At 39.6% G+C, this 72,089-nt stretch overlaps 4 protein-coding genes across 8 annotated transcripts; all 4 read right to left on the bottom strand.

The window, feature by feature from the left end:
* Positions 1-2,225: 2,225 nt before the first annotated feature.
* On the bottom strand, positions 2,226-2,680 carry LOC115624847. The gene is made up of 2 exons (XM_030519691.1): positions 2,494-2,680; positions 2,226-2,404 (listed from the first exon to the last, which is right to left on the bottom strand). The coding sequence occupies exons 1-2, from the start codon at positions 2,642-2,644 to the stop codon at positions 2,226-2,228; spliced, it is 330 nt and encodes a 109-aa protein (XP_030375551.1). The 5' UTR covers positions 2,645-2,680.
* A 2,361-nt stretch (positions 2,681-5,041) lies between these two features.
* Positions 5,042-6,115, bottom strand: LOC115624645. Its single transcript, XM_030519420.1, has 3 exons — positions 6,018-6,115; positions 5,559-5,959; positions 5,042-5,462 (listed from the first exon to the last, which is right to left on the bottom strand). Exons 2-3 carry the CDS (start codon positions 5,801-5,803, stop codon positions 5,309-5,311), a joined length of 399 nt encoding a protein of 132 aa, XP_030375280.1. The 5' UTR covers positions 5,804-5,959; positions 6,018-6,115; the 3' UTR covers positions 5,042-5,308.
* A 3,504-nt stretch (positions 6,116-9,619) lies between these two features.
* Positions 9,620-10,113, bottom strand: LOC115624959. Its single transcript, XM_030519814.1, has 2 exons — positions 9,937-10,113; positions 9,620-9,847 (listed from the first exon to the last, which is right to left on the bottom strand). The coding sequence occupies exons 1-2, from the start codon at positions 10,085-10,087 to the stop codon at positions 9,669-9,671; spliced, it is 330 nt and encodes a 109-aa protein (XP_030375674.1). The 5' UTR covers positions 10,088-10,113; the 3' UTR covers positions 9,620-9,668.
* Positions 10,114-18,813: 8,700 nt separating this feature from the next.
* On the bottom strand, positions 18,814-57,110 carry LOC115624514 (microtubule-associated serine/threonine-protein kinase 3). Of its 5 annotated transcripts, none has more exons than XM_030519227.1 (12): positions 56,963-57,105; positions 51,400-52,107; positions 50,860-51,341; positions 50,327-50,808; positions 49,035-50,235; positions 48,572-48,968; positions 48,193-48,509; positions 48,066-48,134; positions 46,989-48,014; positions 46,635-46,938; positions 19,050-19,973; positions 18,814-18,994 (listed from the first exon to the last, which is right to left on the bottom strand). In XM_030519227.1, the coding sequence occupies exons 2-12, from the start codon at positions 51,986-51,988 to the stop codon at positions 18,903-18,905; spliced, it is 5,883 nt and encodes a 1,960-aa protein (XP_030375087.1). In that variant the 5' UTR covers positions 51,989-52,107; positions 56,963-57,105; the 3' UTR covers positions 18,814-18,902. The 5 variants fall into 5 exon arrangements, with proteins under 5 accessions (XP_030375087.1, XP_030375089.1, XP_030375088.1 ...); XM_030519229.1 differs by having other exon boundaries at positions 19,050-19,232; positions 19,326-19,973; positions 46,989-48,134; positions 56,963-57,104; XM_030519228.1 differs by having other exon boundaries at positions 46,989-48,134; positions 51,400-51,709; positions 51,770-52,107; positions 56,963-57,104.
* Between the last annotated feature and the right edge of the window lie 14,979 nt (positions 57,111-72,089).

The raw sequence follows: 72,089 nt of genomic DNA, 5'->3' as shown, positions 1-72,089 counted from the left end.
CGCGGTGAACAAGAGGAGCTACATCCGCGACCTCGTAGCTACATACCGTCTGGGTGCACTCCGTGTGTGGAGCGGGTTCAGGACGATCTCCTCCTCGTCCTGGAAGCGAGCTACCTCCACAGTTTTGCAGATGGGCGGCCTCGCAGAGACGCGCGGGCGGCGGCTAGAACTATAACAGTCAGCAAGTGGCAAGAGCGCTGGAATGCCTCGTCCAAAGGCAGGTGGACCCACACGCTCATTCCTGACGTAGCATCGTGGATCGACAGAACACACGGGAAGGTCGACTTCCACCTAACCCAACTTCTAAGCGGCCACGGTTGCTTCAGAAGTTATCTCAATAAATTCGTGCACGACTTCAGTGCGGAATGCCCTGCCTGCAGAGGGATATCGGAAGATGCAAATCACGTAGCCTTCAAATGCCCAAGGTTTGAAGCGGACAGAAGGAGACTGGAGGCGATAATCGGCACCCCTCCAACTGCGACGAACTTTGTGTTCAACATGCTTCTTAATGAAGATTCGTGGGCTGCGAGCGCAAACTTTGCGGCCTCCGTCATGATCAAGCTCAGGAAACAGGAGCGGGAGAGAAGCGCTATATAAGCGGGTGTTCGTCCGGGCGAAGCAATGCCTAACGGTCGTACCGCCTGGACCTGCATATTGTTGCATATTGTTATTTTTCCTTATCTTTAATTTTCAATTCTTATACTTCTTTTCCACTGTTACATTTATTTATTTTAATTTTTTTTTTATATCTCCACTTCTATCCTATACAGTTAACTCATAATAAAGAATACAAAAAAAAACATCTATGTACATGTGCACATCTATGTATGTATGTATGTTCATTCGTCTTGCACTGACAGAGCAAGAAATGTTAATTAATTACAAATTATTTAACATTTTTAAAAGTAATTTTTTCTTTGTTTAGTACATTTGGCATTAGGGTTTTCATTAGTAACTTTATGCAACAACAACAAATTACAAAGAACGCAAATATCAAATAGTTGGGGACATCATATACACACACTCACACACAGAACAAGCAACAGTTCGTGTTTATGTGTGCGGTTCTCTACGTACGGTTGCAAAAGTAAAGAGAAACATGCATGCAATTGTACATTCGTATGTATGTATGCCTGTGTACATACATATATAGCATGTATGTACATTCGTATGTATTGGACAATCGAGCACTGTTGCTTGATTGTAATAAATGTTCTATGGTTTTAAATCAAATTTTTAAAACGAAAAACAACAACAACTGCAAGTCATTGGCTCGCGCTTCTTCTTTCGTTTTGATCATTTACGCCTGTTAATTTCAAATGCAAAATGCCAAAAGTTTACAGTTACCGTCGGTAACCGAAAGCGGACCAACGCATATCCTTCTTCGCAATGCGGGCAGATGTACATATGTATGTTTGTATATGATTTGTTCTAATTGATCTCAATAAATTATAAGATGTTATTATTTAAATTTTCTGTTAATTGCATTCAAACTTCGATGGAATTATTGATTGTATCGACGGATTCAACTATCGATAGTTTTGATGCTCTGTGCTAGAGCATCCGACACATGCCCATCTCTAGCATCTCAGCTGATCGTCTATTTACAGCGACTTACCGTTTTAGTGTTAGCTAACAACGCTACAAATGTATTCTGAACAAATCTAAGAGTCATTTATCGTTAAGCCTATTTTGTGAGTTTATTCATGCGATTTACATAAGCAGAAACACACCTTTTACATTCACAACAATCATATTTGGAATTGAAAACGCAAATTAGTGTGGAATTAAGAAATTTAATAAATACTTATATATGTATGTATGTATATAGGCGGATAACGCCTGCATGAAAAATTTAAATGTATGTACATATCAGCGTTGCCGAACGCTCCAATTGTGGCGAGACGTCCCGATTTATAAATCAAAATTAAATGTCCCGCGTCGGACTTTTCGGGGATAACTCGACCGTGCGTACAACGTGCTGAGGAAGCACACAGTTAAGTCAGGACTGGCAGTCCGCCCGGTGTGTAACGAAGATATGTATATTTGCTATTTGGAAAATGAACTCTGTTGCATCGGGCTGGTCACGAAGAATAAAAGGTGGCAGCGCTACGGAAGGCGCCAAGAATTTATAAAGGCACTGCAGTGCCATCTAGCGGTACCGAGCGAGGCACCATGGTGGCAACTGCAGCCGCGCAGGCGCAGGGTTGTGTCCCGATGGCACCTCAAAGTGGGGAAACGTCAAGGCCGTGATGAACGGATGCGCAAGGACGTAAAAATCCGCAGGCATACGACATCCGGCATATAAAAGGCAAGCCGCAACACGCCATTCCTGTTTTTGGGGCGACGGTGCAGACCCACGAGGCAGTGTTTTCTTTTGGTGAACTGGAGGCCGTGCTGAAACCTGCAAAAGGAAAGGAAGAACCAGAAGCCGTTCGAAGGTGAGCATAAGGATATAGATGCAAGGCAGAACTAATGCCGATGTATGCATACCTGTATATCCACTTAAATGTGCCGACCAGTGCTTAAATGCCTTTTGTTCCTTGGCATATAGATTTTCCGGCATATCGCCAAGTTTTCGGACAGCGGTGGAACCATACACAGCAGCTGCAGCGGCCGTCATAAGTAGCAGCACGAGCTGCATCGTAGCAGGAGCAACAGCGACAGCAGCAGATCCAGCTCCAGCGTCTTCAACGACAGCAGCAGATCCAGCACCAGCGTCTTCAACGGCAGCAGCAGCAACGACAGTGGCAGCCGGAGCAAAGGCGCCCACCCAAGAAGTAGCAGCAGCAATAGCGGCGCCACCACAACGCAACAGCAGACACGTCCGTCTGCGCCATCAGCAGCGGAGGATAGAAAAGCCGGTGAGTCCGTTCCTTGGCCACGCGCCGTGCCTGTTGTTCGCGGTTGAGCAGCAACATCAGACAGAGATCCCGCGCGCCTTACGTTGTGTCGTTTTGTATGGGCTGCGCCTGCAGGGTCCCACACGCCGCCCCATTGAAGTTCTGCAAAAAAAAAAAAAAAAAAAAAAAAGGGGAAGATAATACAAAAGAAAGAATATCTACATATATAATTAAAACCAAAACGAGGCAGAAAGTGGCACCTAGACAGAGCTTGGCGCTCTATTTAATTAATAAAAAATTCACACTCTTAAACACACTTATCTTGTACGAAGATTGCCAATTGCAGTAGCGCGCAGTGTTTTATATGTATTCTTATATTTCTATTGCGCCCATGACCGTCGAGAGCTCTCGTTAGGATTTGGTTAGACATTTTTCTATAATTTTTTGTACCGCGCATATTTTTATCATACACATACACATATATCTATATTTATTTGCCATAAACATACTTGCATGTTGGCGCACATAAAGAACCGCATTGGCCGTTGGCAAGCCTTCTTTATTTTGTTTTTATATAAAATTTCTTGTTCCATGTTTACATTGTTTGCACTCACACTCAATCACACTGAAATATATGTATGTTTGTAGCCACATAAACTGAAAATTAATTGTTAATTTTAATGGTCGCACCGTTGGTGATGATGCATAGATGCATGATGATGCCCAAATTAAGGGTATCCAAGAAACATTTTTCCTTCGGATACAGGCAGGGTGGGTACGCCTGGGATATCAACAGCTAAATCCCACACAGTTGTCCGATGTCACAATTTCTGTCCGTCCGCACGTATATAATCTCCTTTTACAGTCATCCGTATTCGTACGGATGGCTTGAGGGAGTTATCCGTTTATTTGTTTTTTTGTCGCATTGCGTTTCTTTTAGTTTATGTTAGTTTTTTTTTGGTTTGTTTACGTTTTGAATTCGGTTTTGTATATTGCGCGTCGAATTTATTGTAGTGATGGCATTTTGTTTATCGATGGAGGAACCGTGTTATCGGTTATTGTACGACTCACGCGGGCATAGGGTTGGAACCACACACCCAAGGAGAATTCCGATGAGCCAGCCGGCGTTGCCCAAGAGGAAAAGCGTAGTCGTAACAATATGGCGCCCAATTTGGATGTTTGAATTTTTAATGCCAAGGAGTAGGTGGAGTTGTTTAGGGCCCTGTACCACTTTTGGGGAGGAGTCTAGGCAGCCGCCGTACGCAGGCTGAGAATTTAGATAGGAAAAAAATAAATTAAGCCGATGGCTAGGGGCCGACGATCGGTATGGTAGGGACGGAATCCCTTATAGCACCAACTGCAAGCGTGTGTGACATGGACAGTAAGTCACGAAGGAGCGAGTATGAGCCCTTCGTTTGCGACTGCCATTTGGAACGACGCTAGGCAAGGGGTACTATGGGGGGATTCCAATGCGCGTTTTTTTTGTTATTTCGTTTCAGTGTTTTTGTTGTAATTCTTGCGTCAATTCGTTTGTGCACGGTCGCCGTGGTGTCATCGTGTTTGCCTGGTGGACGTAGAGTACCGGTGGCCCAGGATGACTAGGAAAGTCGCCTGCGATGCACCGCTACGCACGGTGAGCCAGAGCAGATGGTGCACAAAACAGAATTGGGTGTCAAGAAGCAACCATTTAATTTGTTGGCTGTCGTTCATCGCCGTCAAGGCGATAAATGTAGCAGCGAACAAATATAGCAGGATTGTGGCGTAGGGCAGCTGTACAGGCGTAGATATTATAGGAGCCGTGTTTGGGTTCCGGCGGAGTGTGAGTCTCAGCCCCTATATACAGAAGTTTAAAAGAAAATTTGTTTGTTTATTGCTTACATTTTATTAAGTCTTTTTGGTTACGTTGGTGCATATACATATGTTACATTTGTCTTGTGGTTGAGCGTATATATTTTTTTTTTGGTTTCCGTGCAAAGTTGGACGTGAATTTATTTAAAGATTTGTTTTTTTTATTTTTACTACTATATTCATATTTATTCCAATTCACATATTTATCTATTTATTGTTGTACCTATTTATTTATCCATCATACATATTCAACGTACATCTACATATTTTCTTGCCCATTTGTTTTTGTTGTTTTGGGCGTTTGCAAACATTTTCATTGTTTGGAATACATATATACAATTATCCAATTAATACGAATTTTTCTTCGGGGCCTGCTTGAAAGCTGAACAATTCATAATCCAAAATATAAATAAATATTATAAAAAAACAGAGCGTATTTTTTTTTGGATTGAAATGGAGAAGGATTCTGCGCGGGCGTATAACACAAGGTCGAGAACTGCCAGAAATGATGATCTGGAGGAACACCTAGAAGGAGCCGTAGGTTTTTCCACCGGTGGCCTGATGCACACTCCTCCGAGGCCGTCCATAGCACCAGCAGTACACTGGGACACTGGGAACTAAAACGAAGCATGCTGTCCCGTTTTAAAGGCGCCGCCGATGAATTCGAGCGCATGCGTCAATTGCGCGAAAGACGGCAGAAGGCAAGCGAAAGCGTTGAGGAGTACTTCCATGCCATGAGGAAACTGGCGTCGCGTCTCCACACAGCACCATCTGAAAACGAGATGATGAAATATATAAAAAAAGGATTAAAAATAGAACTAGCTCGTTATGTGTATGCGATGCGCGTGTACACGGTAGACCACTTACGTGACGAATGCGTAGAGGTGGAAGCTATGGTCCAGCGGCGAGAAGGCGTGTTCCCAACACGCAGCGGCACACTTTTTTTGTGGCGGAAACCGTCCACCGGCAGTGGAGGAGTTGGTCGACGACACTAACGGCGAGGAGTCGGCGGATTTCGGCGTAGTTGAAGAGGCGCGTTTGGAAAGGCGTCCGCAACAGGCGTTAGTTTGCTGGAACTGCAGACAAGCCGGCCATAGTTTCCGCGACTGCATGTCACCGGAAAGGCGCGTCTTCTGTTATAGGTGTGGCAGGCCCGACACCTATAGTCCAACCTGTCCCGATTGCACGGGAAACGGCCGTCGGAGTGCGGAGCAAGTGGGCGAATCGCGCTCGACACAGGTGCCCACCAGGATGACAGCGGAGCGGTCCTGAAAGAAGAATTTCATAAGAAAAATACCCCATTTAGTAATAAGTTGAAATTTCTACCGTACGAGGAAAAGATGCGGGCATATCTGGAGGCGCGCAATAGAATTTTTGCCCAACATCAGTTAGATGGGATGAGGATGGTGACAGCCAAAGTTAAAAAGGCCCGAGCACGATTCCGAGTGAGAAGGCAGACGAAGAAGCTGGTAGCCGAGGCAGTGCGACGCGAAGGAGCAGCAGATCCGAGGATTTTTGCCGAAGTACTGGTACGAGGCCATGTGCTACGCGGTTTGCTGGATACCGGGGCCTCGGTAAGCGTGCTAGGCAAGGGCAGTCTGGAACTGCTGAAAGAGATTGGCATGGTGCCCAGAAATTACATTTCGATAATTAAAACAGCAGGCGGTGAAGACAGAGCCGTAATTGGGCGAGTGCGTTTACCAGTGGTGTATCGAGAAGAGACCAAAGAAGTGGAATTTTACGTATGCCCATCACTCGAACAGAACGCGTATTTCGGCATCGACTTTTGGCGGCTGTTTAATTTGGCACCACTATTAATTCCTCCGGAAAAGCCAGACGTTAAAAGACTTGTCCTCGATGAATTGCTAGCTGATAGAGTGGCGCATTATGCGGACCAGGATGAAGTAAGGCCGGAACCAGATATGTGGAAATTGAATGAACAACAAAAGCTGCAATTGGAACAAGTAAAAAAAGAATTTTTAACCTTCGAAGAAGCGGGATTAGGCAAGACTAATTTGGAGACTCACCGAATTGAATTGGTCAGCGGAGCAGAACCAGTGAAAGACAGGCACTACCCTCTATCACCCGCCATGCAGAAGATTGTGTGGGATGAGGTGGACAGCATGCTGGCGCTTGGCGTCATCGAGGTAAGCGATAGTCCGTGGAGTAACCGCACCACCATAGTGCGACGGCCGGGCAAGAACCGCTTTTGCCTCGATGCCCGCAAGTTGAACAAACTGACAGTCAAAGATGCCTATCCGCTACCTTGCGTGGAGGGAATCCTATCTGGAATCGATCAGACATATTATATTTCCAGTGTGGACCTGAAATTGGCGTTTTGGCAGGTGGAGTTGGAGGAGTCCAGTAGAAGGTGCACTGCTTTTACGGTACCAGGGCGACCGTTGTACCAATTCCGCATGATGCCTTTCGGGTTGTGTAACGCCGCTCAAAGGTTGTGCCGGCTGATGGACAAGGTCATACCGAATGAACTGAGGTCCAACGTTAAAGTATATCTGGACGATTTGGTAGTCTTCGCGGCTGATTTTGATACGCACTTGGAGTACCTGAAGAGAGTAGCTGAATGCCTCAAGAAGGCAAATCTGACGATAGGGTTACAAAAGTCGAAGTTTTGCTTTAAAACGTTGAAATACCTGGGATTTATCGTGGGCGGCGGCGTGCTTCGAACAGATCCAGAACGGGTGCAGGCGATACAGCGCATACAGGTGCCAAGGTCCGTAAAGGAGGTTCGAGCTTTCTTAGGAACCGCCGGGTGGTACAGGCGATTTATTAAAGATTTTGCCACCTTAGCGGCTCCACTCACTGAGGCTTTGAAAAAGCGATCGGGAGGTAGGTTCTCACTCGGTGGCGAAGCGATTGCAGCATTTGAGGCGTTGAAGAAGGCGCTCACATCTGCGCCAGTGCTGGTACACGCGGATTTTTCACGCCCATTTTTTGTACAATGTGACGCATCCAATATTGGCGTCGGAGCCGTATTATTCCAGGTGGATTTGCAGGGAAACGAGAGGCCCATTGCGTTCTTTTCTGCCAAGATGAACAAGCACCAGGTGAACTACTCGGTGACCGAGAAGGAGTGCTTGGCGGCGGTATTGGCGATACAAAAATTCCGGCCATACATCGAAATGATGCCATTCACGGTCATAACCGATCACGCCAGTTTGAAATGGCTGATGTCCATGAAGGATTTGTCCGGGCGATTGGCTCGTTGGTCGTTGCTGCTCCAGGGCTTCGACTTTGAAATCACGCACCGGAAGGGCTCCGACAACATCGTGGCGGATATGCTGTCCAGGAGCACCGAAGCCAAAACTTTAGAGGAGTTGGATTTCTTCCCAGGAGACCTGTTGGGTATCGAAACCGCAGAATTCGAATCAGAGGAGTATCGGGAGCTGATTAGCGAAATTCAAAGTCAAAAAGATAAATTACCTGATTTAAAAATTGAAAACGGGGTGATCTACAAAAAGACATCCTTCAATCGGCTAGAAGATCAGCTCGAAGGCAGTGTGTGGAAACTGTGGGTTCCGCGTTCGCTAACCGGCATGCTTATATCGAAGGCCCATACCGAAGCGTCAACGCATGGAGGAGTGTTGAAGACGTTGTCCTGGTTGCGGCGGCTGTTTTATTGGCCGGGAATGGCCAAAGACGTTGCTGAAGTGGTCCGAAAATGCGTGGTCTGCAAAGAGACGAAAGCCACCAATTACGGGATGCAGGTGGGAATTGGTGCAGAAGTCGTCACGGAGAGGCCGTTCCAGAAGTTATACATAGACTTCTTGGGCAAGTATCCGCGATCAAGGAAGGGGCACGCCTTCATATTCATAGTGGTAGATCACTTCACCAAATTCACGTTCCTGAAGGCGATGCGAGAGGCCTCCACTCGGAGCGTCGTCGACTTCTTGGTGAACGAAGTGTTCCATACGTTCGGCGTTCCAGAAGTCATACACTCCGATAATGGTAAGCAATTCACGTCCAAGCAGTTTGCAGACATGATGGAGGGCTACGGTGTTAAGCATCTGCGGACACCGGTGTATTCGCCGCAAAGCAACGCGTCCGAAAGGGTGAACCGGACTATACTGTCCGCGATACGGGCGTATCTGGGGCAGGATCACCGCGAGTGGGACCTACACCTTCCGGAAATTGAAGTGGCCATCAGAAACAGCGTGCATTCTGCGACTGGAGTAACGCCTTTTTTCGCACTATTCGGCCGACATATGATGTTGCACGGTTCGCAGTACCGATTGGCGAGGAAATTAAGGTCCTTAGACGAGCACGAATTCGCAGCGTTGAGTACAGCAGACAGGCAATCCCTGTTGCAACAGAAAATCCAGGCACAATTGCATGCGGCGTATGAGCGCAGTAGCGTTCGCTATAACCGGCGTGCGCGGCGGCTAAGACTAGCGCCCGGTCAGGAGGTATACCGGCGAAACTTTGCATTGAGTGATTTCAGCCGCGCGTTCAATGCGAAATTCGCGCGGAAATTTCTAAAAGCTCGCGTAAGGAAATCCATCGGCACCAACGCATACGAGCTGGAAGATTTGCAAGGGAACTTGCTGGGGGTATTCCACGCAAAGGATATCCGAGTGTGACGCCTGTCCTAAGGCAGAATGGATGAATATAGGGAGGAGGATGCAGCCAGAGCTACTCATCTGAAGATCAAGAGTGGGTGTGGCCTACGTTGGGCGCCGCGGTAGTAGTCATCCGAGGCAACGCCGGACTCGAAGCAGAGGACACCAACAACACCAGCCGTTTGATGCGCGCAAACATCACTTCGGGGCACGAGCGTCCGCCCACTTGGATATTTGCGGTGGTGTTGCATCGGGCTGGTCACGAAGAATAAAAGGTGGCAGCGCTACGGAAGGCGCCAAGAATTTATAAAGGCACTGCAGCGCCATCTAGCGGTACCGAGCGAGGCACCATGGTGGCAACTGCAGCCGCGCAGGCGCAGGGTTGTGTCCCGATGGCACCTCAAAGTGGGGAAACGTCAAGGCCGTGATGAACGGATGCGCAAGGACGTAAAAATCCGCAGGCATACGACATCCGGCCTATAAAAGGCAAGCCGCAACACGCCATTCCTGTTTTTGGGGCGACGGTGCAGACCCACGAGGCAGTGTTTTCTTTTGGTGAACTGGAGGCCGTGCTGAAACCTGCAAAAGGAAAGGAAGAACCAGAAGCCGTTCGAAGGTGAGCATAAGGATATAGATGCAAGGCAGAACTAATGCCGATGTATGCATACCTGTATATCCACTTAAATGTGCCGACCAGTGCTTAAATGCCTTTTGTTCCTTGGCATATAGATTTTCCGGCATATCGCCAAGTTTTCGGACAGCGGTGGAACCATACACAGCAGCTGCAGCGGCCGTCATAAGTAGCAGCACGAGCTGCATCGTAGCAGGAGCAACAGCGACAGCAGCAGATCCAGCTCCAGCGTCTTCAACGACAGCAGCAGATCCAGCACCAGCGTCTTCAACGGCAGCAGCAGCAACGACAGTGGCAGCCGGAGCAAAGGCGCCCACCCAAGAAGTAGCAGCAGCAATAGCGGCGCCACCACAACGCAACAGCAGACACGTCCGTCTGCGCCATCAGCAGCGGAGGATAGAAAAGCCGGTGAGTCCGTTCCTTGGCCACGCGCCGTGCCTGTTGTTCGCGGTTGAGCAGCAACATCAGGCAGAGATCCCGCGCGCCTTACGTTGTGTCGTTTTGTATGGGCTGCGCCTGCAGGGTCCCACACGCCGCCCCATTGAAGTTTCTGCAAAAAAAAAAAAAAAAAAAAAAAAGGGGAAGATAATACAAAAGAAAGAATATCTACATATATAATTAAAACCAAAACGAGGCAGAAAGTGGCACCTAGACAGAGCTTGGCGCTCTATTTAATTAATAAAAAATTCACACTCTTAAACACACTTATCTTGTACGAAGATTGCCAATTGCAGTAGCGCGCAGTGTTTTATATGTATTCTTATATTTCTATTGCGCCCATGACCGTCGAGAGCTCTCGTTAGGATTTGGTTAGACATTTTTCTATAATTTTTTGTACCGCGCATATTTTTATCATACACATACACATATATCTATATTTATTTGCCATAAACATACTTGCATGTTGGCGCACATAAAGAACCGCATTGGCCGTTGGCAAGCCTTCTTTATTTTGTTTTTATATAAAATTTCTTGTTCCATGTTTACATTGTTTGCACTCACACTCAATCACACTGAAATATATGTATGTTTGTAGCCACATAAACTGAAAATTAATTGTTAATTTTAATGGTCGCACCGTTGGTGATGATGCATTAAAGCAGCATCAGTAGGGGCGGGAGACTCACCTTTGCCATGGAATAGCCCAAGCACGGCCCAAATTAAGGGTATCCAAGAAACATTTTTCCTTCGGATACAGGCAGGGTGGGTACGCCTGGGATATCAACAGCTAAATCCCACACAGTTGTCCGATGTCACAATTTCTGTCCGTCCGCACGTATATAATCTCCTTTTACAGTCATCCGTATTCGTACGGATGGCTTGAGGGAGTTATCCGTTTATTTGTTTTTTTGTCGCATTACGTTTCTTTTAGTTTATGTTAGTTTTTTTTTGGTTTGTTTACGTTTTGAATTCGGTTTTGTATATTGCGCGTCGAATTTATTGTAGTGATGGCATTTTGTTTATCGATGGAGGAACCGTGTTATCGGTTATTGTACGACTCACGCGGGCATAGGGTTGGAACCACACACCCAAGGAGAATTCCGATGAGCCAGCCGGCGTTGCCCAAGAGGAAAAGCGTAGTCGTAACAACTCTTTAAAAAACTTTAGAGAGCGTCGAAAAAAGAATATCATATAGTAAATAAACTTATAATTATAAGCAAAGACGGGCAAGACCTGCTAGATTTTAATAAAATAAATTGATTTTGCCGAAAAAACCATTTGTTCTGTTTGTTTTTTTTTTTTTTAAGTCCTGTTTACTTTGGAACACACCTTGTAGATTACGTGTGCAAAGTTTTATTTATGTAGCTTTGGAAATTTTGACAGCATTAACGAAATGCTGTATCGGTGGAGAGAGGGGAGGGACAAATATTTTAATATTTCGAATTTTAGCCAAAAAATAAAACGGGCAAAAAAACCGTAGTGGACTGTTTAGAGGTCGAACCAGAGGGAAAAACTTTAAAAAGAAACGAATTCCTCCCTATCTACAATTTTCAGTTTCTGTTGCACAGGAGGTGCATAAAAGAACCCCACAAAAAATATGTATGTTCACATACTAAAACAAGAAATTAAACACCTGGAGCGATGACTGCGACGGGAATGGTAATCCAACAAATCTCATACTGTAAAGTACAGACTGAAAGAGGCAACTCGCAGGCTCACCAAGGCCCTCAAGCTAGAAGAAGCGCATTCCCAACTCCAGTGCATCGAGCAACTCTCTCCCACAAGCATAAAGTATCCACTGTGGAGAGCTCACCGGAATCTAAGCGCTCCAAGTTACGCCATTACGGAGCCCCTGGCAGCTGGCTTCGTTGTGACGAAGAAAGAGCGAGTTCATTTACAAACTCTTTTGTACTTGCATCTTCATCACGTGCCAACACAGTAGAGCCAATGGAATTCCAGGCGAGTGAAATTGCAAAAGTTATTGAAGAGCAATTAAATCCCGGAAAAACACCTGGTTTTGATTCAATAACTCAGAAAATGATCATCGAATTGCCGGTTTCATACATCTGCAAGATTTTCAATGCAATAGCTGGGATAGATACTTTCCAAAAAATGGAAATAGTCGATCATACTGATGATTCCTAATATAAAACGGTGCCAACCAAACTACTGCCTCAGAATACGCACAAACTGCTCTAGTCATACCTTTACAAAAGGGTTTTCGATGTGATATGTAACACAAGCATCTCACATGATCACATAATCGGAGTAAATAAATCGGCCTCTCATTGTGAAACTTGGCATTTTGCCGGCAATAATAACTTAATTCTCCACGCCGAGTGTGAAATGTTAGGCCTTCGGTAATTATGAATTCTTAGAAAGGTTACCAGTTTAGATACAAGTTTGAACCGCTGTCGATTGGTAATATAAAGACAGACATTCATTGAAACAATTTATCGAACTATTGTCCGTAATTACATACGATATTATCAGAAGTCGGCGTCATTGGATTTTAATGGGTTAAGAAAATAAGATTAAGATACAATATAAAAATGAAGAATAAAAAAAATACCACGAGGTGGCCAGCTAGGTGAACGCCGAAGCGTAGGTGCCAGCGGCAGGCAAATCGCTCATTTGCGCCTGTAGCGCCCCGAAAAGAACCCCTACTAAGTAATGCAGAGTGGAAGGCAGTACAGGCGCATCGCTCATTTGCTGCACATTTTCTCATGTGCACTAGTCGCACCGCTACCACTGGCAGGGCCTGTATCGGGATGTCGCCCAGTATGTTCATAAATATTTGTCATGCCAGTGTTTTAAAGCTCAACAACAAGAGACGGCTGAATTTCCGGCCAGCAGTAGGAGGCAGGAACAGAACGGCGCACCTGCGAAACCAGAGCAAAATTACACAAGCTCCAAGAAGAATTTTAGAAAACCGAGTATGGGTATCTGTTGTTTTTTTTCTTTCCATGTTTAAAGTCGCTTGACAAAAATCCAATTTTTCAACCAAACTTTGGAGCTTGTTTTTCTTCTTAGGAGCTAGAATTTGTCAAAGCTCCTTCTTAGTGCGCACCTACACTATGATACATAGGATACTTGAGCCCAAATTTGAACCCCTTTGGGTTGGGCGCTGTTGACGCAGTTTCCTTTTGTGCCCAACATATTTTTTTACAGGAACAAATTTCAACAAGAAAGGAATGCTAAAGTCGAGCGAGCTCAACTATTAAATACCCTGTAACTCCTAACAAAAAGGCAAAAATTAAAAAAAAAAAGTTTTTTCACTAATTTTAAAAAATTATATTAATTAAATTAAATACAAATTATTCAATACATATATACAAAAGTGGAGACATATTCATTTACAGTTTCAACATCATACATTTACATCAGAATCGTGTCTCTGCGTGTTTATATATATGTATGTCTGCAGCACAAAGTTGAACCAAAGCAGCAACAACAACAACACCTGCGGGCTAAGTGTATCAGAATAAAAAAACAAACTTGACCTGCCTAGGGCTTATATGCACCTGTATACCACGTTGGGTAATTTTAGCTGCTGTACCTTCTGAGATCCTTGCGCTCGTCCAGACGGACGGACAGACGGACATGGCTATATCGACTCTGCTTGTCACCCTGATCAAAAATATATGTATAAACTTTGTATGGTCAGTCACGCCTCCTTCTGCCTGTTACATACATTCGCACAACTAGTATACCCTTTCACCCTTTGGGTACAGGGTATAAGAATCAAGTTTGACCTGGTTGGATCAAGTTTGTATTCTTTTTTCCCTCCTCAAATCAATTAATTAAAAAAAAAAACGAATGATATTTTTTACAATTATATTTTATTATAGCCTGTACCCAAAGGGTGAAAGGCTATTCTAGTTTTGTGCGCATGTATGTAACACACAGAAGGAGGCGTGGCAGACCCCACAAAGTATATATATTATTGATCAGGATGGCAAGACGAGTCGATATAGCCATGTCCGTCTGTCGTCTGACTGTATGAGTGCAAGGATCTCAGGAAGTACAAGAGCTAGAATAACCAAACTTGGTATTGAGGTTCCCCTAAGTCCTAGGCAGGTCAAGTTTATTTTTATACTATGTACATGGTTTGCGGGAGCTGAAAAATGTAACAGGCAGAAGGAGGCATGGCAGACCCCACAAAGTATATATATTCTTGATCAGCGTGACAAGACGAGTCGATCTAGCCCTGTCTGTCTGTCTGTCCGTCCGTATGAACACCTGGATCTCAGAGACTATAAGAGATAGAGACACCAAATTCTATACGAGTTTGTTTTATTTTTTTGATTTTCCTCCCCACTTCCCCCCTATGGGGGTTTTCCCGATTTTCAATTCGTATAATCGCCTATATCTCGGAGACCATAAGACCTAGGAACACCAAATTTTAGTCCAAAGTGCCTTGTGTGAATACGCAGAAAATGTATATTTTGGAATTTCCCTCCCTCCCCCCTCTCCCCCGCAAATGCGATTTTCTCTAACTCTCGTAATTCTTGGAATTTCGAACTAAATACCCCCACTTAGTAATTATGTGTCCGTATGCTAAGTTTCACTATGATAGGCCGATTTACCAAGAAGTTATAGCCATAAATATATTTGCTGCTGCAGCGCTGCCCGCGTCTGTTGTTGATGCTGGTGCTTTGGTTGACTGCACATGTTTACACAGACACGAATAGATGCGCATAGGCATACATACACTCACACAGACGCAATTGCTATGTAAATGTGCAATTATACACCCTTTATGTGAGTTCAAATACCGAGAAAGGTAAAATCGATCATTGATTTTTTTTTATTTTCTTAATTTTTTTTATTTTCTATAATTATTGTAAACATATGTACAGAGTATTTCAAAGTCGGGACACCCGACTTTAGATTTTTTACTTGTTTTTTATTCTGATACACCCCCCACTCCCCCGCAATTCGTGTTTTTTTTTATAAATTCCATAGTTCTTGGAATTTTGAAATCAATTTTGGTAGGTACATCCAGTTTCATCATGATAGGTCAATTGTAAAGAAAGTTATAGCCATAAATAAAATCGCTGCTCATGCGCTGCCTGCAGCTCTGCCGGCAGCGCTGCCTGTAGCTGTTGTTGTTGTTGCTGCTTTGGTTCAACTTTGTGCTGCATATAAACACGCATAGGCACGTGATGTAAATGTATGCTGTTAAAACTGAACATAAACATGTCTTCTAATTAAATTTAATTACTTAATTAATTAATTCATTTTTTTTAATAATTTAATTTTTTTTTAATTTTCCGTTTTTGTGGAGAGTACTGGCTTTTTTACTGTCGGGCTTGCTCGACTGTAGCGTTCTCTTTTGTTGTGGAATTGGGCAACATGTATTTAAGAATTCCATTATTGTTGTAATCTTATGTCGTTGTCGTGTCTTTTTGTTCATGTCATTTGTGAATCAGCACGACCCAATACAAAATTTGTGTTTGCTGTTTTTCGCATTACCTAAAAGCTCATCTTAGTGCCGCTCAGTTTCTTTGCTTTTTGCTTAGATCTTGATCTATCGCCAACAATATCGTTGTCTGCTTCCCCTGTAAATATTTTTGAAATTTCCCCTGCGCCTTCTCCTGCTCAGGTCACCTTAGCCCCTTTGATTGAACCTCCTGCAGTAAGCAAGATAGTAATGGCCTCGAAAGCTTCTAAGAAAGCTTCCTCCATAAAATTTTCTGCAATTTCCCCCGCAGTCTCACAATTTCCCCCGCAGTCTCATCACGTGCGTCAGTTGCTGCTCTGCCTCAGCCCTCGGCTCTTACTGTTATAGTTTTTGTATCAAGATTATCTTCCGATACCACTTGTGAATCTATAGCAGCCTATATTGCCAGTAAAGCGACGGCTAGTGTATCTATTTCGAAGTTCAGTTTTGCTGAGCCCCGTGAAATAGCCTCGTTTAAAATAAGTGTTCCGCCTGAGGCTTTTACAATTATTTGTGACCCAAAATTTTGGCCTCCACATATGATTGTCCATGAGTTTAGCAGAAAAAACGAGTTTCGTCACTGCCTGTTGATTTACAGTCTAGTACTTTCTTCGAAACCAACGTCAAGTATGGCTTCAAAAAACTAGACTCGCGACCTTTTTCGCTTAATATTCTGTATCAGAATGTTAGGGGTCTTTTGTCCAAGCTCGGGAATTTATTTCTTAGCAGTTTTTCTTTTGATTCTAATATTATTGCGTTCTCAGAAACGTGGTTAAATCCTTCGATTTCCGATAATGAAATTTTATCAGATGACTTTTGTATTTTTCGTCATGATCGTCCGAGTCGTCGAGGTGGAGGGGTACTGATCCAAATCAAATCCAACCTTCGGTCGGAAATCATTGATGGTGATGTGCCAAATGATGTTGAATTTGTTGCTGTTAAAGTAACTTTTCCGTCTTTTGCTCTTTACATCACTTGCTCGTATATACCTCCCTCTTCCAATATTCAAGTTTATATGCAACATATAACTTGTATTAATGCAATTTCCACTCATCTCCGTGACAGAGATGCATTTATTGTGCTAGGTGATTTTAATTTGCCTAACATAGAATGGTCATTTTTCAATGAGTCCAATTATTTGGTACCCTCAGCAGAACATGAATTTTTGGATTGCCTGTTGGACCTTTCTTTGTTTCAAATTAATTCTATAACTAATCACCTTAGCAAAATGCTTGATCTCGTCTATGTCACTGTCCCTAGTAGCGCTGTAGTCTCTAGGTCTGTACCCCTGTCAGTGCCTGAAGATACTTACCACCCTACTTTAGAAATCTCCCTATCATTTTCAAATCACACCTTTATTCCTACACTTAATTCTAATAAAACACGTCGTTGCTTTCGCAAAGGAAATTTTTCTTTGCTTAACGAACTTATTTTAGCAACTAATTGGTCCTTTTTGTATAGTGCGGTTGATATCAACATAGCCGTCAAGTTCTTCTATGTCACTATTAATGCTTTTTTCGATGTCTGTATCCCAAATAGTGTCATATCGTCTGCGTCATCTAAACCTCCTTGGTTTTCACCAAGACTTTGAAATGTGAACTTTTCTGAACTTTTACAACCTTTTTAGACTTCTGCCAAGGTTCCATATATATAAAGACCCAAAAATGGGGAGCTATTAAGATGGCCGCCCTTCTAACCAGATTTGAATACCATCGAAAATGTTTGAACACGCCAATTGGATAATAAGGACAACAATATTCGCGAGTATCCTTACTTACCCAAGCCATCAAATTAGCTTGGAGCTGGATTTTGGTAACATTTTTTTTTCTAATTTCTATGCATCCCTTCCAACCCGAATGTGTACAGTTTTGGATAGGTGGCCTAACACACTACTTATAAAAAATAATTTTCAAAATATTATTAGAAGTCATTTGTATTTGTTTTTATAAATTTTGTTATTTTGTTTGCTGAAACTTGAGCATTTTAAAATATTAAATTCAATTTAATTTAATAAAAAACAAGTAAAAAAGCTAAAGTCGGGTGTCCCGACTTTGAAATACTCTGTACATATGTTTACAATAATTATAGAAAATAAAAAAAATTAAGAAAATAAAAAAAAATTCAATGATCGATTTTACCTTTCTCGGTATTCGAACTCACGTAAAGGGTGTATAATTGAACAGTGAGTGTATGTATGCCTATGCGCATCTATTCGTGTCTGTGTAAACATGTGTGCAGTCAACCAAAGCACCAGCATCCACAACAGACGCGGGCAGCGCTTGAGCAGCGCTGCAGCAGCAAATATATTTATGGCTATAACTTCTTGTTAAATCAGTCTATCATATTGAAACTTGGCATACGGACACATAATAACTAACTGGGGGTATTTGCAATTTTAGTTCGAAATTCCAAGAATTACGAGTTAGAAAAAATCGCAATTTGCATGGGAGAGGGGAAATTCCAAAATACCCATTTTCTGCGTATTCACATAAAGCATCTTGCACTTAAATTTGGTGTTCCTAGGTCTTATAGTCTCCGAGATATAGGCGATTATACGAATGAAAAATCGGGAAAACCTCCTTAGGGGGGAAAATCAAAAAAATAAAACAAACTCGTATAGAATACACACATAAGGCATCTTTGTGCAAAATTTGGTGTCTTTATCTCTTATAGTCTCTGAGATCTAGGTGATCATACGGACGGACAGACGGACAGACAGACAGACAGGGCTAAATCGACTCGTCTTGTCATGCTGATCAAGAATATATATACTTTGTGGGGTCTGCCACGCCTCCTTCTGCCTGTTACATTTTTCAGCTCGCTCAAACCTAATATACTCTTGTACATTTCATGTACAGCGTATAAAAATTAACTCTTAAGCATGTGCTTGATTTGGGAGTAGTGGGCGATAAAAAATATAAATAAGGGATGTGCATATTTGAGCCAGTTATTCTCTGGAAGCACTTTCCCAGAATATCGTGTCAAATTTTTGCCTAAACAACTTTATAAATAGAAACGAACATATAATTGATTTTCTTGTACGCTTAAGATTACTATTGCATTTATTTTAATCATAATGTTTTTTGCGCTGGTAAACCATAAAATAAAACTAGAACTCAGTTACTTTCACTGTGCTTTCTATGCTTAACATCAGCAGTTTTACTGCAACCTTGCAGCGGTTTCCATTTCATATGGGTTGTACATTTTCCTAAAGTATGATAATTATTAAAGCATTTTTCAAAACCACAATTTTTTAACATTACCCGAATCACTTTTTGTATTGTTGCATGCACACCGCTCATCATCTTTTAAAGCCCCTTTCCATGTATTTTCCAAAGTTTGCGTTGGTGATGCCTCACTTTCTACACTCTCTTCAATGGCAGGCATAAAACTATCTACCAAGCTAGTTTTATCCTGAGTACATGTGGGTGAGTATTTTTCTTCAGCTATGCGTGGCAACAGTTCGACAGTTGCAGGTGTTTGTGGTGAGATTGAAAGATTATTATGTTCTGTAGTAAGAGCTGCTACTGGTGCACTACCTGTGACAAGAGTTGTAGAAGTCCCCGTTGACTGTTTTTGACATTCGTCAACATTTGTGTGCGGCAGTAATTGACCTGAAGAATTTGTTGTAGCAGCTGCGGTTCGCCACGACCCCGCCACCACACGCTGATGCTTAGTAGTCGTTTGTTTTATTGGTGGCGAACAACATAATGGTGAGATTTTGGTCTCAGCGCTTCTAGGATGCAATCGATCTGGTGAAAGAGCACGACGCAAGAGAGGCGAGCTTGGCTCCGCGGACTTAGTACGAGCAAAACTGTTTTTTTTGCTACAGGTATTTACAACTGCCTGAGCAGAAGGGAGCGTACTTCCCGGACTATATGATTGCGTAGTATTTGAAGAGCCAGGGTGATGTCCAACTAATGGAAAGGCCAATGGTGAAGGTGACCTAGTGGGGGAAGACGGCAGCGGAGATGGCGACGGGGTGCGCGCCAGTGGTGACAAGGGTATGTGACCCACTGACTTTCGACGGTTAGTAAGAGAATTGGTGCTCGAACCGTGCAAGGTTTTAAGCCCACCTGTTGAGGTTGTATTTGATGTGTTGCTGCCAGCAGAGTGAAGTTTGTGCTTGAGCCCGTGTAGCGTAGAGGGTCGTTGATACAATTGTGGAACAACGGCTGTAGGCGAAACTAAGAGAAAAAAATACTAGTTATTGTATGTTATGTTATGTTACGCTAGCATTTTAAATGTTTTAAATATTAGGGTATTAAAGAGTTTAGTCCACCACTTTTAGCATACCTGTTGGTGTTCATCTATGACCCATATCGCCGAAGTTCATCTTACTGTCAATGTCACACGCACTTGACCGTATCATGAGCTACGCATGGGCCACGCATGTTCATATGAAGCCAACGCAGGTAGCTATTCTTAACTATTGTTAAGATAGTAGCCGCGCATGTGCATAGAACAACCACCAACCGGCTGCCACGTCTACCTAAACCGATGCTGAATATGCACGCACCGATACATCGACTGCATACAACATACAACAACCAGCGACGATATATTTTTGGACACTTGGATTAGAAAATAATTAGACCTACGCACATTCAAATTTTGTATATAAACCCTTGCATTTAAATTAATAAACATACAGAACAAAAATAACATTCGTTTGCAAATACCCCCAGTTAGTGATTATGTTTCCGTATGCCAAGTTTCACTATAATAGACCGATTTAACAAAAAGTTATAGTTATAAGTTATATATATATTTGCTGCCCAAGAGCTGCCCGCAGCTGTTATTGATGCTGGTGCTTTGGTTGACTGCAAACACACAGACACGAATAGACGCGCATAGACATTCTTACACTCACACAGACGCAATTGCTATGTAAATGTGCAATTATAAACCCTTTACATGAGTTCGAATACCGAGAGAGGTAAAATCGATCCAATTTTTTTTTTTTAATTTCTTAATTTTTTATATTTTCTATAATTATTGTAAACATATGTACAGAGTATTTCAAAGTCGGGACACCCGACTTTAGGTTTTTTACTTGTTTAAATTATTGTTATTATTATTTCAATATTTTTACGCTTTTTTTTAAATGAAAAGTTTGTGATATTAATATAATCACAATAACTATGTCTACAAATTAGCATTCACCGATTTGCGAAAAATAGAAATATGGTTTTTTAATTGGCGATAGAAACAAAAGCAGCACGACCAAAATATAATTTAAAGTTAGGAAATACTCTAATATTATTTCCAGCTTTTTGCACAAAGTCTTTTTTAAAACATTGTGCTATGTATGTAAGATAGTATATGTATCCAATGGTTTATTAATATTAAATGCTAACAATTTGTGAGTATTGCTATGTATATTCAAATGTGTGTCAAAAATTAACGACAGCTCGTTTAACAACTACTTGATAAACAATTACAGCTCGATGGTACAACTCTATATGTAGATCAATTCAACTATGTACGTGCGACTCACGACGATGCTACTTGACGACTGCCCCTACTCGCTGCTCTTGCTCTCCTCCTCGTTGCTGCCAGTCCTGCCAACCGGTGTACTCATAGATGCTAATGCCTCTATACCAGCGATGGGCACGTAGTGGCTCTTTGGGCTCCCAGGGCTCTTTCCGTTATGTTTTGGTAACTGGCGCCAGACGCACAAGCCAGACGCACAAGCAAAGTACCGATCAATAACAATACACAATAACAAAATACACGCAGTGTTGTCGCCTGCCAGACGCACAAGTAGAAGACCGAACTTACAAACCTATCGCGACAGAGTTTACAAAAACAAAATACATGCAGTGTTGTCGCCAGCCAGACGCACAAGTAGATCGATGCAATAACAAAATACACACAGTGTGTGTACTGATGATCGATTTGCAATATCCGCTGACGGTCACTTATGCACTGACATTTAAAGTGTATTGACAAATTATAAATTATAGTGTTTCAGTACAACTTTTATGATTTTCGTCAAGTTATTTACTTATAATCTTACTTATATTTGATTTAAAACTGAACAATGGCTAATGAAATTAATATTTCCGAGATTGAGACGCGGTATTTTTTTCGCTATTAAATGTGGGAGTACATCAGTGTGGTATGTTCAAAAAAAAATTATAATATTCGGCGGCACTATATTAATCACCATGAAAATGCATATGGCATGTTGAATGATAGAGAAAGGTTGGAACTTGTCGCTAAGCTAAAGCCAACGCTTTCCAAGGGTGTATTAAAAGAAGAACCTGATAACGAGAAAAATCTCTTACGAGCATCATTTGTTGTACGCTACAATCTTGCAAAAGCAAAAAAATCTCTACAGGACGGTGAGTTTATTAAAACCACGTCCATTGACATGCTGAAGTGCTTAGGTGCCAAAGGCATTGAACTAAGTGAATGTTCATAAATGTGATCAAAATTTTTTTCGGTGTACTTTTTTTTTCTAATTTTTTGCTCGCAGTTTTTGATGTTCTCATAACCCAAACGGTAGTTTTTGTTGTAGATGTTGTTGTATGACTCCCAAACTAAAATTTCGTGCCCACCGCTGCTCTATACCATATCACACTTATCCATCCTGACTATTCATCTGTCTCAGATGAATCAAGCTCCTCGTCATTAACTGCTGCATATGACCATAGTTTCATATTGTCCTCACTCGTGCACGTATTTATCGGACCTTCGTTTTGCGACATTTTTCTTACATTATGCGCCCCTTCCGTTTGACCTAGCCATTTTTTTTCCAGCTAAAAATTGTGTTCTTCGTATCGCCACCAAGTCACCAACTTGGTATCCATGTCCTTCTTTGCGTTTTTTTTGTCATGTTGCTTCTTGTAGGATTCTTGAGCATTTTCAATTGCAAGTCGAGCACTTTGCCGCAATTGTTGTCGATGCAAATCAAAATCGTTCTGCAACTCTTGCTCCAAAATCTGCTTTATTATCCAGCTTATTATTATTCATTTTAACTCCAAACAATAGCTCGAATGGAGTTTTTTGCGTAGATGTGTTAACGTGCGAGTTTATGGCTTTCTGTACATTCGTGACAAACATATACCATATAGCAGGATTATCGGCTAACAACTTGGCTATAATGGATAAGACTGTACGGCTGACTCTCTCAACCGTGGATACCGACTAAGACAATCTACGTGGTTGAGCCTTTCACCTGGTCTATACTCTGTTTCAAGCTCGAACTCCTGCAAGTATTTAATCCACTGCGCCACATCTCGAGGTATCTTCAGTTTGTTTAAACGCGACACAATCTGTTACCAGCTTAAATGGCCTGCCCAGCAAGTAACGTCTAAATTATTTGACTGTGCTTTCGTGCTTTCTTTATTGAAACGCAGTGTACTTTTTGCTCTGCTCCTCGATGGCCACATGGAAAAATCCGTTCTCCAGATCCGTGACAAAAAATACTTCGACCTTTGCAGCTTCTCCAATATATCATCAATCAGGGGTACCGGAAAGCAATCTTTCAGCACCATGGAGTTTAATTTACGAAAATCCTTTTTGCTCACCAACTCCAGCCGACTTGCGAAGTTTGATGAGGACTCTCGCTCTCGCTCTTCAACTCTGCACCGCTGATTTTGCTAAAGATGTTTTTCTTCATGATGGTAAGATTTGCTCCAGTCCTGTTGACCAAACACTCCACCAGATCGGTAAATATAACTTTTTTCATGCGCTTAGTGCTGTTTACAACGTTTATGGCGGCATCTACCATAGGGAAATTTTTCGAAATGTGTCCGTTCTGCTTGCAACGAAAACACTTCGCCTGATCTTTGCAATCTTTACGCATATGATCGGACGACCCACAATTAAAACAACCTCTCTTTTTTCCAATGTTTTCTGTACTTACACTTGTTTTTTTTATCGACTTTATACGATTTTTCTGCATCTACCACTCGTTCGTATATTTCATACAGGCTTTCTAACTCTTTGAATGTTTTACAGTTATACAGGTTGTATTTAAAATCGCTTTTCAAATTAAGTCCATCAATTATGTATCGAATCACCGACGCGTAGTGTCCACATTACCGAGCGAAGCAATTTTTTTCATTTGCAAAATATATTCTTTGAATGTCTCTTCTTTCCGTTTTTTACGTCCACGCAACTCATGAATATACGCATGAATATCGTCGCTGCAAACTGATTATCGATCAAACTCCTTTCCCAATATGGCGCGCAATTCCTCATAATTATAAATAACAGCAGACTCCATAAGCCTGTGCGTTTATTTCGAAATTATTAAACTAAGCTACTACCGTCAAAGTCTGGTATTATTGTTGTAAAGCTCTCCGCACTAATTTTCGGCTCATTTTGTTTAACGATAGTAATTGAATTACTTGTTGCAATATTTCAATATTTTGCATAATTTTTTCTGCATTGTCGCGTTCCCTCTTCTTTTAATCTTCGCACATCTCGACTAATCTTTTTGATGCTTGCATTAGCTCCCGTTTCGCTGGTATTATCTCTGTACTCCTCTTTGTTGCTTGTGTATTATATGTTGGTCCCACTCCCACCACCAAGCTACGCGTCTGTACCTTGGCACCAGAAATCCGTGCGTCTTTTGAATTCCCAACGGGTTTTGTTACTGCCTGTACCGTAGCGTTTGTTCTATCCATCAACTTTTCAAGGCCAGTGCGTTTGACTCTATTGTACTCTCTTCTTAAGCAACTCCACTTATGCAAATTATTTGGACACAACTTTTTAGCACCTTATTTTATTTTTATAGCCTGTACCCAAAGGGTGAAAGGCTATACTAGTTTTGTGCGCATGTATGTAACACACAGAAGGAGGCGTGGCAGACCCCACAAAGTATATATATTCTTGATCAGGATGAGAAGACGAGTCGATATAGCCATGTCCGTCTGTCCGTCTGTCCGTCTGTCTGTATGAGCGCAAGGATCTCAGTAAGTACAAGAGCTAGGATAACCAAAATTGGTATCAAGGTTCCTATAAGCCCTAGGCAGAACGAGTTTGTTTATTTTTTCTGATACACCCCCCCACTCCCCCGCAATTTGTATTTTTTCTTATAACTTCCGTAATTCTCGGAATTTAAAAATCAATTTTAGTAGGTACATCCAGTTAGTACTAATGTGTCCGTGTGCCAAATTTCATCATGATAGGTCAATTCTGAAGAAAGTTATAGCCATAAGTAAAATCTCTGCTCATGCGCTGCCTGCAGCTCTGTCGGCAGCGCTGCCCGCAGCTGTTGTTGTTGTTGCTGCTTTGGTTCAACTTTGTGCTGCATACATACACGCATATAAACACGCATAGGTACGTGATGTAAATGTATGCTGTTTAAACTGAACATAAACATGTATTCTAATTTAATTTAATTAATTATTTTAATTAATTAATTCATTCATTTTTTTTAATAATTTAATTTTTTTTAATTTTTTTTCTTTTTAATTTTTCCTTTTTGTGGAGAGTACAGGCTATTTTACTGTCGGGCTTGCTCGACTGTAGCGTTCTATCTTGTTTTTATTTTATTTACACGCACTAATACCAATAGTCTATTAGCACGGACGAGCCCCCAAATATATATAGGATATGTATTCCAATGGTTTATTAAAATTAAATGCTAACAATTTGTGAGTATTGCTATGTATATTCAAATGTGTGTCAACTATTAACGACAGCTCGTTTAACAACTACTTGATAAACAATTACAACTCGACGGGACAACTCTATATGTAGATCAATTCAACTATGTACGTGCGACTCACGACGATGCTACTTGACGACTGCCCCTACTCGCTGCTCTTGCTTTCCTCCTTGTTGCTGCCAGTCCTGCCAACCGGTGTCACTCATAGATGCTAATGCCTCTATACCATCTCACATGTATATATATGTATTTTATTGCTGACAAAAACAAGGGATTTGGAGCGCATATCCAAAAAATAACAATGTTAAAGTTAGCCACATTGGCATAAAATAAATTAATATTTTACGAAAAATTATATTATGTACATAAATCAGTCCTTAAAATTGGACTACCATATACATATGTATACAAGCATAAATTAAATACCGACATTGTGCTAATATTAGATTTACAAAGAAAAATTTGTCTATCCATTCACCGTGCATACGGATTTTTATAGACAATTACGTGATCGTGACGGGCCGAAAAACGCCGACACATGTCCATCTCTAGCATCTCAGCTAATCGCATATTTACAAGCGATTTGCCGTTTGTGTTAAACGGTTGCGTTAGCTAACAACGCTACAAATGTATTCTGAAGAAGGAGACATTAAGCGTTAAGCTTGTTCCGTGAATGTATTCTTGCGATTTACAAAAGCAGAAACACGCCTTTTACACTCACAACGTTCATATTCAAAGAAGTAAAAAAGTTAAAGTCGGATGTCCCTACTTTGAAATACTCTGTACATATGTTTAGAATAATTATAGAAATTAAAACAAGAAAGGAATGCTAAAGTTGAGCATGCTCAACTTTAAAACACCCTGTACCACCCCACAAAAAATTTAATTAATTAATTAAATTAAATATAAAATATTCCATACATACATTTACATCAGAACCGTGTCTATGCGTGTTTGTGTACTTGTACATATGTATGTGTGCATTAAATATTTATGTCAAAGCAGCAACAAATATATAGTAGCTGCGGACAGCGGTTGGGCTTGGTTATATGGCTATAACTTACTTTCTAATCAACCTATCATAATGAAACTGCAACAGTTGGTATACGGATATATAATCACTAACAAAATGTGACTACCAAATTTTAGTTCAAAATTCCAGAATTACGGGAGTTATAGAAAATCGCGAATAGGGGGCGCATCTGGAAAAATGAACAAACTCGTCATTTCTCGGGCTCAGGAGAATCTGGATACCAAGTTAGCTTATTCTTAGACTCTCTGAGATCCTTGCGTTCATACAGACAGACGGACATTGCTATATCGACTCGGCTTGTCATCCTGATCAAGAATATATATACTTTGTGGGGTCTTCATTCATTTTTTTTAATAATTTAATTTTTTTTAATTTTTTTTCTTTTTAATTTTTCCTTTTTGTGGAGAGTACAGGCTATTTTACTGTCGGGCTTGCTCGACTGTAGCGTTCTATCTTGTTTTTATTTTATTTACACGCACTAATACCAATAGTCTATTAGCACGGACGAGCCCCCAAATATATATAGGATATGTATTCCAATGGTTTATTAAAATTAAATGCTAACAATTTGTGAGTATTGCTATGTATATTCAAATGTGTGTCAACTATTAACGACAGCTCGTTTAACAACTACTTGATAAACAATTACAACTCGACGGGACAACTCTATATGTAGATCAATTCAACTATGTACGTGCGACTCACGACGATGCTACTTGACGACTGCCCCTACTCGCTGCTCTTGCTTTCCTCCTTGTTGCTGCCAGTCCTGCCAACCGGTGTCACTCATAGATGCTAATGCCTCTATACCATCTCACATGTATATATATGTATTTTATTGCTGACAAAAACAAGGGATTTGGAGCGCATATCCAAAAAATAACAATGTTAAAGTTAGCCACATTGGCATAAAATAAATTAATATTTTACGAAAAATTATATTATGTACATAAATCAGTCCTTAAAATTGGACTACCATATACATATGTATACAAGCATAAATTAAATACCGACATTGTGCTAATATTAGATTTACAAAGAAAAATTTGTCTATCCATTCACCGTGCATACGGATTTTTATAGACAATTACGTGATCGTGACGGGCCGAAAAACGCCGACACATGTCCATCTCTAGCATCTCAGCTAATCGCATATTTACAAGCGATTTGCCGTTTGTGTTAAACGGTTGCGTTAGCTAACAACGCTACAAATGTATTCTGAAGAAGGAGACATTAAGCGTTAAGCTTGTTCCGTGAATGTATTCTTGCGATTTACAAAAGCAGAAACACGCCTTTTACACTCACAACGTTCATATTCAAAGAAGTAAAAAAGTTAAAGTCGGATGTCCCTACTTTGAAATACTCTGTACATATGTTTAGAATAATTATAGAAATTAAAACAAGAAAGGAATGCTAAAGTTGAGCATGCTCAACTTTAAAACACCCTGTACCACCCCACAAAAAATTTAATTAATTAATTAAATTAAATATAAAATATTCCATACATACATTTACATCAGAACCGTGTCTATGCGTGTTTGTGTACTTGTACATATGTATGTGTGCATTAAATATTTATGTCAAAGCAGCAACAAATATATAGTAGCTGCGGACAGCGGTTGGGCTTGGTTATATGGCTATAACTTACTTTCTAATCAACCTATCATAATGAAACTGCAACAGTTGGTATACGGATATATAATCACTAACAAAATGTGACTACCAAATTTTAGTTCAAAATTCCAGAATTACGGGAGTTATAGAAAATCGCGAATAGGGGGCGCATCTGGAAAAATGAACAAACTCGTCATTTCTCGGGCTCAGGAGAATCTGGATACCAAGTTAGCTTATTCTTAGACTCTCTGAGATCCTTGCGTTCATACAGACAGACGGACATTGCTATATCGACTCGGCTTGTCATCCTGATCAAGAATATATATACTTTGTGGGGTCTGCCACGCCTCTTTCTGTGTGTTCCATGTACACTCGCACAAAACTAAGGCTCAGTTCCGCTTTTCGGGAATAACTTGACCACGTGTGCAGCGTGCTGAGGAATTTTGGACGAGTTGCACTTATAAATGTGGACTGTATGTATGTCGTTGTTAAATTTTACAGTGCTTAATTCTAGAAACTACTAGCCCTCAATGTAACAATGTATTTTGTGTAGATACATGTTTTGTATGCATGTATGTACATATATATATGTATATAAAATAGTTTGTATAATATATCTGATTTTTCAACCCATTTTTTGCATTGTTGCTTTATTGGTGCACGAAAAAAATTGTATGTATTTATGTACATACATATGTATATGTATGTAAGTAAGTAAGGTCTGCGAAATAAGTCACCTTATCAACATATTTTTCTTAATTAAAACAAAAATCTTCGATATTTTAAAATGATTGTAATATTTCCTTAAACTTTCTAAAATGACAGTTTAAATTCAGTTTAGTAATATTTAAGAAATTATAAGAAACTTTTTTAAAAATTAAATGAAAATTTTTCCGAACGAAATAATTGAACTGATCAAATTCAAAAAACTATATTTTTATCTCGATATACTTGTGTTTTTAGCGTTAATTGTTTAGATATGTCCTCCATTACTATTAATTACTCTTAACATGCGATCTGGCATTGAACTAACCAAGTTTTGAAGAAGTGATCCGTCCAATTTGGCCCACTCTGTTACGATTGCTTCTTTTAATTCTTTCAAGGATCTAAATTGTCTGCCATGCATGTAAACCTTACTGGAAAGGATTCCCCAAAGGTTCTCTATGGGATTAAGATCTGGACTTTTTGCAGGCCACATCAAAAGTGGTATTTTTTTATCCTCAAAAAATTGTTTTGTGCGTTTTGAGACATGGATTGGAGCATTGTCCTGCTGGAATGTCCAATAATCTCAGGTTTTCGTCCAATAGCTCTACATAGTTTTCGGAGTTCATTTTATGTGAGACAAAGCATATAGGACTCTTTCCAGCAAAGCAAAATGCAGCCCACACCATTAGCGATCCTCCTTGAAAATTGCGCGACACTTTCATTTGTTTGGGGGTCCTGAGGTCACGATAATAATATTGATACCCATCTGGTCCATCTAAATTAAATTTTTTTTCATCATTGAAAATAATTTTTTTCCACTACAGGTCCCAAAACTTTGCATCTCTGCAAAGTGCATGCGGGCAACTTTGTGCCGAGGAAGTAGTTCACATTTGACGGTTTTTTTTTCATATGAAATGAATTGATCGGCTCGTAAAATTTGTTGCACGCGACGTTTTGACACTGAGAGATCCAGTTCCTGACAAATTTCGCCTGCGCTCAGGTTTTATTTGAGTGCTAACCATTTTATTCTCCACTTATGCGATTTTGTACAAATGGCGGGCGACCGGAGCGTGGCTTTTTTCCGTGGTGTTCGGGGTCTTTCAAAAACTTTTGTATAGTAAAAAAGCTCCTTTGTATTTTGGAAGCAATTTCACGTAAGGGCATTCCAGTTTCTCGATATGCTAATATTTTAGCTCTTTCTTTATCAGATAGGTAACGGCTTTGATGCATTTCTACTAAAATTATGGTTAATTATAATCTGATCTAATATTCTAAGCCTGGATTAAAGTCAAAACTCACTTATTTAATTTTTTTAATTATAAATCCCAAAATTTTGATGAAAATGGCCCTTGAATGCACTGGTACAATGGCAAAAACTGGTTTGATCAGCTCAATTATTTCGTTGTGTAAAGAATAGAAATAGCGGTAGTAATAACGGATTTCTGCTTCTCCTTACTGAGAATTAGATGAAAGCAAACTATGCAAAAAATGAAGTGGAAAACATAAATGGCAAATCTGTGGCATTACGTTATAAGCATGATAAGGTGACTTATTTCGCAGACCTTATGTGCAATAAACGCACAGCCCAAATGGTAAGCGTTAAGAAGATGTCAAAGTGAGCACCAAGAAGTGGTTTTAGAAAATTAGAAATCTGATTAACTATAAACTTGGTTTATTTACTCTGAGAAAGAATACAAGATAAACTACGTTGTATTTTTGTACATTTTAATTAAAAAGTAGAAGAAATAATTACGATACATATATGTACATATGTATATACACATGAGTGTATCCGTATCATACTATATACATAAATAGACATACAAACCATTTGTTCTGTTTTTTTTTTTAAAGCCCTGTCTACTTTGGAACACTCCTTGTACATATATATATATATATGTGCATATAACCATACATAGTATTTATTGTACTTTATGTCCTAGCTCTCGAACCGTACCAAAGTAATTAGCTATTTGAGAAATGAACTCTTTAGAAACTTTAGAGAGTGTCGGAAAAGAAATATCATATGGTAAATTAAAGTATAATTGTAAGCACAAATACGAAGCCAGCTAAGACGGGCAAGACCTGCTAGTAAAATATATAATTGTAGTACCATATAACTGTGTATTAATTAAACAAACTTGGCGAAAATTGTGTGTCGCCGCTTGAGCGTGTCTGTTTGTTAGCGAAAATGAGAATGGTCATAAACTGCCATTTGACCAGGGAAACAAAATGTATGTACATTTTTGCAATTTCTGAATTCAATTTCAAATGCTAATTATACTCTGTGCATGAAATGTACAGGTATGATATTTTGCGTTTTTTGTTATTTATTGTCGCTGCATTTGTAAAAAACGTATTTCTATATTTTGAAAATCGTTGAATGTCAATTTGTAGATATAGTTATTGTTCTTGCCTTAAATTTTAAATTTTTTTTAAATTTAAATTTTAAGCCTTTCTCTTGCGCTCTCTATAGCGTCCTTTACTGCGCTCTCTATGGCGCTCTCCTTTGTACATACGTTCCTATGCTGGTCCGCGTGTCATTTGTTATACCCTGTACCCGTAGGGTAAAAAGGGTATATTAGGTTTTTGCAAAGTATGTAACATGCAGAAGGAAGCATCTCCGTCAGTCCGCCTGTCCGTCTGGATGAAGGCAAGGATCTCAGAAACTATAAAAGCTGGAACAACCAAAGTTGGTATCCAGATTCTCCTAGGTCCGAGAAAGGACGAGTTTATTTTTTTTTTTTTAATTTTCCCCCCCTTCCCCCGCTACAGAATATACATAATAGCGTATACATAATTATCTGCTGTTGTTTAAAATTCAATTCGGTCAATTCTAAGAAAAGTTATTAGCGAAAAAAATTCTCGCCAGTACAACCCCCCCCCCCCCCCCCCCCAAACTGCAGCAACAAGTTCGCTCTTCTTCTTCCTTTTTTTGCTGCTGCTATAGGCGCATATAACTCAGTGACGGAAGTTTACCTGGGTACAGGGTATTACACTGTCGGGCTTGCTCGACTGTAGCGTTCTCTCTTGTTTTTTTAATAGAAAGCAGTTTCGTTTGTTTATCGCTGTCAGAAAAGTGTATCATATCATGTCTTGTCTTCTGGCCCAAGATAATTAAAGTACGCGTTGATGAAACCACGCTCTCTTCTATAATTATCTGGTTTCGGAAATAATTTACTGGTTTATAAGTGGATTCAATAGTATATGTATGGTGGCCAAATCAGATGGTGCATTTTCTTCTAAGGCATGCAAATTCTGCCGCGATAAGGCGCCAGAAACAAAGTTTTCTTTCCGTGGTTTATACAAGATTTGAGCATAGTGCTCATCAATAAAAGCTTTCTATATTTTAATTTTCGGGTTTGGGCTCCTATCTGAGACTGCGAATGTAAGTGGCTGATGGTCGCCATATAGGTAGTTTCTAAGGGCTTTTAATGTCCACACTATAGCAAGTAACTCACGCTCAAAGTAATAGGTTTCCCATCTTGAGACAGAACTGCCCCTAGGCCAACGGATGAAGCATCAATTGAAATGGTTTAATATGGATCTAATATGGAACAATGTCTGTTGAAATCTGCTGATTGCTGATTATAATACCGCCTCTACAGACCTCGAATTCAAGATACTCTACATTTTCTTAAAAAAAAGTATGACTTCTCAACCCTCATATTTGCATAATAGCATGAAAAAAAAAAAACTTCCCAATTTGTTCTCTAAAAAATACTGGGTGTGTTTTTCATGCCAAAAGTAAGTCTGCAAAATGTATACTTCTCGTTCCCTACAGAGAAGGCAGTTTTTTCTCTATCCTTATCCGCAAGTAATATTTTATGAAATCCCGATTTGAATTCTTTTTGAATGTACTGAGAAACTTCTATGCCTTCTATTTGTGTAAAGTTGACGTCCGTGCATTTCAAAATTGGTTAATTTCGGATCCGGACTCAGTTTTGAAAATTTAATTTTTTAAATCCAACATGGCACTTATGCGATTTAGTAGGTCAAGTCCTATTATTCCAACAAATGTTGTCAGATTAGGGAGTAAAAATAATGTAGCTGTGGTGTTGAAAAGGTGCATGAAACACTTTTACTGGATAGAGTTAAAGCCATTAAGTGACTTAAATAAGAAATGATTATTTACTGCAATTACATTTTATAGCTCTGTAAGTGGTTTTATATAGCTCTTTGAAGCACCCGTGTCATTAAGTAATTTAATTGTCCTACCTGCTATCGCTCGATCTACAAACGGTAGCTGGGAGCTTATGTCTAAATGACGGCTTCTTCCTTTGTAGCTTCTGTGAGCTTTCTCCCCAAGGCTTTTTGCATAGTTATTTGCAAATTGGAAACGCTCATTATTTGACTCAACTTCCTGAGCTGATGGCAGGTCTTTGGGACGTGCCGAAAAAAGGACTTTCTGGTGCCTGAAATAAATACTCTCAATGCATCTTTTCTATATTTTTCGTTAAGGGATGCTGCCACTTTTTTAAATTAAAAAACGAAGCTGTTTCTAATTGGAAGAAAGGGCAAAAAAAGTCGAAAAGGAAAAAACAAAAAAAAAAACAAGATAGAACGCTACAGTCGAGCAATCCCGACAGTAAAATAGCCTGTACTCTCCACAAAAAGGAAAAATTAAAAAAAAAAAAAATTTTAAAAATTAAATTATTAAAAAAAATGAATGAATTAATTAATTAAATTAATTAATGAAATTAAATTAGAATACATGTTTATGTTCAGTTTAAACAGCATACATTTACATCACGTACCTATGCGTGTTTATATGCGTGTATGTATGCAGCACAAAGTTGAACAAAAGCAGCAACAACAACAACAGCTGCGGGCAGCGCTGCCGACAGAGCTGCAGGCAGCGCATGAGCAGCGATTTTACTTATGGCTATAACTTTCTTCAGAATTGACCTATCATGATGAAATTTGGCACACGGACACATTAGTACTAACTGGACTGTACCTACCAAAATTGATTTCAAAATTCCGAGAATTACGGAAGTTATAATAAAAAATACAAATTGCGGGGGAGTGGGGGGGTGTATCAGAAAAAATAAACAAACTCGTTCTGCCTAGGGCTTATAGGAACCTTGATATTAATTTTGGTTATCCTAGCTCTTGTACTTACTGAGATCCTTGCGCTCATACAGACAGACGGACATGGCTATATCGACTCGTCTTCTCATCCTGATCAATAATATATATACTTTGTGGGGTCTGCCACGCCTCCTTCTGTGTGTTAAATACATACGCACAAAACTAGTATAGCCTTTCACCCTTTGGGTACAGGCTATAAAAAGTTGTACGGTGATATTTACAATAACTAATTAAGTTCTGCGAGGTTCGCATTCGTACGACATAGTCGTAACAATCATGCGTAAATAATTATTATGCAATTGGTAGTCAAAGCAGCATAGTCGGGCAAACTGACCTATTTTATTAAAACACATATTATATATGTGGATAACGACCCACATAAGAATGGTTAATAGCTGATCGTCAGCTGTGTGTGTTTTTATTTATTCAATTTTGGTTTTTTTAATCGTGATAAATGGAATAAAGTCGTGTAACAATATACACAATTTTTAATGTTCACACCGTGTTTAATCAATACCGTGTAAAAACTGTTTTTTATAGTTTTTATGTGACTGGTGACAAAAGTAAAAAAAGCGGGGAAAAAGCCAAACAAATTTCTGAAAAATCCAGCATTCTCGCTTCCCGCAATTCCCAATTTTTTCCCGCAACAGGCCTTACAAACCAGCCAGATTTGACGGGAAAAAAGCGAAATTGGCAGCCCTGGATGCAGCCAAGGTGCCATCGTACGTTATTTATGAGGACCGTAAGCTTCCGCTCGATCTCCTTGTAGTATTGTGTTATTGTCAAGTTTCCCTGACGCAAAGTCGACCACCCTTGTTCGATTAAGTAAACAGGGCGTGTATACGTAAAGTCAAGTCTGTTAACGAGTGGTTTAAAGTTTAGTGGTGTATCGTAGGAAGACAGCACCATATTGGCAGGGCTGTTTCTCGTTAAGGCTCACATGCATTTTTTTTGATTATCTGACTCTGACTTTGCCGTTGTAACCCTTCAGTATTTCTGTCAATCAGACAGAAACAGACTACGACGTAGTTATTGCCAATGCAATGATGACCGAGCTGTAAGTACAGTCACTAAGTTGGAATATAGGCTGCTACGTATAGCAATATCGGCTCATCAGACCAATTCCACTAATGTAACAATAAGAACATTGAAGTAGTTTCCATATCTCAATATGAGATTATGATTAGTTCACTTCTTTTAAAATCAATTCCAGTTGGCATGCGCATGATGCGCATGCGACAGTGATTGAGTAAAACGTTCAACTAACTGTGTTTTGTGAGTACATAAAAGTCGAAGTCGACGCATTAGAGAAAGAGCCAAAGTTGTCCAAAGTTGGAAGTGGGGATAAGATAAAACGAGACGGTAAGGAAACAAAACCACGCGGGCAGCAGGCAATGCAACGGTCATATGCTGTCGAACAGAAGAAAAAGGGAAACAATGCAATTTTGCAAACGTACGAATCACGACACAAAGGAGTGTAGGCCTTGAGCTGCGTAAAAAGATATTGCTAAGTAAGTGAAGCTGTTTCAGGTGCGCTAAATCATACGGCAAGATTTTGTATAATACAGCATTTAAAATATTCAATTTGTAGTGGGCGGCACATTATAGCTATGTGCGATGGCGACGCTCAGCACAGTGGTGCAGCACGTAAACAATAAAATTTATTTGGAAACAGCCAAGTGGAGTGCGTGATGGAACCTTTTGCAAAACATTTAAAGTTGCCGATCGTAGGCATGGAAAGAACTAGAAACGTCGCAATCGGCCAAACTGGCAATCAATCACGAGCCACGCAATTAAAACGCGCAAAAATATATGTAAAGAGTCATTACTAGTGTGAAACAATCGAGATTTATCCAACTTCAAGGCCAAGGAAAAGCTTTTTCTATTATTAATTTGTTGGTCTAGACCAGCGGTGGGCACGTAGTGGCTCTTTGGGCTCCCAGGGCTCTTTCCGTTATGTTTTGGTAACTGGCGACAGCCAGACGCACAAGCAAAGTACCGATCTCGAGCAAACTTACAATAACAAAATACACGCAGTGTTGTCGCCAGCCAGACGCACAAGTAGATCGATGCAATAACAAAATACACACAGTGTGTGTACTGATGATCGATTTGCAATACCCGCTGACGGTCACTTATGCACTGACATTCAAAGTGTATTGACAAATTATAAATTATAGTGTTTCAGTAAAACTTTTATGATTTTCGTCAAGTTATTTACTTATAATCTTACTTATATTTGATTTAAAACTGAACAATGGCTAATGAAATTAATATTTCCGAGATTGAGACGCGGTATTTTTTTGCCAGCACTTATGTGTGCGAAGGTGCATTTTCAAACATTAAATATATTAAAAATGTTTATAGGAATAAATTAAGTGACATAAATTTATCAGATTTAATACGAATTGCTTTAAGTGAAGAGGAAATAGACTTCGAAAAATTATTAAATGAATGTTCATAAATGTGATCAAAATTTTTTTCGGTGTACTTTTTTTTCCTAATTTTTTGCTCGCAGTTTATGATGTCTCATAACCCAAACGGTAGTTTTTGTTGTAGATGTTGTTGTAGGACTCCCAAACTAAAATTTCGTGCCCACCGCTGGTCTAGACAACTACTGGAAACTTAATAACAATAATCGAGATATTAGCAGAAAATTTTTTTGTAGTAGAGACTTTCTTTGGATGGACAACACAAGGTCATTATGGTGAAGGTCAAGTCGAAATATGGGGCACTTTAAATATTCTGGAGCATCGCGAAACATTTGATATTGAATAATTTTTGAATTTGGAGAGTATTGTTTTACTCCGAACCACAAGCTGCTCTACAGGGAGCCGACATACACAAAGAGCAACAAAACGTAAAGTATTGCGGGTTTGTTCAGAATTTATGATTTAGGATTGGGCATTATCAGTCCATTTACAATAAACATAAAAATTGTACTTCAAACAAGTAGAGAAGCTAAAGACTGGTGTCCCGACCTTGAAATACTCTATACATATGTGTAGAATAATTATGCGTGTATGAGCGTGTCTCGTATGTCTCGTGTGCCTGTACAAAGCAGTAACAACAACAACAGCTGCGGGCACTGCTTGGACATCTCTATATAAATAAAATAGTTTGTCCTGACTGACTGATTGGCAATCAACGCAAACGGTAAGAGATAGGGCAATAAATGCGCAATAATTCTTAGAATAGTAAATGGAAAAGATAAAATGCTCTTAAAACATAGGAAGCCTGCCACAACCTGAACTTGAACTTTGTAGGTCTATATTTCGCCATTGTAAATAGGTAAAGCTTTGAACTCTTTAATTTAATAAAATTTTAATATTCCTCTTTAATATAAGAAGTAAAGAACAAATTATAGTTAACTTTTAATTTTTCAGTCATTGTGGACTTTTCTGTGGAAATGCTCATATTCTTGATCAGCATGACGAGAGAAATCGATCTAGACAAGTCCGTCCGTCTGTCTGGATGTACGGGAGGAACTCAAAAACTATAAAAGCTAGAATAACAAAAGTTGGTATGTCCAAATTTCAAAAGGTACATAAACCAAACTTTGCAATCTATTAACAGTCATCTACTTTAGTTTAAAATGTTATCCAATTCTGTCAATTCTAAGAAAAGTTATTAGCGAAACAAATTCTTTTCAGTACATTATTATGGCGCACTATTTCGCCTTCAAATGGAACTGAGTTAGATTTGTTGAGGTTTTTTTTATTAATCACATATTTTAATTTTTTGATCCCCCTTTGGATAAAGCAGCGTACGTCCTTGACGGACTACGCATTCCCGGTTCTCTACGTAGGTTAAAACAGTGAAGAGAAACAAAACAAAACCCATGCATGCATATGTACATACATATGTATATATATGTATGTAAAAAAAAGTGTTCTATGGTTTTAAATCATAATCGAAATTTTTAAAACGAAAAGCAACAACGGCAAGTCATTCGCACGCTCTTATTCTTTCGTTCCCATTTTTTGATCATCTACGCCTGTTAATTGCAAAGGCAAAATGCCAAAAGTTTACAGTTACTGTCGCAAAGCAACGACTGAGTAAGCGATAGTAAAGCAGAAACCGAATAACGGAGCTACGCATATTCTGCTTCGCATTGCAGGCAGATGTATGTATGTATGTATGATTTGTTCTTATTGATGATCAGCGCACAGCCCAAACGGCAAAAGCTAGGAAGCTGAAATTTTGATTCAAGTATCTTCTCATAGAATCCATCATAGTGTATGTAGGTGCGCACTAAGAAAGGAAAACGATAGTAACTGATAAGGGGAAAACATATGGGTAGGTCATGCACACACAAAATAAATACAATTTGAAACATTATATTCAGTCGCGTTAAGACGGGCAATACCTGCTAGTATACCTCAGTAAAATAATTATATGTGTCTTATATTTTTGTAAGTTTAAAAAAGTACTCGTGCAAGTAAAAAAATTTTAGGTTTGCAGTTTTATTGCTTTTAGTAATGGAAAACAAAAAATAAGAAAAAATTTAAAGAAATCGTATTTCAATACATATAAAACTTAATGTAAACTTTTTCTTCATTATAAATAATTATATAAATGAATTAAATTCGATATAATTAAGTGAAATTAATAACTAATAGGCTTTCCACTATTCATTATTACCGAACTTAAGCGAAATGTCATGGAGTTAATCAATGATTTTAAGTGGGATAGGTCAATTTTTGCCCATTCTTGCTCTATGGCCAATTTAAGCTCTTTTGCTGTCTCAAACTGCCGGCAATTTTTGAACACTTCAGCGGATAGAATACCCCAGAGATCCTCAATTGGATTAAGGTCCGGACTCATAGCTGGCCACTTTAAAACTGGAATATTTTTCTCGTTAAAATATTCGGTGGACAGCTTGGCACTATGTATTGGAGCATTATCCTGTTGAAAGGTCCACTCATCGCCGTATAACTGGCCGCCAAACTCCACTAACTCGTCGTCCAATAGGTCAAGATACATTTTGGCATTCATCCTTGTGGATATAAAACACATTGGACTCTTTCCTTTGTAGCAAAACGCAGCCCATACCATAACCGTCCCACCACGCGTATAACAGGTGCGTCGATCCTGTCGCGTATCGCGCCAATATTTTTTGCAACTATCAGGACCGTCCAGATAAAACTTTTTTTATCACTGAAAATGACATTCCTCCTCCCAGAATTGGTATCTGTGTGCGAACTCAATACGAGCCTTCATATGGCGAGGTAAAAGCTTAGGTTTAGATACCATGGTAGTATGTTTAAGACTCGGATTTTCATGGAATATTTGAATAATTCTACTCCTTGTTACATTGAGTCCCAATTGAGGCTTAATCTGCTCATTAAATCCACGGATGCAAGTCGCTGGATTTGACGCTTGCATCGGGTATCAATATCAGTTTTCCGTCCGCTGCGTGGTGTTGTTTTATATTCACTCGGATTTTTGAGGAAATTACTAATAGTATTTTTATGACGATTGAGTTTTTTTGCAATTTGAACATTTTTGGAACCGCTTTCATGCATTCCAATGAATTATCCTTGCTCTTACTCCGAAAGGCTACTTCCACGCGGCAATTTGCACAATCTAATACACCAATATTTAGGCAAATGCATTTTATAACATACATATATGTAAATTTGGAATAAAATTCTTGTAATTAAACCTTTTAAAACCAATTAATGAAGCGGAGCAGCGAGCGAATTGTAAAAGACACATATAAATATTTATAACCAAATACTAAAGGCACGGGTACTTTTTCAGCTAACGGTAAACCAAATATGCAGAGAACAAGGAAATGATAGTTGTGTATACATAAGAAGAGATAAACAAAACAGACTGCATTCTCAAAAATAAAGTGCCGTTACCTAATACGCAGCACCTAATACAGCAAAAATAGTTTGTCACATATCATATCATATCATTCATATACGATCTTATTTGTGCCCATCTTATTTGTTAGTTCTGTTAGAAAAACATGTCCTGAAATTAATGTTAGGTTACTAAATTTATTTATAATTTGTAAATTGCGTGTGCTATTAATAGGTAAAAGATTCTTACTATGCACACTAATATAAGCAGATCCACAGCGAATAGTAAAACTCTTATCAAGGTTCTTGCAAAGCAAAAAAACGGTTTACAAATATGCCATATAAATGCACAAAGTCTTTGCAACAAAATTCAAGAGTTTAGGTATTTGTTTGTAAAGTCCAATGTTGATGTTATATGTGTGTCGGAAACGTGGTTTGTCTCTCAACTGAGTGATGTCTTAGTTGCATGTGATGGCTATGATCTTTATCGATCCGATCGAGAAGGCCATGCAGGAGGGGTTGCTATATATATTGCCAAAAAAACTAAAATCAAAAGTAATAAGCAAACAACCCATTGGGAGTACGATTGAGTACCTGTTCCTCGAAGTCTGTGGTAATGGAAGCTCAACAGGTATGCTAATTGGCTGTCTTTATAGACCTAATCGTTCCATAGATTACTCAGAAGCCATTGATACGATTACGACATTGTCGTTAAGATATGAAGACATAGTCATAACTGGAGACCTTAATAGCAATATGCTAACTGATCGGCACCTCGCCTATGAAATGTCTTCACTGGGCTTAAATCTTGTCAATTCGTCTATGCCAACCCATTTCTCCAACACGATTAATACGTTACTTGACGTTTTTTTTGTTAGTGATACTAATAAGATTCTCGTATATGACCAAATTGACGTACCAGCATTTTCTAAGCATGATTTAATTTACTTGACGTATGAATTTAACTCACATCTGACTGACCAAATCGTATACTTAAGGGACTTAAGGAGCATTAATCTTGGACTACTGTGTAGTGAAATTGACCTATGTAATTGGAACTCAATATATTTACTGACGGACGTAAACTCTCAATTAAGACAACTGTCCATTTACATTGACGCATTATATGATAGGCATGTACCCTTAAAAAAGAAAATTTTTAAAGCTAGTCATAAACCATGGTTTAATCATGGTATTGCTACAATAATTAGGGAACGCGATACTGCGTACTCTAGGTGGAAGCGATACAAAACTCCAGAACTTTACCAGCAATTTAAGATTTTAAGACGGTCAGTAAATAAAATGATTTCTAGGGAAAAGTGTCACTATTACTCTGTCAAATTCAAAAACGCAATATCAGCTAAGCAGAGATGGGGTGAGCTCAAAAAGTTTGGTATAGGAAAACGAAAAGTTTCCCCAAAAATTACAGCTGATGTCAATGACCTGAACAGAAAATTTCTGCAATCGACTGTACCAGATATCTTGATTAACCTTTACATTGACGCCATAGTAAATACTGTCTGTACTAATAGCTTTAGTTTTATGTGTGTAACTCCCTGTGATGTCCTGAGCTCTGTTCTTAGAATTAAGTCAAACGCCATTGGTATGGATAATATGCATCCAAAATTTCGTAAATTAATTCTGCCCAAAATAATTAATCACATAACGCACATGTGTAACACTGCGCTTACGACTTCGTGTTTTCCCGATAGTTGGAAATTAGCCAAAGTAATTCCCGTTCACAAGGGTAAGGATGAATACAGACCAATATCCATTCTGCCATTTCTATCCAAGGTTTTCGAAAATATTATGGCTAATCAAATCAATAAATACCTAGCACAACATTCATTACTGTGCAATAAACAATCTGGTTTTCGCAAATTTAGAAGTTGTACTACTGCCATACTAGACGTTACAGAAAATATTAGAGAGCAACTTGACGATAGTAATGTTACATTTTTGATGCTTCTAGACTTTAGCAAACGGTAGATCATAATATCTTATGTACGAAGTTACACAAATTCTTTAATTTTACAAGCAGTGCTGTAAAATTAATATCGTCCTATTTACATGGACGAAGCCAAGCTGTGACAACCGATAGTGCTATATCAACATTTCTACTTGTAAAACGTGGAGTACCCCAAGGTTCAATCCTTGGTCCACTCCTCTTCTCGTTATATGTTAATGATCTCCCGGCCTCGTTGTCCAATTGAAGTGTTCATATGTACGCTGATGATGTCCAAATGTATGTTAGTTGTCCGTTACGTAGTATAAATGAGTGTGTGAATTTATGTAATGATGAACTGTCAAATGTTAGTAAATGGGCTAAGTGCAATGTCTTGTCACTAAATCCTGGAAAATCGAAATGCATTATAATATATAAAAAGTTACTTAGTACGGAAAATTTGCCTAAGTTATCACTCAATAACGCACAAATTCAATACGTGGATCATATTCTAAATCTTGGTATCACCTTCAACCGTTCTTTGTCCTGGAGTGATCACGTATCCAAGGCTGCAGGAAAAACTTATGGCTTACTCAGACAACTTTCGTTGACTCAGCAATTCTTGCCCATAGATATCAGACTATTAATCGCTAAAACCTATCTGATACCCACGCTCTGCTATGGTATCGAAATTTTTAGTAACTGCGATAGTGCCTCTCAGCACAAACTAAATGTAGCATATAATAATATAGCCCGATATGTTTATAATGTAAAGAGGGGAGAGCACATATCCAGTTTGGCACACAGCATTTACCATATGAAGTTTAGAACATGGGTAGATTCTAGAAACTTAATTATGATGCATAAAATTATATATACCAGAGAACCGGGCTATTTATTTGAAAAACTACGTTTTAGTGCATCCTCAAGAACCAATAATATAAACACTATACGATACAATCTTGGCTGTTCTGAACGGCAGTTCTTTATTCATGCTATTCGGCTGTGGAATCAGCTACCTCAATATTTAAAGAAAATTAGTAGTGCATCGCAATTTAGGGAAAAATTAAATTTGTTCTTAAAAATAAGTAACTAACAACATAAAATATCTACAACATAATATAGTCTATTAGATTTAACTTCAATTTTATAAAATAGGTTAACCAGATTAATCAAACCGTCTTAAATTTGTTTAATGAAAATTGTATGTTTCTAGTGACTAGTGCATTAATTTATAAGAATTTATTTCTTGTTGCACTAGGAAATAATAATAATATAATTATTTTAGTGAGGTATATATACAAGGTGCGTTCCAAAGTCAACAGGAACTTCTGAATCTAGCGCCCCCTGGTGGCGCTATCTATATGTCGACTGGTGCGTTGGAATTTGCTATCTTTATCGATTGTCCAGTGAGAATTTCATGACATTTCATCGATTGGAAGTGAAGTTATTGCGTTTTATGTGACAGTATGTTTGTGTTATCGGTGCGAAAATGAGCTTCGAACAAAGAGCCAGCATTAAATTTTGTTTAAAATTGGTAAAACTTTTACCGAAACTTTTACCAGTCGGATGCTCTATGTGCTAGAGTATCAAAACTATCGATAGTTGAATCCGTCGATACAATCAATAATTCCATCGAAGTTTGAATGCAATTAACAGAAAATTTAAATAATAACATCTTATAATTTATTGAGATCAATTAGAACAAATCATATACAAACATACATATGTACATCTGCCCGCAACGCAAAGAAGAATATGCGTAGGTCCGCTTTCGGTTAGCGGCGGTAACTGTAAACTTTTGGCATTTTGCCTTTAAAATTAACAGGCGTAAATGATCAAAACGAAAGAAGAAGCGCGAGCCATTGACTTGCAGTTGTTGTTGTTTTTCGTTTTTAAAATTTTATTTAAAATCATAGAACATTATTTATTACAATCAAACAACAGTGCTCGATTGTCCAATGTATACATACATACATACATACATGCTATATGTACGTACATACATACATACAGTGGGCGCCAAAAGTCTACATACGATCCAATATTTTGCTACCTGGCCGAACTAAAGATATTTATTATAAAACTAATGATGCAGTTTCGTAGCTTATCTATTCTTATGGAAGAAAACGAAAAATGATTAACTTAAGATGTATCCTTACAAAGATATAAACGAAAAACCACATTTCTTCCTTGACAAAAGCGTACATACGACGTAAAAATTTGTGAGAATTCGTAAAAATTCGGAGATTTAAAGCACTTGACCCCCATCATAATATTTATTTTAATATTTGGTAGGACCTCCACGTTCTTCAATGACGGTCTGAAGACGCTTCGGTGTTTTTATTCTGCAAAGTAGACTGAAGCCCTTCCTTCAGGCTTCACGCACTGGTAACGTCATATTTCCTCAGCTTCCGGTCTAAAAGGTCCCATGTGTGCCCAATATTGTTCAAATCCTGGCTTTATTGCGGAATATTCAATTGGCGTGGTGCATTGTAGAGCAACCAAACCCTGACAACGTAATCCGTACGTTTTGGGTTGATGTCCTGTTGGAACAACCATCGACCATTTCATTTAAATTTTGTTCCAATATATTCTTGAAGTCAAGACGATCCATATTGCCCATGATAAAATCCAAATTTCCTACTCCAGACATAGCAACAGCACCCCAAACTATCACACTACCTCCGTCATGTTGGACTGTAACGACCAAATGATTAGGATTCAATGCTCCGTTTACCTTTCGCTAAACTTCAGTTCTTCCATTATTTCCGAATACATTAAACATTGATTCGTCGGTAAGCAAAACTCTTTTCGGTTTTTTTTTTTTTGGACCTCTGCTGTGAAAACCATTTATGTTTAAAGTTTTTTGAATTGTTCTTGGATGCACAGTTTTTTGTGATATGGAAGCCGTGTGTTCGGCTAATTTTGGAGCAAGAATCTTTGGAATTTTGTCCACATCTTTCAAAATAAATCAGAAATCTCTATAATCAATCATTTTTGGTCAACTACTTCGAGGCTTATTCTCGACACTGCTATTGTTCTTACAGTTTTTTAATATTGTCTGTACAGTAAACTTGCTAATATTTAAAAGTTTAGTACTTTTAGTTCTTATTTCTGTAATTTAAGAGTAATTTTCGCAAATCGGTGGAGGTTTCTTTATGGCAAGCCATTTCTATGCACGTAATCCTCTTGCGAGTTCTCAGAAAGCTTCTAAACGATATGCGAATAATTTCTAGAACCAAGCAAAATCAAGAACTTTTAAAACCGAAGGCGTACCGTTTTATTGGCGATGTACAGCTCGAAGAATAAAGTTTGAAATGAAATCGTACGTACACTTTTGTCAAGTAAGAAATATGCTTTTTCGTTTATATCTTTGTAACGATACATTATAAGTTTATGATTTTTCGTTTTCATCCATTAAAATAAAGAAGCTACGAAACTGCACCGTTAGTTTTTTAATAAATACCTTGATTAGGATTCAATGCTGCGTTTATCTTTCGGTAAACTTTGATTCTTCCATTTCGAATGCATGAAACATTGATTCGTCGGTAAGCAAAACTTCTCCAAAAATCGAAGTCCTTGTCTTTATATTTATACGAATTTCCTAAACAAATCTTACATTTTTTTTTCGATTGTTAGCGGTTTTATTCCTTGGAGCTCTGCTGTGAAAACCATTTTTGTTTTGCAAAATTTTGAATTGTTCTTGTATGCACAGTTTTTAGTGATATGAAAGCGAAGTGTTCGGCTAATTTTGAACCACGAATCTTTGGAATTTTGTCCACTTCATTCAAAATAAAAGAGAAATCTATGATCAATCATTTTTGGTCAATTACTTCGAGGCTTATTCTCGACACGGCTATTGTTCTTATAGTTTTTCAATATTGTCTGTACAGTAAACTTGCCAAGATTTAAAAGTTTAGTTCATTTTGTTCTCAATTCTGTACTTTAGGAGTAATTTTCGCAATTTGGTGGAGATTTCTTTATGGCAAGCCATTTCTATGAACGAAATCCTCTTGCAAGTTCTCAGAAAGCCTCTAAAGAATATAAAGAAGAATTTTTAGAACCAAGCATTATCAAGAGCTTTAATAATCGAGGGCGTACCGTTTTATTGGCGATGCACAGCTCGAAGAATATAGTGTCAAATTAAATCGTACGTACAATTTTGTCAAGGAAGAAATAAGGATACATCTTAAGTTAACAACTTTTCGTTTTCTTTCATAAGAATAGATAAGCTACGAAACTGCATCATTAATTTTTTAATAAATATCTTTGGTTCGGCCAGGTATAAAAATATTGGATCGTATGTAGACTTTTGGCGCCCACTGTATATATATATGGCAATAACTTCCTGTTAAAACGGCCTATCATTATGAAAATTTTCCGAAGTTCAATGAAAAATTCCAATAAATACGGGAGTTATGGATCAGTGATTACGGTGGAGAGGGAGGGAAATTCCAAATACACATTTTCTGGAATACAATTTGGTGTTATTAGCTCTTATAGTCTCCCAGATATAGGGGATTATACGAACGGCGTTACGGAAAATCCCCATTACCGGAGCAGTGGGGTGATGGGAGGGACAATAAAAAATAAATAAATAAACTTGCACAGCGTACACAAATACGACATCTTCGTGCAAGTATGTATGCAGTACAGAAATAAGGGAAAGCCGCAACAACTACAGCTGCGGGCAGAGATTATATTTATGCCTATAACTTTCTTTTTAATTGATCTACCATAACGAAACATTATTATTAACGGAATGCGACTTTAGGGGGGGTATCAGAAAAAAAAACACAAACTCGGCCTTTCTCGGACTTTGAATCTGGATACCAAGTTTGGTTATTATAGCTCTTATACTTTCTGAGATTCTTGCGTTCATACAGACGGACGGACAGACATGGCTATATCGACTCGTTTTGCCTACTACATACATTCGCAGAAAACTAGTATACCCTTTCACCTTTTGGGTACAGGGTATAAAAGTAATAGAATTAATTTATTACTACGCACCTGGTACATTGGTAATAGAAGTGGAACCTACAGCTGCTCCCAGATGCGGTAGTAAAACTATATTTGTCGGCGTTGCGATACTTCCAGGTAACGTAACTTGAACTGAAGATGCAGCAAACATGTTAGATGCAGCACAGCTACTAGAGGGACCGGTGGGCGTATTAGGTGACGAGGATGAAGGGGAAGTTGATTGAGAAGATGAGTTTGCAGCTGATTGGTAGCAGCTGCTGCTCTGATGCGAATATTCGAATGACGACGGGTTGCAAGCGGAGGGCGTGGTTGGCGAACTTGTGGCGGCCGTATACTATAGAAATTGCATTAATTTAGCGTTATAATCATTGACATCGTTCTTACCTGGTGCATTTCAGCACTTGCTCTTTTACTGCTTATCCTGCGAAACAACGAAGTTTTACGTTTTTTATCGTGATCTCTTTTTGTTTGTTTTTTCGGCCGGTTAACGCCCTTTTTTGCCAGTTTACTCTGCAGCAAGTCACGTTTTCGACCTCCGGTTTGAATGCTGGTGTGTTCTAGGGGGGTGGAGCGTAATGTCACGTGTTCGCCGCCACTTAAAAGCAGCTGCAGTACCTGAGTATGGAAGAGACCCTGTACAGCTTCTCCATTGACATGTGTTATTAAATCTGCGGGACGAAGGCCAGCCTCAAAAGCTGGACTTCCCTCATCCACAGCCATGACCAGATGATGCATGGTATAGAAATCCGTGTCTCCATAGTATACTCTGATAGTGTGTACAGTAAACCCAAAGCCTTGTGGGCCACGTCTTATAATTATAGGTGGCTTTAAATTAGTTACTAGCGGCGAAAGCTCACGGCATGGGGAAGTATCACGGGAACTGGCAGTGCTTGACCCATTGCCCCCTCCCCCAGGCGACTGCATACCACATATCTGTGGTGCCAGTTGGTTTGTGTCCAGCGTTGATGATGCCATCAGCGATAGACCAAGCGCTGAAGCAGACTTAACGATGGAACGTGAACGGTGATGTTTGTTAAAAGTATCTCCAGCTGGACCATCTCTTGTATTGGGCTGGTGCGATACATGGGGCTCACAAGTGATTCCTGTCGAAGAAGTTCCACCGCCAACTGTCTCATCCTCTATGGATATAGAAAAGCGAGGTAGAATATCACGAGAGACAACACCTTTTCGCTTTCGATTGATTTGGGGGGAGAAGTCATCGCTGTCTGTTTGAGAGCTCTCAGGTGTGCTGCGCGAGAAGTTTCCTACTGTTGCCGCCAAAGTTACAGACGGAACCTTGGTCATAGGCTGGGATACCGACGTGTTTATATTTGTGTTGGGCGGCATACTGTGCCGTTGTTGCAAACGGGCAGACCTTTCACTCCCGTTTTTCACCGATAATGATGCAGGCTGCAAATAGCAATTTAGCATGCGCAACTCAGCATCATTACCAATAGTCACATTATGTAGCAGCTCCGGTAAATAGTCTGCATCTGGTGTGGAAGGCACCTTAAAACAGCCCGAAGATAACTGTAAGACAGGACAAATTGTTGGGTGTTTTTAAAATTGTGGAAATCACTGAACTCACATCTAGTTTACGTAGCTGTGGCGTGTTCAAAAATTTATTAACCAATACACCCTCGCCAATTGTAGTTCGCTTCAATGTGGTTCCGGCTGGAACATTATCATCAGTTTCGTTTGAAGTAATATCTCCCGTTGGAGCGGGAATTCGCTCTTTCAGGATATTCGGTTCAGAAGCACTATTAACCGTAGCATGACGCGACCAGCTGTAATGCTGTTTACGGTACTGGGGAGTGTAGGAATTGAATGAACCAAAGACCGGCGTGTCATCTGTGTCGTCTGTGTCATCACCATCCAAATCATGATTATAGCGATCCATGCGTGCTTTTAAAAAAAAAAATAAATGAGTTTATAGCAACGGTTTTACATAGAAGTGCATTACGTACTATCAAAATAGCTGGTGTCTTCTTCACTGCATAATTGTGGGACAAACTCAGCTTTTTGACGTAGCAGAGAGTTCCAGTCCATGCCAGAAAAGTACACGTGATCCTTTACCTCAATTACCCCCGTTTGAGTCCCCAGGCGATCGCGAGGATTCTGTTGAAGTAGTTGCGTTATGATATCTCTGGCCTCTGGTTGTACCGGCCAATCCTCTTTGTCTGGCCACTCAATGTCATCGTTTACTGTATGTGCAAACAATTCTTCAGCGGTTTCGCCGAAAAAAGGCACGCAGCCAATGAGAAACTCGTAAAGTATAATACCCATCGACCACCAGTCGACGGGTTTTCCGTAGCCCTGCCTTAATATTACTTCTGGTGCTATATACTCGGGAGTTCCATAAACCTAAGAAAATATAATACAAATACAACTATAAAATATTCTTATAGCCTATTTAAGCCCATTTTTTACCTGCTTATCAGAAAATTGACGGGTTTCCGAATCTATATAGCCTTCATACAGATTTGTGGCCAATGACATAAGACCCATTTTAGAGAGGCCGAAATCTGTAAGCTTAATGTGGCCCAGAGCCGTGATAAGCAGATTGTCAGGTTTAAGATCGCGATGCACGATTCCATAGCTGTGGAGGTATTCCACGGCTAATACTGTTTCAGCAAAATAAAAACGCGCCATGTCGGCGGGTAGTGGCCCAATGTTTTTCAGAAGTGTACCACAGTCACCACCTTCAACGTACTCCATAACCAGGCACAGGTGTTTTTTTGTTTCAAAGGAGCAGTACATGCTTACGACGAAAGGATTATCTGCGAACGATAGTATATCGCGTTCCGCAAACACCTGCTCCACTTGATTTCGTAAAATTAAATTGTTCTTGTTGATTTTTTTCATAGCAAAGCGCTGTCGTGTTGTTTTGTGTTTAACTAGGTAGACGGCACCATATGCCCCATTTGAGATCAGCTTTGCTATATCGAAGTCATTTTCATGCGGCAAGGGTTGTTGATGTGTCAATACCTTAGCTTCCTCATTCATTTCACCTTTCGGTGCTTTTATATGACAAGATGACAAATCAAAGCTTGAAATTGGTTTCTCATCACTGGCTACCGGTGTTTGCGGTGGTTGCTGGGGCAATTGAAGCGGAGTGCTGCAACCACTTGCGCCGCTTCCGTCATTGCTCTGCTTTCTGACGTCGACTTCATTTGCGCTGCATGAGTCAAAAATCAAATGGTTGGGTGAGTTAATGGCATTAGCGGCCATTTTCTCTGCGCATATCTGCTGAGTTTCTATAAGCTCTTGTTGTAACTCTACTAAGGGATCGCGGTTGAGACCCAGTTTATGAATAATATATTGGGGAATATCTGCCTTTATGCCTTGAATTGCTCTTGCTTGTCCTTCGGCAGCTTCAAGCAAATGGTAAAACTCTTGTGGGTCAAATTCAAGGCACTCAAGGAGGCGCGCTGGGCGTGAAATTATCAAAAGCAATTTTTTAATAACACCAGTAAGGTCAGCAGCCGCTTCAGGAGATTTTTCCTTGGTCTCTAAAAGCAGACGTTCCAAGTTTTCACTTAGCTCATAAAAATATTGCGATGTGATTAGCCTAGCCTCAGATTTGTGCAGGCAATCTCGAGCCATTTCCAGAACTTGATGATGAACAAATCTATTTCCAAAAAAAAAAAAAAAATTAAAACGTATCGTAAACGGAAAATTATTGTTAATTATGTTAGTCGGTGCAAACTTTTTTTCCATACCGTACGATTGGTTGCGAATCACGAAAATTATTACAAGCAGCACTTTTGTTTTCATTGATAAAGTGGGTAAGACGATCTTCCATTTGATGCGTGGCTTTAGGAAAACGATCCTTATAAAGAGTGTTCATCATGGAAATTTCGTTCTCTACAATTGGTGAACGAGAAGGGCTGGATAGAGATCGCGAACGGGGACGAAAATTGGGTGATATGCGGCCGCTTGTATTTTTTGGAATCGGTTGACCCACGACAGAGTTTTCCTTTAAGTCGACACAACAATTGACACAAACAGTAGGTGGTGGAAGTTTTTGCGGCTGCATCACCTTGAACTTTTGGTCCACGCCAACGTGTTTGACACCATGTTGTTTAGAGTGTTCTGGGCAGCAGACGACGCGCCCAATAGCCGTAGACACGCCAATTTCATCCTGGTTTTTAGGTATGTTATGGTGCAATTGGTTAAGGGTCTCCTGGCTAGAGCACTGCGACTGAAATAAGAAAGTCTAAAATTTGTAGACATGTATAGTTTTTAACTTTACCGATAAATTAGAACTACCAGGGGTTGTGCCATACCCCGAGGACGGCAACGAAGCCACCGACCACCGACGTCCATCAACACCGCGACACGAGGCAATGCGTTTAATAGGCGCAAACACAAATGGCATAGGTGAATTAATACGTGGGCTTTCAATCGGACTAGCTAAGTAAGGGGAATGGGTACGAGAGTTTGCAGCAGTGTTTGTCATCAAACTCAGGCGGTGATGGGCCACGCCACTCGAAGCAACAGTGCCTCCGCCACCTCGTATTAAAACACCGTGGAGATGGTGCTTGTTTATGCTACTGCCAGCATAATTGGGAGCTCGTGAGATGTTCAATGCTGAAGCCGGTGAGGTTAACGTAGAGTTGCTGTGAACTGGCCGCGTAGATGAGGCGCTGAGCTCAAAGCGAATATATTTGCCTGTGAGACAGGGTGCAGATTTTCCCAAAGATGAATTCCGCATGCGCAACAAATTTGAGGTTTCTGATATGAACATTTAAAGTTTGTAAGCAAGTAAATATTAGGAACAAAGGGAACTTACCACTGCTTACCGCACGCTGCTGGTAGGATATCTTGCGTAAAAGTGCAGTGTAGCCTCGTGAATGTAGGGAGTTGGAACTTCCAGACAATCCACCTGATGATGATTTAGTTAGATTTAAGTTACGCACCAAGGATTGTGTTGACGATGAGCATGTCGCATCACCAATCTTTGCAGGAGAAATGGGAAACATCTCCAAACCATCCGAAGACTTGGCAGTAAGACTTTCGTCATTGATTGCCAGTACTTCAGTTGATGTTGCAATCTCTTGGTCGAGATCATCGAATACAAGAACTCTTGCCGAATAACTGGACTGTGGACGTATACGAGAGAGATTAGTAGCATGCCGCTTAGCTACAATATTGCTGCTAACTTTGCGATTGTTACTCGAACGCTGTGATGTGGACGAAAGGTCTGGGTTTCCGGGGCTAATAGACATATCTAAGTCACATAAACCATCGTTAAAGACAGTTGGTTCACCCTCGCTCAAGTTGCATGATAGTTTCTGTGGTGTTGAAGTTGAAAGTATTCCGGTCATTGTGGATATTGCCGTTTGGCTGTTCGCCACAGGAAGTTGCTCGTTGCAACTCATTGCAATATAAAATTAGTATTTTTTTATTAATTTTTTTAATGCATGATCTGCTTTATGAGCACAACAAGGGTAGTTAATACGCTTCAGCATGGCGTTGAACTATTTTAAAAGCCCGACTGCTGCAAAAAATTTAAAGGCAATACGTTAAGATTCTGATTGCAATTTCTATAGTCTGTACATGAAATGTACAAGAGTATATTAGGTTTGCGGGAGCTGAAAATGTAACAGGCAGAAAGAGGCGTGGTAGAACTCACAAAGCATATACCTCATCGAAAGAAGTATATGTGCATAGATGTTTTTTTTAAATAAAAGTATTATAAGCAAACGAACAAATCAAACTATATTTTTAATTTCTAGTAATAATGGGTAGATTTGAAACATATAACACAAAATTATCAAATGGCTTCAACTTTAAATTTAGTAAATTAAATAAAAATAGTTCTTAGGAAATAAGTATATGAGCACTTTTCATTTTTGCCTCAATTTGTTTAAGTCTTGTGTTAATTTTTGACGTTAAGAATATCTTAATAGTTTATATGCTCTCCATTTCCCGTTATAATCTTCATTACGCGGTTAGGCTTTGTGTTGGCCAATTCTCTTGATTTGTTCCCATTCTGCAATCAAAACATCTTTAAGTTGTTTTGTTGTGTAAAACTGCCGACCATTCCTATAAACTTTGGCTAATAGGATTCCCCAGAGGTCTTCGTTCAGGTTTGAGTCTGGGCTTAGCGCTGGCCACTCTACAACAGGTATCTATATATATAAAACAGTTTGTCCTGACTGACTGACTGATTGGTGATCAACGCACAGCCCAAACGGTAAAGGCTAGGAAGCTGAAATTTGGGCTCAAGTATCCTATCAGGGTGTAGATGCGCACAAAGAAGGGATTTTGGAAAATTCGAGCTCCAAAAGGGGGAAAAGTAGCTCCAAAGTTTGTTTGAAAAATCCGCATTTTTCAACCGATCGACTTAAAACTTAGTTTCTAAAATCAATTAAAGAATACAAACAAAACTGCTTACTCGGATTTTCGAAATTTGTGTTGGAGCTTGAATTATTGGGGTTTTAATATTTATTCACTATTTCAAATGAAAAGTTTGTGTTATAAATTTAGTCCAATCGATTTAAAATTTGGGTAATGTAATCTACGTAACTAAATCTACAACTTTGCATTCAAGGATTTTCAAAATATGCATTTTACAAAAGCAGGCAGAACAAACAATACAAAATATCAAACAGTTGGGGACAACTAAGTATACATACACACACACACATGCAAGCAGCTGTTCGTGTAGTTGCGTGCAAACGATTGAAATAGCCAAAGCAAAATGTGAGACACTAATGTGTGAATGTCCATAGATACATATGTATGTGCACATCTATGTATGTACATATGTATCTACATATACATGTATGTACATTCGTCTTGCACTGACAGAGCAAGAAATGTTAATTAATTGAAAATTATATAACATTTTTAAAAGTAATTTTTTCTTTGTTTACTGCATTTGGCATTAGTGTTTTCATTAATAACTTTATGCAGCAACAACAAATATCAAATAGTTGGGGACATCACATACACACACTCACACACACAACAAGCAACAGTTCGTGTCTATGTGTGCGGTTCTCTACGTACGGTTGAAAAAGTAAAGAGAAACATATGTACATATGTATGTATGCCTGTTTATGAATATAGCATGTATGTACATTCGTATTAATGTATACATTGGGCAATCGAACACAGTTGTTTGATTGTAAAAAAAAATAATGCTTTAAAAACAACAACAACTGCCATTAAGTCATTAGCTCGCTCTTCTTCTTTCGTTTTGACCATTTAATGTTAATTGCAAAGGCAAAACGCCAAAATGTTACAGTTACCGTCGCTAGGCAACGACTGCGAAAACGATAGTAAAGCAGAAACCGAATAACGGAGCTACGCATATTCTGCTTTGCATTGCGGGCAGATGTATGTATGTATGTATATGATTTGTTCTTATTGATCTCAATAAATAATTAGATTTTATTATTTAAATATTCTGCTTATTGCATTCAAACTTCGATATTTTGATGGTATCGGTGCCAGTGCTTTTTGATCGTGGCTCATCGATGCACGGCATTGACACGAGTGCCGTGTTTCATATTCCGAGTTTGTGCGTGGCCGTATTGACTCAATATGGCACGAAAAGACTCAAATGTGAATTTAAATTTGGACTCAAGTATCGTTTCATAGTATCCATCATAGTGTAGGAGCACACTAAGAAAGGCTTTTGGAAAATTCTAGCTCCAACGGGGGGAAAACGAGCTTTAAAAAATATTAGTTATAGTGGTCATGTTCGTTTAACGAAATAGTTTGTCAAGAACAAAAATGTAACGGACTACTGAACAATTTTTTGTCAAGAACAGAAAATGTTCATTTAAATACCTTAAATGCCTTCCTACTGGTAACCTTTAAGGTGAAAACATATGGGTAGGTTATGCACACACAAAATAAATACAATTGGAAACATATTGAGCCGGGTTAAGACGGGCAATACCTGCTAGTATTTCATAAAGATAAAAATCCCTTAGTAGGTCTCCCGCAAATTCAATAAGTTGACTTTCCAACAGATGTATATATAATCCCGATTTGGTTTAATTTTGAATAAAACTAATCCAGGTCTTTCCAGCATATCCAAATGCAGCCCAAATAATCAATGATACGCCACTGTAGTTCCGCTTATGACGGGTTTGCCGTGGTGGCCTGAAATTACGGCAATATTTAAGGCAGCCATCTGGGTCGTCTAGGTTAAGTTTTTTCTCGCCGAAAAGAATAACATTGCGAAATTTATTTGTCCAAAATTTGTGCTTTTCAGCAAATGCTAAACGAGTCCGACGGAAGTGGAAGTAGTAGAAGGTACACCTCTCGGGAAGTATATTTAGCGTTAATATTTTCAACCAGAATTTGGTGGACTCGTCTTCTAGTAACATTGAGATCTAAATGACCCCTTATCTCGTTACAAGACATGTCCTTTTGAACAACAGGACGCCTAACTTCCCGTTTACAACGTTCGTCAATGCTGGTTGGTCTTCCGTAGCGTTTGATCTCACCATAAGAATCAGGGTTCTTAAGGAAATTTTTTATTGTGTTTCGGTGTCGATTGACTCTGGCAGCTATATCAGCTATTTTTGTACCTTTTCCTCTTATTAAGCCTCGATCATTCGCTATTAAATGCATTCCATGTGGCATTTTAGGTAAAATCCACATTATGAACATTCATTATTAAAAATCAGTGCACTACAAGTAGTTTACTGACGTTTTTATAGCCTGTACCTAAAGGGTAAAAGATACGAGTGTACATGGACCACACAAAGTATATATATTCTTGATCAGGATGACAAGCCGAGTCGATATAGTCTGTCTGCCCGTCTGTATGAACGCAAGGATCTAGAGCTAGAATAGCCAAACTTGGTATCCAGATTCTTCTAAGCCCGAGAAAGGACGAGTTTGTTCATTTTTCCCGATGCACCCCGTACTCCCCCCCATTTGTGATTTTCTATAACACCAGTAATTCTTGGAATTTTGGATTTTAGTAGTCACATCCAGTTAGTGATTATATATCCGTATACCAAGTTTCATTATGATAGGTTTATTAGAAAGAAAGTTATAGCCATATAACCAGACTCAAGCTGTGTCCGCTGCTGTATTTGTTGCTGCTTTGACATAATTATGTAATACACACATACATATGTACAAGTACACAAACACGCATAGACACGATTCTGATGTAAACGTATGTATGGAATATTTTATATTTAATTTAATTAATTTATTTAAATAATTAAATTTTTTTGAAAAAATTTTTTTTTTGTGGGGTGGTACTTAAGAGTTGAGCCTGATCGACTTTAGCATTCCTTTCTTGTTTTAAATATGTTTTACACTTATTTAATGAAAAGACATAAACTTTGTAGCACACTGACCGTCAAAAGTACTCTAATCGCTGTTTGCACATATACTTATTTTCTAAGCAAATCAAATGACGCCAAACAAATTTATGAAAACGGTACTAAGAATGGCGACCAAAGAAGAATTTTGCACAGTCATTCTCAAAATAGACTACAAGTACACACTTCTGCATACCAAAAACAAATGTACCGGTACCACTAAAAATGAGAGACATTCAAATATTTATGCACATATATTTCTTTCCAAGAGATATATTCTTGATCAGCACGACAAAACGAGTCGATCTATGTCTGTCTGTCCGTCCGTGTGAATACCTGGATCTCAGAGAGATAGAGACTGATACAGAGATTACACTTATGGTTATAACTTCCTTTAAAATTGATCTATCATGATGAAACTTAGCATTCCGACACATATTCACCAACAGGAGATATTTGATTAAAAAATGCCAAGAATTACCGGAGTTATGGAAAGTCACTAATCTACGTATTCATCTAAAGCGTCTTGGACAACATTTGGTGACCCTAGGTCTTATAATTTCTGAAATATGGGTGATTATAGGAACAGCGTTACGGAAAATCCCCATTATCGGACTGGGGGACCGGCGGGAATCAAACAAAGTCAAATATACTTGCACAGCGTAATTTGGTGTCTCCAGCTGTTATGGGCTCTGGGATCCAGGTGTTCATATGGAAGAGCGGACAGACTATAACATGGTGACTGGCAATTAAGCTTTGTGTTTTTAATTGCTTTCAATAGGCAACAACTCAATGTGTATATTATTCTAGAGCCATTGTACTTGTTTAAGTTAAATCCCATTGAGTTTTTGCAAAAATGCGTTGTTACCGGTATCTTGAGCCTGGTTTTCGGAAATCTGCTTCATAAGAGGCGACGATGATTCCATCCACCGATAAATTTATATGGATAGTTTTAGAAAAAGGAAACATGCGAAGTTAAGAGATACCCAGTTAATTTGGCCAAAAAAATATTTTTTCGATCTCACATCGTTGACGCATCTAAATTCTACGTACCACATTACGAATTGCCTTACGAAACTGTATTCTCCGAAAATGACTCCGTCCAAGTATTATGTTTCCCAATATATCCGTGAAGGGGTTTCAAAAAGTCCATAAAATGGCGATAAACTGAGGTAACACTGTTAATTAATTATCCCCCCTTTGTGACCATTTACTATAATAAAAATTTTATGCACAAGGGACTTAATAATCACTTTACACTTCATAAAATATTTCAGTAAAGTAAAAATGCATTCGCATTAAAATAAACTGTGACAATATAGCTCTCACTATGTTATTATAAGTATTTTCAAAATGCAATAAAAGCAAATAATATATTTTATTTATTTTTACCATACAACCCTAAACATGAGATTGAATTTTTGTTTTGCTTATATGAACATAAACTGAACACACATATGTATGTGTATATGCGTATGTATGTATGTATGTATATGTATGCATGCGTATGTATGTACGTATGATGTTTACATCAAGTGCGTAGTATGTATATACATATGTATATGTACCTACATATGACAATAAGTACACACATACAAAAGTCCATAAGTACATATATGCATATGTAAATATATTTAACACATATGCAACATTTGCAATAAACTGGGTTTTCTTATTATATTATCACTACTTAATATTTCTGCTTGAGTACAAAGACACAATTCGCGAGGGTAAGTTAAGAATAACAATTTCTTTGCATTACAAAACTGACAGGATTTGACGACTCGTTTCGATTTTTCGTTTACAAATTTCCGATAACTTTGATAACTTTCTTTATATCATTCTAGTACCCGTATTCACTGTAGAGCTGCAAAAAAGTGAAACATCGTGGTTCGAAATCGATTTAATCGATGTTCAACAAACATGTAAACACCAATTTATTGTTAGAGAGTCGAGTAATGTTAAAAAGTCAAATGCATGCCTAAATTTATAAACTATTGCTTGAAATTGTCGCTGATAATGTTTAATCTTATCGAAAACGCCAATAAACTTCTTTTTTTTTCAGCTTTACGATTAATCGACTTAAAAGGAAAATACCAAAACAAAAAAGTAGCAAAACGTTTAGAGCTAACAGTTGGCGTTTCACCTTTGTGTTCGTTCGCCAGCACTTTTATCACTTTCGTGAAATTTTTTTTGTATCTTCGTCCCTCTTCGTTACAGCATGCCCTTGAAATTCTCTCGTATTTTTTAACTATTGCAAATTATGTTGTTATGCTTGCTTGTGATCCTGCTATTGCTGTACTTTAAAAACATAACATATTTTGGCAACAAAAAAAAAAAAAAAACAAACATCGAATAACACAAGAAAATCATAACTTACCAGGTGGGCATAAATAAGCAGAAAATATTGCTTTTTAATTTATGATTAAGTTGGTGTGGTGGTTGAGCTTATATTGTAATTAGAACAAGAAAAACTACATTTTGTGAAAAAATAAGGTAATGCCAACGAGTAAGAGCATAAGCTCTGTAAACAACAAGGAAAAAATTAGCCAGAATCGTGCTCGGCAGCAACAATAACTTTTTTACTTTTTTATACGCGCACCCGATGTGACGGTACGAACAACAACTGCATTACTCTCTCTCTCCCCTGCGTTAATATGCTCACCCATCACATTGCAAAGTGGGTCATGGACTGCCCAGTGCCCGTCTCCAGACCCCTACTGTCTTACCAATGAATTGCTGATAACAACAACGACTAGTATAATGCTCTCGCTTAAACTGTGTCTCCGACTTCGTCAACGACAACAACAACAGCAGTCTCTCAGCGCCTGGTATTATCAACTCACTGCGACCTGCCCGGCAGCCAAATTGTACAGAATTAGTTAAAAAACTCACTACCAAAATTGGCGAAAACAAATTCTATGTTACGTCTATAAAAAGGGGTAGTATAAATGAAACTAAATTACAAGTTAATGATGTTTCATACCTATCAATCACTGGTCAAATACCTCGACGATGACAAGATGAACTACTATACCTCCCAACTTAAAAGTAGCAAGGGATTACAAGTAGTTAATAAAGGAATCGAGCCAACAGTTCCAATCAACGAGATAAAATATGGACTTAAAGATAAGGGCTTTGAATTCAAAATGGCCATGAACATAATAAATAGAAATAAAATTCCCCAACCAATATTCTAGGTAGTTCCCCATGTTATAAGCTGCAATATCTACTGCACCGTAAAATCACCGCTGAAGAACCAATGCACAAACTGCCAGGAATATGGACACACAAAAATCTATTGTACCATAGGCGCAGTCTGTGTTGCCTGCGGGCACGTACATCTCAATGAGGCTTGCCCTGTAAAAAAGGAGGAACCCTCTGCTAAAAAATGTAGCAACTGTGGGGGAAACCACACTGCCAACTATAGAGGTTGCCCTGTATGCAAAGAGTCGCCTAAGTCAACAAAAATCCGCAGGTCGAAATATAGTCATCCGACAAAACTTGCCATACATCAACTACGATTCCTGGAGTATCTTTTGCTAATGCGTTAAGTTACACCAACGAGTGGCACGCCTCAGTTTCTAAACAAACCACTGCAGGAATAACGAATCGTCAGACATCGCAAAAGGGGCCAGAAACTACTACCCAACATACCACTGCAAATCAATCCCTATTGCCTAGTGGAATTGAATCAATTCTCGCAACTCTAACAAATACAATGGTAGCAATGCACCAAACGATGCAGGATATTATTCGCCATCAAAATCTCCTCCTGGAATTACTAATCAAAGACTTCACTAAAAATATTTTTCTGGAATGCGAATGGCATTTCACAGCACAAATGCAGTTCCTCAATCAACATGGCATTGACGCCATGCTCATATCAGAGACTCACCTAACAAACACAAATTATTTTCATCTGAATGACTACAACTTTTATGCGACCAATCATCCCGATGATAAGGCTCATCAGGCACTATCCGTTACCATCATTTGCTACAACTTATCTACAGGCCACAACAATTCATATCGAAACACAAAGCGGCTATTTAAGCCTAGACGCAGTATACTGCCCACCGCGCTTCTCCGTTTCAGAAGCAGAATTTTTACATTTCTTCGACCTATTAGGTGACCGCTTTATAGCAGCTGGTGACTACAATGCCAAACACACACATTGGGGATCCTGACTTATCAACCCGAAAGGAAGCCAACTGTATAACGCTGTAATAACACCACGAAACAAGCTGAACTTGATTTCTCCGGGCTGACCTACATATTGGCCCACAGATCCAAAGAAGCAACCAGACTTGATTGATTTTGCTGCTACAAGAAGAGTGCCTCATGCTCAGATTTGTGTAAAGCACTTGACAGATCTATCATCGGATCACTCGCCAATCCTTCTTCACCTTTATGACCACCCACAGTACTCGGACCTCCCACACTTTCTAACTTCTAGAACAACAGATTGGCTTAAATACAGGGAGTACGTAAGTTCCCATATTGATGTCTGCCCAAACATTGACTGCAAAGTTGACATAGATACCTCAGTTGAAGCATTAGTGTCTGTAATGTTACTGGCGGCAAAACATTCCACTCCAGAAATCACAGCTTATAAACCTTACAATAGCAGTCGTGTTCCCAGGCATATTAAAGAGCTGCTACGAAATAAGAGAGGGCTTCGGCGGAAGTTGCAAGCGCAGAGCTCACCTGACTTAAAGGAGCAGTTAAATATAGCCAACCATCTACTACACAAAGCCCTAGAAGATGAGAAACACCGAGCTCAAATGGACTAATGGAGCAACTCTCCCTAAACAGCTAAATCAGCTAAATCAGCTAAATCAGGCTTATGTTCACCAATCGAGAGTGAATCACCATTACCTACACAAGAGGGAAGTTGGCTCGCAGCAACGAAGAGAAGGCAAATGTATTTGCCGCCCATTTAGAAAAAGTCTTCAAACCACATCCAGCAACAAATAGCTTTGTGCTCCCACTAACCAATCATCTTGAAGCTACCACGCCTATCGTATTCCAAGCAGGGGAAGTTACATGTGTCATTAAGGGCCAAGTTTCAAAGCAAAAAAAAAGCCGGGCCACGATTTAATTTCCCCCAAAATGATCATTGAATTGCCGAACGGTGCAGTATATTTTCTCGCCATCATTTTCAACAGCATGATGAAATGGGGCTATTATCCTCAACAATGGAGAAAATCTGTCATCACAATGATCCTTAAAGCCGGAAAGGACAAGTCTCAGCCACCATCATTTAGCCTCCAGCCGTGCCTATCGAAGATATTCGAAAAACTATCTCTGAATCGCATCAAGCAGCACCTACACACCATAAGTGTAATCCCAAATCACCAATTTAGTTTTCGCGAAAAACATGGAACCATTGAACAAGTCAACCGAATAACCTCTGAGATACGAAATGCATTTGAAAAACGAGAGAATTGCTCCGCTGGTTTTCTGGATGTTGCCTAACCCTTTGACCGCGTTTGGCTGGATGGCTTAGTTCACAAAATCAAAATATTACTTCCACAGAACATCCATAAAATACTGGAGTCATACCTACAGCAAAGAAGTTTCGCAGTTAGATGCAAAGAGTTCCTCTCCGAATACCATCCAATTGTAGCTGGTGTACTCCAAGAGCTACAGAACTCTTATCATCTCACCTCGTGGCCATAAAAGAATGGCTAGCAGACTGCGCATACATGTAAACGAGCAAAAGTGCAAACATGTCACATTTACCCTAAACAAACAAACTTGTCCTCCATTGTCAGTAAACAACATCAATATTCCACAAAAAAAAACGATGTAACTTACCTTGGTGAAACTAAAAGCTATTAATCTAAATTGGCTTATAAATGTCCGTTCACTTCTATAATTGGAGTACAAAGTACTCTTGTACAATGCAGTTCTCAAACCAATTTGGACATATGGCTCTGAACTGTGGGGAAACGCTTCCATTAGTAATTTAGAGTTAATCGAGAGATCTCAATCGAAGATACTAAGAACCATCACTAAGGCACCCAGGTACATGCTGTGTGAAAATATCCGGAAAGATTTAAATGTGGGACCTGTTAAAGATGAAATCGCAAAGGTGAAAGCAAAGTACCAGCTTAAGCTTCGGAACCATCCAAATAGACTTTGCAGAATTTAACTTGGCAGGCTAGCCATACACGACTCCGGCGAAGAGACCTCCCCACCCAGCAATAACAGTTAGGGCCGTAATTTAAATATTTAATTGTAATTAATTAAATAACTAAATTAGATTAAGATTTGACTACTTATCGTAAGTCTCTGAGAGAAAAGATTCGATAAATAAAGAAAACTTAAAAAATATATATAAAAGGTCGGTGCGTTGGTGGGTTACTGAAGAGGAGGAACGACCGAGAAATGAACAAATTTTTGAAATCCGGTAAGAATTTTAATGTGGATAAAATGATTTATTTAGTTAAGCAGCATACGGCACGGTTCATGCCAACATGAAACTTCAGGACTGGGCGGTATGCGAATTAGTTTGAAAACAAATTAAAATGCAATTGACACATAACCAAATAATACGCGATAGTCAGTGGTTCTTCTTCAAGTGTTGATTACAAACTGTTTATTGGTATCTTTGTATTGATGCATTCGAGTTCAAATTACAGTGTGGTGAATTTAAATGTAAGAATGTAGGAAGTTTAAAATAACAAAGAGAGGAGTGATATTTGCAGTTGCGAGGGTTAATTGACTGATTATGACATGAGAATATTTCCAATAGACATTGACAAGTATGCTATTATAAGAGAGCTTAGATAGTGTGGCTAGTTAGAGTTTCCAAAATCGTTGCTTGATGACGGTCATCATGTCGTATCGATCCGGTGGCCAGTGCGCTGAAATCGTTTGGATCTGATGACGGCCGCGACAGAGGGCTCGAGTTGAGAATGGCTTTGATTTCCACAACGACGGTACTCAGCTCTTCGAATGTGCGATTTAGAAGACCCTTGACGCTTTTCACCTCAGCTTCCCAAAAGCCGCCAAAATGGGGCGCCCTGGGTCGAATAAAGTGAAAATTAATAAAGTCTGATGAACAAAAATGTTGAATTTCTGGTTGAGTCTCCTTCATAAAAATGAATTTCTTTAATTTATGTAACTGATTCGAAGCTCCAAGAAAATTAGTAGCGTTGACACAAAATATATCTGTTGGTAATTTGCGTTGTCCTCCCATTCGTTTCAGTGCTTTCAAAAAGCCTTAGTTGACAAATCGGAGACTACTTCGATGTGAACAGCCTTTGTTTGTCGAAATTCGCACTACTGGACAGAAGCAATGGATTCATTTGTCTATCTGGTAGCTCCAAATAGTCCAGTCGCCCACCAACCTTGATCAGCCCAAAGCTACTCGATGAATATAAAAAAGGAGTGAGAAATTTCAAGTTGTTTTTTAATGTTTTCTGTTTGCGAAGTGCGAGAATATCATTTGCGAAATGAGTTTGTTGAATGTTCCAAATTATGCAATTCAACGCGAATCGAAGTTCTTCTGGCGAGAGTACAATTGTTGATGCTATTGATTGCTATCTGCACTTCTTTGTGAATCTGATCATGTAAGCGATGAGACGAATAGTGGGAGTATGTGAGTTTATTTTATCGATGACCTCCAGTATGTAGTTTATGTCCCTTATAGCGGAAAACACAGTTTTGACGTTTCTCCGAGTTGATAATATCTATGTTGGGATGAAATGATTTCCTTCTGGTTGGCCATTGTGACGGATGGCCGCGTAAGAATAAGATAAGCGCCAAGTGCCATCCGAAGTCAATTCCTGAATGTCAGACATTCTGTTTCCCACAAACCTAGACAAAGTAATTGAGTGTTGTTGCAGCCAATACAAAACGAGTTGTGAGTCACACTAGAAGTATGGTGTAATATATCGATGCTTGAATGTGCTATTTGTCTTGCTGTACAATTCAGCCAACAAGTAGGTACCACATAGTTCCAGTTTTAAAGGCGATTGCTTTTTCACTGGTGTTACTCTGGATTTCGAAGTCAGCAAGTTCACGTTAATATGTCCATTTGAGTCCTCTGTGCGGATGTAAAGGCAACAACCGTATGCTCTGATTGATGCATCGCAAAAGCCGTGTAATTGATTGCTGCAAGGGCTCGGTTCTAAACAGTAGCGAGGAACAGTTAGCGACGAGATAGAGCTCAAGGACTCCAAACATTTAGTCCAAGAATGAAGTAATGGTTGTGGGACCGACTCGTGCCAGTCGAGATTCAGAAGCCATAACTCCTGAAGGATGATTTCTGATGTTACGACGAGTGGGGTAGCTAAAATTGTCCGTTTTTTAGCACTTCCTTGGGCATAAATGTAAAACTAAACTAAAATGTCCTTGACTGAGTATTTCAGTGATCTCCCGTTTCAGTGTTTGCATGGCATCGATATCGTCTGCGCCGCATAGCAGATCATCCACGTAATAAGACGACTTGCTCCAATAGGCAACTCGTTTTTACATTCATCCGCCAGATACTGCAAACTATGATTTGCGAGATATGGCGCAGACGCAGTCCCATACGTAACTATGTTGAGTTGGATAGTTTGTAAATCTTCATCTGGAGAAGCTCGCCAAAAGACAAAAGACAATGTACATTTTTGTAACATCAGCTGTAATAGCGAACCGATGCATTCGAAGACGTAGCAGCTACATGTAGAGCTCGTTTTGAATGGTAGGACCGATCAAAAGCAAGTCATTAAGTGATCTTTGAGATGTCGTGCGACATGATGCATGAAATACGACCCTGAGCTTCGTTGATGAGCTGCTCGGTTTAAGTACAAAATGATGGGGAATGAAATAGTACGGTTCCTTTAGGTTTGGGTATTGTAAGCGCGACATGTGACCAAGGCTTTCATATTCTTGCATGAAGGATATGTACTGTGATCGCATATCGGGTAGACGTGACAGGCGTCTTTCAGTGGCAAAAAATCTATTTCGAGCCGTTTCAACAGAGGTTTTAGGGCAATTTGGATTCTCCTTAAATGGCAAGCTGACTACAATGCGCAATGGTGGTTACAAAATGGTGTTCGCCGCGACGATGATTTGAGTGAAGCTCCTTAATCGAGCGTTCGATCGACTCAATTTTCCATAAGTGTTACAAGTGTTTGTCTATCGAGTCCTCAACTGTAGCCAAGCACAATGGTGGTTGTTGGCTTCGTTCATCCTGATATTTGCCGGAGATGACCCAACCACACAGGGTTTTCTGCAGAGTGGGTAGGTTTGGTCCGATATGAATTTGATCGACAGCAAGCTCTTCAAAGAATGCTTCAGTTCCCAACGGCAAGTCAATACGTAGAGACTTAAAGAAAGTATCGTCTGCCAACATGCATTAGCAGGAAAATTCCAACTTGAGATGTCGATCTCGGTGTCGGGCTGGTACGCAATGCGCGACGTAATTCCGAACTGCAGCGTCAACTGATAATTTGATGTTCGTAATTTTATTGATGTTGTTGTACGAGCCTTGAGATTAGTTAGGGAATGACCGATACTACGGGTCTCGATGTGGTGCTTTTCTCGATGCAAGCGAATTTTTTGGGCGAAGTGTTCAGTTATGAAGTTAACATGAGAATATGAATCTAGCATCGCTCTGCCAAGCTTGTATTCACCTGATGAATCTTTGACCAAAACCATAGCAGTTGCCAAGAGAATCCGATCACCAGGACCAATTTACATTTGAGAATGTGAGGAAGTTTGAGCCTGGTGTGGTGTAGCTGATGCTTGCGTGATGGTGCACTCTATTGCAAGTGCAGCAACGATAAGTCGATGGACATTGTGCCATTTTATGTTCATGGCTTTGAACTGGGCACAGTTATTAATTTTGTGGGCAGGGCTGAAACAAAGTATACAAGATGCATCAGTAATAGCAAATGTTGAGCTATGAACACGACTTGTGGATTTTTTATTGTCAAACTTGCGATGAAGTGCGGTTCCTGATGACTGCAGAAACTGACAGTGGGGTTCCGAAATCTGTGTTCATGTAGACCAGCAAGGTAGTGTCTTCTAGTCCAGCGATTCATTCCATTTGCTTCGACTTTGCTGATCACATCTTTCAATGACAATATATATGAGCATGGCATGGATAATATTAGTTGAATTGCCAATGTACTCCAACGACCTAAATATTGCGGATGCCTTATCCACTAGGCTACGATGCTGTTGACTGTTTGCCCTTTCAACTGGCTGTAGCGCAAACAATGCAGCCATACCTTCTAAAAATATGAGAGTGGGAATATCAAACTGTTCTTTAAGCCTTCCTATGGCTTTAGGATAATTTTCACTCGTAACTTGAAATGCCTTTATTGTTTTTAATGCCAGCTCCTTTCGACAGGAGAGCAAGTAATTGAATTTTTCTATAAGTAGTTTCGTACTTCCAACAATAAGCAATGCAGTAACCAACTACGGTCCAAGTGACGATGAGCGAAGGCAGCAGCAAAGAGAACAAGAATGAAGTAACGGTGCACTTCCAACAGCGAGCAATGCAGTCTTCGAGAAATAATGTGTATGCCTGCGGACAAAAACAGCAGCAAGTCGAATTAAGGCTAAGTCGTGCCGTACTTTCAACAAGTCGAAGTACAGTCAGCAAAAACGATCCAAACGACGGCGGGCGAATTTCACGGCAAGGCGAATAGGAACGAAATGGCAACGATAAGAGATGAATGTATGTGCCGGCAATTAGCTGTGTGCGTGTGTACAGCAACTGCAGCGGGATCGAAGCGACAAACAATGCGAAAAACGCTTCAAGTCAATGCGAAGCTTAAGGCAGCAAAATCTTTGTTTGACAATAGATGTACATTACAAAATAAAATTTTTTCGCAGCAAAATTCAAACACGTTGGGAGCCAAAATGTTGCGTCAAGGAGCGTTTTCCTTGCCAACATAAAACTTCAAGTCTGGGCGGTGTGCGAATTAGTTTGAAAACAAATTAAAATGCAATTGACACATAACCAAATAATACGCGGTAGTCAGTGGGTTTTCTTCTAGAGTTGATTACAAACTGTTTATTGGTATCTTTGTATTGATGCATTCGAGTTCAAATTACAGTGTGGTGAATTTAAATGTAAGAATGTAGGAAGTTTAAAATAACAAAAAGTGGACTGATATTTGCAGTTGCGAGGGTTAATTGACTGATTATGACATGAGAATATTTCCAATAGACATTGACAAGTATGCTATTAGAATAGGGCTTAAAAATTATAATGTTAATTAACTGCGAGCATGGCTAGATTGACCCAACAATATGTATGTATGTACGAATATTTTAGGCGCAAAACTAGACATGGATCACTTTAATAAATGCTTCTTTTTATACAATGTACATGAAATGTACAAGAGTGTTCACGCGAGCAGTAAGGGGAAAAGGGCGGCAGGGTCACCACAGCCGGAAGCGTAAATGTGACCTCCCAGTCAGCAGCAACATGCTCGGTGCTAACAAACACTGATGACCTGCACCAGTTAATGGAACGCTTCTGGAAAATTCAGAATGTAGAGGCTACCAAACCTCAGCGCACACCCACGGAAAAGAAATGTGAAGTGCATTTCATTCAAAACCTTCAAAAGGCTGCCGATGGTAAAATGATTGTCAGACTTCCCTTTGCTGAAAACGTTTCAGCCCTGGGGGAGTTTCGTGATGTTGCAACGTGACGTTTTCTAGCCTTAGAACGGCGACTCGCACAGGACCCCTCCTTACAAGCCGACTATGTTAAATTCATGGCTGAGTATGAGGATCTGGGACAAATGAAGAGAGTGCAGCCAAAAGATGTTCCAGCTTCACACTACTTCATTCCGCATCACTGCGTACTACATCAAACTACAAATTTAAGGGTCACTGAACGACATTTTGTATTCTGACCCAGTTGTCCAAAGCGAGCTATTTTCAATATTGCTACGATTCAGAACACATAAATATGTGTTCACTGCCGACATTGAGAAAATGTATAGGCAGATATGGATGAATCCTAATGACCAATTCCACCAAATGATTGTGTGGAGAGACAGCCTAGCCAAAGAAATAAAATATTACAGGCTGAAAGAGAAGGATTTTTATGTTGACGATTGCCTCAGTGGAGCAAACTCACTTCCGGAAGCGCTGAAAATTCAATCGGAGCTTAACTCAATGTTGCTGAAATCGGGCTTTTAGTTAAGGAAATGGTGCGCAAACCACAGCGAACTTGCGAGGAATTTTAATAAAGAGGACATCGTACCCAGTGTCGACATCGATGGATCCGACGTTAACATTAAGAGACTTGGAATGATGTGGATGCCAACCACCGACAAACTATCGGCAAAAATAACAAAAAGTGTTGTCTGTTCGGAACTGACACAAATTTTCGACCCACTTGGGTTGTTCGCTCCAGTTGTAGTGAAGGCTAAAATCTTCATGCAAAAACTGTGGGAGCTCAAACTGAATTGGGATGACGATCTTCCCCGAAATTTGGCATTAGACTGGCAGACCTTTCGAGAAGAGCTGCAGTCGCTAAACGACATTAAAATTCCTCGCCACGTATATAATGGCAACATACCGCATCTAACGGAAATACACACGTTCGTTGATGCGTCTAATCAAGCTTATGGAGCCGCTGTCTATTTACGGTCCATAAGCAAACACAACAAAATTTCGGTGCAACTACTTTGCTCGAAGTCCAGAGTGGCACCTCTAGCATCGGTCTTTATACCCAGAATTGAGCTATGCGCTGCTGTTCTTGGAGTGGAATTAACCACACGAGTGCAGAAGGATCTTGATTTGAAAAACACCTCTGCATACTTTTGGACGAACTCCACAGTCGTCCTTTGCTGGATCAACGCCAAAGCATCTCACTACCACACTTTTGTTGCGAATAGGATAGCTAAAATTCAGGAGAATTCGGTACCCTCACAATGGCGCCATGTGGGTTCCCAAATCAACCCAGCGGATGCACTGTCAAGAGGCTTATCCCCGAGGAACCTATCTAAAACAAACCTCTAGTTCTATGGTCCTTTATTCCTGCATGGAACTGAACACAATTGGCCGGCACCATTCACCAGTAGCGCAATTAAGAGTACTGGTTTAGAACGAAAGGTGCAAATGGTAACAGCTACCGCTATCGACACCTATGCTGGAAGTGTTTTGTACAGAATCAAACACAACAATTCATTTCGTAAGCTAACCCGGATCGTCGCTTACATTCTTCGTTTCAAAGTAAGGCGGAAAAGTAGTACAACTCTAACACAAGAAGAGTTAAAATACGCACGAATAGTCATAATGAGGAATATCCAACATGTGGATTTCACTACTGAAATTAAGCAATTAAAGCGAAACGGAGCTATTGACAATAGCAGCCCGTTATTGACATTGAGTCCATTTTTGGACAAGGACTTAATCCTCCGAGTGGGAGGACGGCTCGAGGCATCAACTCTGTCTTTTGATGCAAAACATCCGATGCTGCGATAATGATTCAATCTCAAGGACCATTTTACACACGCTGCACATCGAAAATATGCACTGTGGCGCACAAGCCTTGATAGCAATATCTAGACAAAAGTATTAGATATTGAAAACAAAGGGAATGGCACGGAATATAATTCAAAGCTGCGTCAAATGCACAAGAGCTAAGCCGGAACTTTTGCAACAAATAATGGGAAACCTGCCAAGATTACGAGTTACACAGGCAAAACCATTCCTCAACGCTGGAGTGGACTACTGCGGACCATTCTGGATTCACTTTAACGCCCATGGAAAGAAGCCAGTCAAGGCCTATATAGCGGTCTTTTGCTGCTTTGCAACCAAGGCAGTACACCTGGAGCTCGTTAGTGACCTATCAACGGATGCGTTCATAGGTGCACTAAATGATGATTTTACTGAAGGAAGACAATGTGCCTGTCCTTCAATGGCCTTTGAGACGAGTCGTCAAGACCTACCCAGGTTCAGATGATTATGTGCGGGTAGCAGACATAAAAACATCAACAGGAATATACAAGAGGCCAATCCACAAACTAGCGCCGCTTTTTCCTGAAGAAGAACCGACGCACAAACACCTACTCGACGACGACGATCAGCAAAACATAGCAGACGAAAATGCCGAACCAAAAAGGCGCCAGCCGACAAACATCGAACTGGATGATATCAATCGGCAAATAGAAGAGCCCAGCACACTCTCACTGTCAATATAAGTGAAGGTTAAACAACTGTTTAACGGCCGGGAGTATGTTGGTGTTCAATTATGCCCCATAGCGCTGAAGTTCATCGTACTGTTAATGTCACACGCACTTGACCGTATCATGAGCTACGCATGGGCCACGCATGTGCATATGAAGTCAACGCAGGCAGCTATTTTTGGCTATTGTTAGAATAGCGGCCGCGCATGTGCACGAAACAACCCCCAACCGTCTGTCACGTCTACCTACACCTACGCTGGATATGCACGCACCGACTCAGCTAGCTGCATACGACACCCCGCAACGATTTATTTTAAGAATCACCCTTTAAAAATAACTAAACCAACGCAAAGTCAGAATACTGTATATAAACCCTTACATTTCGATAATAAAGACAGAAACACAAGAACACTCGTGCAGCTCTGATCTCACATTCCCTTTCAGCTCCTCCGAATTACACTTGGTTCAAGTACCGATTGTAAAATACTCAACTACTAGTTTATTACAAGGGGCTAACTCAACAAACAACAATAACATTTATACAAAAGTGGAGACATGTTCATGTACATACATACATACCATCAACTATGATTCCAGGGGTATCTTTTGCTAAGGCGTTAAGTTACACCAACGAGTCGTAAGCCTCAGTCTCTAAACAAACCACTGCAGGAATAATGAATCTAAGACATCGCAACAGGGGCCAGAAACTACTGACCAACATACCACTGCAAATCCATCCCAATTGCCTAGTGGAATTGAATCAATTCTGGCAACTCTAACAAATACAATGGTAGCAATACAACAAACGATGTAGGAAATTAAGCGCAATCAAAATCTCCTCCTGGAGAAAATATGTTTCTGGAATGCGAATGGCATTTCACAGCACAAATGCGAGCTCTTGCAGTTCTTCAATCAACATGGCATTGACGACATGCTCATATCAGAGACTCACCTAACAAACAAAAATTATTTTCATCTCATTGGCTACAACTTCTATGCGACCAATCATCCCGGTGGTAAGGCTAATGGAGGTACTGGCATCCTGATAAAGCGTCGCATCAGGCACTATCTGTTACCATTATTTGCTACAACTTATCTACAGGCCACAACAATTCATATCGAAACACAAAGCGGCTACTTAAGCCTAGCCGCAGTATACTGCCCACCGCGCTTCTCCGTTTCAGAAGCAGAATTTGTACATTTCTTCGACCTACTATTTGACCGCTTCAACCCAAAAGGAAGCCAACTGTATAACGCTGTAATAACACCACGAAACAAGTTGAACTTGATTTCTCCGGGCTGGCCTACATATTGGCCCACAGATCCAAAGAAGCAACCAGACTTGATTGATTTTGCTGCTACAAGAAGAGTGCCTTAGGCTCAGATTTGTGTAAAGCACTTGACAGATCTATCATCGGATCACTCGCCAATCCTTCTTCACCTTTATGACCACCCACAGTACTCGGACCTCCCACACTTTCTAACTTCTAGAACAACAGATTGGCTTAAATACAGGGAGTACGTAAGTTCCCATATTGATGTCTGCCCAAACATTGACTGCAAAGTTGACATAGATACCTCAGTTGAAGCATTAGTGTCTGTAATGTTACTGGCGGCAAAACATTCCACTCCAGAAATCACAGCTTATAAACCTTACAATAGCAGTCGTGTTCCCAGGCATATTAAAGAGCTGCTACGAAATAGAGAAGGCTTCGGCGGGAGTGGCAAGTGCACAGATCACCTGACTCAAAGGAGCGGTTAAAAATAGCAAACCATCTACTACGCAAAGCCCAAGAAGATGAGAAACACCGAGCTCAAATGGACTATATGGAGCAACTCTCCCCAAACAGCAAACGATTCACATTGTGGAAAGCTAAATCAGGCGTATGTCCACCAATTGTGAGCGAATCACCATTACTTACACAAAGTGGGCTCGCAGCAACGAAGAGAAGGCAAATCTATTTGCCGCCCATTCAGAAAAAGTCTTCAAACCACATCCTGCAACAAATAGCTTTGTTGGG

Source organism: Scaptodrosophila lebanonensis, unplaced genomic scaffold (assembly GCF_003285725.1).
Source record: "Scaptodrosophila lebanonensis strain 11010-0011.00,11010-0021.00 unplaced genomic scaffold, SlebRS2 tig00000061-arrow-pilon, whole genome shotgun sequence".
Classification (NCBI taxonomy): Eukaryota; Metazoa; Arthropoda; class Insecta; order Diptera; family Drosophilidae; genus Scaptodrosophila; species Scaptodrosophila lebanonensis.
The sequence above is the reverse complement of the archived record's forward strand: the minus strand, read 5'-3'. Positions and strand labels throughout refer to the sequence as shown.

Coding starts and splice junctions, on each gene's coding strand:
- LOC115624847 (XM_030519691.1), bottom strand. CDS start 2,644: ATGCAGCTCGTGCTGCTACTTATGACGGCCGCTGCAGCTGCTGTGTAT. Junction 2,405..2,493: donor ACATTTAAGTGGATATACAG/GTATGCATACAT, acceptor TTCCTTTTGCAG/GTTTCAGCACGGCCTCCAGT.
- LOC115624514 (XM_030519226.1), bottom strand. CDS start 51,988: ATGAGTTGCAACGAGCAACTTCCTGTGGCGAACAGCCAAACGGCAATA. Junction 51,342..51,399: donor GCAGCGTGCGGTAAGCAGTG/GTAAGTTCCCTT, acceptor TGTTCATATCAG/AAACCTCAAATTTGTTGCGC. Junction 48,510..48,571: donor AGACACCAGCTATTTTGATA/GTACGTAATGCA, acceptor TTTTTTTAAAAG/CACGCATGGATCGCTATAAT.
- LOC115624959 (XM_030519814.1), bottom strand. CDS start 10,087: ATGCAGCTCGTGCTGCTACTTATGACGGCCGCTGCAGCTGCTGTGTAT. Junction 9,848..9,936: donor ACATTTAAGTGGATATACAG/GTATGCATACAT, acceptor TTCCTTTTGCAG/GTTTCAGCACGGCCTCCAGT.
- LOC115624645 (XM_030519420.1), bottom strand. CDS start 5,803: ATGCAGTCGCGGAAACTATGGCCGGCTTGTCTGCAGTTCCAGCAAACT. Junction 5,463..5,558: donor CACCTCTACGCATTCGTCAC/GTAAGTGGTCTA, acceptor TCTCGTTTTCAG/ATGGTGCTGTGTGGAGACGC.